Below are 63,649 nucleotides of genomic sequence, written 5' to 3'. Positions count from 1 at the left end.
TTGGACCGTAACTTTTTCACTTCCATGCTCACTTTCCAGTTTCTTATCACTGCTTTCAAAGAACCAGCAACACTTCTTCCCTGTCGTACCCTTTCAAGCACTTCACCTTCTAAGCTTCCATCCTTACTCATCACACTATCCAAGTAATTAAACGCACTCGCATTTTCCATTTCCTCCTCATCCAACTTCACTGTACATTCAATGACTTCGTTTCTCTCGAAGACCACAACTTTACTCTTCCCTACATTCTCCTTTAGATCCTATTTCTTACACACTCTCCCAAACTCATTCACCAAGCCTTGCAGCTCCCCTTCATCTTCACTTAACATCACAGTATCATCTGCAAACAACAGTACAGGGAGTTTCCACACACTGAACTCTCTCATTAGGGCCACTCCAACATCCACTGCCCTACCTTGTATGCATCTCTTTTATAACTCCATCTGAGTACAGATTGAACAACCACAGAGACATGACACATCCGTTTCAATCAAACCTTCAAATAGAAAATTTCACTCAGTTCACTGTTCACACGCACTGCAGTCTTAGCGCCCTCATACATACTCTTCACAGCGTTCAACAACTTCCCATTTACTTCATATATTCTTAATACTTTCTACAATCCTTGTCTATCCACCCTGCCATATTCTTTCTCCAAATCCATGAAGGCCACATATAACTTCTTTCCCTTCTCTAGAAACTTTTCCACTAAAGACCTAAGAATGAATATCTGACCTACACAGCCTCATCCCTTCCTAAAACCTCCCTATTCTTCAACTAATACGTGTTATTTCCCTAACTCTGTAAGTATCCTACCATATACTTTTCCTATTACACTAAGAGGATAAATGCCCCTATAATTGCCACACATTTCTTTTTCCCGTTTTCCTCTGTACAGGGGAATAACTGTACCTGACTTCCGATCCTCCGGGACTTTACCTTCCTCCCTGGCCAATCTGCACGTCTATATCCATTCTACTACCGTACTATCTCTCCCCCATGCTTCAGCTTTCACCATACACTCCATCAATTCCTGGGATTTTTCCCATTTTGACTTTCTTCATTCCTTCCACAACTGCCATCCTAATGATTTCTTCCTCTCTTCTCACATCCCTCCTTCTCCCAGCCATTCCCCAGCCACTTATATTCACATTACTTTCATTCTCTATGTTCAACAATTCTTGAAAGTGTTCTCTCCATCTGCTCACTTTTTCTCCCTTCTCCACAAGCAATCTACCAGTTTTATCTTTCACTCTCCAACTAATTTTGTTTTAACAAACTCTCTCTCTTTCCAGAACATTTTCTTACATTCCCTCCATTTTACACTCAAATTCCTTCCAAATTCCTCATCCACTCTCTTCTTACTCTCTCTCACTAATCTTTTCACCTCTCTCTTCCTCTCCACATACAACTCTCTCTTCCATCTCTCAACTTCCTCCACACCCGTCTCATCCACTCACTATATGCTTTCTTCTTTTGTGCCAAAGCCAAAGCCTGTCTCACCTCTTCATTCTATCATGCTGTTCCTTGCATTCCCTTTCGTTTTCTCTTCACCCCACACACCACCTCACATCCTGCACAGATTTCTTCTGTGAACATCATGCACACACCTTACACGTCCCCCATCTGCACTAAATCATATTTACCCAATCGCTCCTCCACTTCTCTCTTATATATTGGCTTTTTTCATCCCCATGTAACCTTTCTACCCTCCTTGTATGAACTACTTCCTCCTGTCCTTCCCTTCTATTCCTCCATTTCATTTGAACCTTGACTTTCACCACCACGAAGTGGTGGTCAGAAAGTCCACTCCCCCAACCTCTATATCCTCTTGCATCCATTACAGACCTTCTCATTCTATCATCCACATACACATAATCAATCATTGCCTAACGTTCATTCAGTTCACCACCCACCCTTCTCTTCATTCACCACCTATACCTGTGGATCATTTTGCGTCTGAAGAGGGTATTCGCTATCATCAACCCCCTCCCAGCACAAATGTCCACTAGGGCACTGCCATTCTCATCCACTTCTGCAGGCACACCCCACTCACCAACTATTCCATCCACTTTCACATTCTCTACTTTTCCATTCATACCTCCAGTCAAAAACAATCTCTCATTCCTTTCAAATTTTTCCATGGACGCTTCCACTGAGGGCAATAATCCAACTTTAGCTGCCGGTACAGTGGGATGTAGATTGCTCATGTCTGGCCTACAGCATCTACTATATCTATCTGTAGTATCTGTTTGTCTGTCTATCTCTCCAGCTAATTACAATATCTACAGTAATCCCTCAATTATCCAACATAATAGAGCCAATGGCATGTCTGGATAGTGGATCTGTCTGGATAATGGACTTCTCCCCTGGCCCCCCTTAGTACATACCCTAACTGTGAAAGCCATTATGAAAGACCACTTCAGCACATCATACAACAGTTATCCCTGGTGTTTTACAGTACTCCATCTGGTCAAGCACACCTATAAACCACAGCCAAGCAATTACCATGGTCAAGTACACCCATCAACCACAGACAAGCGGTCATCACTACAGAGCCATACCCTGCAAGGGGGGGAGAAGAGTCCGGTTGGGCAAAAATGTTTGCCTGGTTTTAATTTCCAGATGCAAGAATTCTGTCCAGATAAAATGGAAAATTGTATGAATATTGGTTCTGAAGTTAGATCACAGCATCTGGATAATGGATTCTTCGGATAATGGACGTCCGGATAATCAAGGGATTACTGCCTACTATCTCTACCATATCTTTACCTACGTATCCATGTTATCTATATCCATCTATCTAACTATGGAATTGTACCTGTCTATCCATCATCTAGCTATCTATCTATATACTATCTTCCATCTACAATACCTATCTATCTTCCCCATGCCTCGCTGTGCCATCACAAAGGAGCATCAGAAACCTACACAGAACAGCCCTGCAGGGGTGGTTGTTAGGTCTGCTCAACAGCAGTAATATCTCTCTAACCATCCATCTACCTATCTACTAGCTAACAAAATGTGCACACACTACTGTATTTAAAATCCATGAGGATAAATGTGTTAATGTGCATGTGTATTTATAAATACATTCAAATGTGTTGATGTGGATGATCGTTATACACATACATGCTCATATAATGTACATACCAATCAGGACCATACCTGAAAAGAAAACAAATGTTAATTATGGCATATTTATGAAACAAAAAACACTTCACTGCCTACTGGCAAAATGGAGTGCATGAAAATACCAAAAACAAGATAAACATATAGGATAATAATTCAGGCAAATTAATACACATATAACACACTAAACTTACATAATAATAATAATTTTCATTCATTCATTCATTGTCAGACGCCATGTATCCCAAACGGGGTGGCCAACGGCTTAGAGTTAATTGTTTTACAGGGAGGGGCACTAATCCTCCACCAACCCCACTTGACACGTAGGGATGCCAACAGCATCTGGTGTTCCCAGGCGGTCACCCATCCAAGTACTAACCAGACCCAACGTTGCTTATAATAATAATAATAATAATAATAATAATGACTAACTGAAGCAAATTAATACACAAAATATAATAAATGAAAACAGGAAAAATAATACACATGGAGGATAAAGGATAATTCAACCAATTAATATAACTTTTCAAATATATCAATAACAGCACAGTGGTGTGTGTGTGTGTGTGTGTGTGTGTGTGTGTCCTAGTAAAGGCTGTCACAATTTCCTGGAACCCAATAATTGAATGAAATCTGACTTAATTGTGTCTCTCCCCCACCCCCCTCTCTCTCTCTCTTCATGAAAAGAACAATCAGAGGCCATAAAAAGGTCACCAAGTTTAATAAAGTTGAAAATCCCAGTGAAAGCTCAAAGAACTCTGAGCTTTAAGGTTGCCAGAGAGAGAGAGAGAGAGAGAGAGAGAGAGAGGGAGGGGGGGATAAGAATTAAACATGAACAAATACAGTTATAAATACAGCTAACTCTCAATTATCAGGCATGTTTCAGCCGAGCCCTTATTACGCATTGTTCGGCCATGCCCCACGCCAAATAAGGCAAAATGTTGGATACTGAATAGTACCTCCCATCGACTCAACATTCGGCATCGTCAGATATCGTTACTATCTGTCTCCACCCTCTATCCTTAAAATATTCCCATATAAAAAAAGATAAAACTAGGCACAAATTACAGTACAGTAATGGTACAGTCTGGTAACAGCGCCTGTTGGCTGTCACTTATGAGCAGATTGATACGCCTTGCCACCGGATATTACAGAGAACCACCAGTTACATCTCATTTCAACACTGGATGTTGAATAATTTCACTGGATATTGCCTTAATGGAGCCGAGCCAGCAGCACCAGATACTGCGTTGGGCTGGATATTGCAGCAACAGATACTTGATAGTGTACTGTACATAAGGACTTTCAACTCTCTACATAATTATTATCATGGTATGTCTTAACTGTTAATTATGTATACTGTATATAGAGTAATTATTTATGCTGTTAATGGTTTAACTACTGGTATTATTGGAATGGCTTTCATTCAATGCTTATACTGTATGTTATTTATACCTTCGTAGTGTAGACACCGCTTTCAAAAATTTAATCACTCATACAATATTTCCCACAGGTACACCTGAAAGTACTAACTTCTCCCTTCCCCCCTTGTAGCTGGAGTCGCGGCCAGTGATGATTGGCCATCAAACACCCCAAACCCACCATTTCAATGTAAACAATGCTGGATAATTGTGGATAGTTTTTCCTACAGTCCATATCCCCTCTGGCCCTATTCCTCACAGAACCACAAATCTCACCGTCTACTGAAATATCCCTATATTGTTTTCCCTGGTTACAATTTCCTCACAAACTTCCATAATAAGGGTGGCACCTGTTGTTAAATCAAATCCCAATATGCAATTGACACCATTTTAAACTTCACCACGCAGTTTTGATTACTCGCTGTATAAACTAAACTGTCAAAATATCACCAAATATTTTTGTGTAGTTTATCGCTCCCCCAATGCTTCTTCTGAACCCAGTGTATTTGATTCCATTTCCACACAGCTGAGTAACCTTAATCTTGCCCTTAACACCGAAATTACTGTCTTGGGTGATTTTAACATACATAATGTTGAATGGTTATTGCACTCTGCCAGGACTGACGATGCTGGTCTAGAGTGCGGGCTGTTTGCAGAATCGTTTAATCTCACGCAATTGATAAAGCAACCAACCAGAATACCAGATAATCCTGACCATAACGCCCATCTTTTGAATCTGTTCCTGACAAATAATCCAGATCAGTACAGGATAGAGGTATTGTCTCCACTTGGATCCTCTGACCACAATCTCATCAAAGCCTCATTAGTTAGCCCCCCCAAACCTTCCCATTCTGAACCTGTCAGGGTGACCTGATGGCACTTTAATAGGGCAAACTGGGATGAATTTAGAAATTATCTTGCTGACATTCCATGGCAGTCTTTCTTCTCTAGTGATGTCAATTCTACCCAGTCCCACATTTGCGATTTAATACTATAGTCCTTTCACCACAAGAAGTCCGTTCAGGGTGGGGCCCACCTGGTGAATCACCTCTAGCGATGCTGCCAAATTAACCGTAGTACATGCCTCTCTCTCTCTTATTTCCCATCTATGTGTTATTTGAAATTTTTTATATTCTGTATATAGTAAAGGAAGCTATATAGTACACTGAGTATCACTTTTTAGAATTATAACAACGATTTGAATGAATTCTATGACACGTGGCAGCGCTTTTTTCCCATGTTGCCACGCTGAGGTCGGCGAGGGACCCAGGGTCACTCCCTGTCTAGCCACCATCCAGGATGGAAGGTCCCACAACTCCCACATGCTCCCGCTCGAGAGTGCTGCATGGCAGGGAAAAGGAGTTGATATACAACGTTAACAAGTATTTCTCAGAAGAAAAGGCTTGTAATGGATTTATAATCCCACCTTCAAAAGCGTCTGCTCGCACTGCGAAATCCACCAACGTTTCTGAGAAAACAGTTCAACGAATTTGCTCGAAACGGACACTGACATCACCAGAACGGCCTATGTTTTTATCACCATGGAAAAGGAAATCTGCTGCACCTGTTACGAGTCTTGATGATTTTGATAAATGTGCAATAAGAAGAATAGTCTTGGGATTTTATGAAAAGCATGAAATCCCAACTCTGCAAAGAATTCAAGAAGACCTTAAGGCAAAAATATCCTTCAGTGGCGGCATCACCTCCCTTCACAAGATTCTGCAGGAGATTGGCTTCAAATATGCCAAGGTTAATGGCCGCAAATTCCTTATAGAGAGGAATGATGTTGTGGCTGCTCACACAAAGTTTTTGCGAGAAATAAAGCAAGTACGACAGTCCTCCCATAATATCGTGTATCTGGACAAGACTTGGGTGAACCAAAATTACACTGTTGGAAAATGTTGGACAGACACCACATCACCACAAGCCACTGGAGTACGACAGCCAACAGGAAAAGGAAGTCGTCTGATCATTCTTCATGCTGGAACAAAACATGGCTTTGTAGACAATGCCGAGTTAGTGTTCCAAGCCAAAAACGACCAGGATTATCATAACCAGATGAACTCAACACTTTTTGAGGAATGGTTCAGGAATCAGTTGCATCCAAACATTTCACCAAACTCGGTAATCGTGATGGATAATGCTTCCTATCATTCTGTCAAGCTTGAAAAAATTCCTACCTCATCATGGAGAAAATCGGACTTGCGGGACTGGCTGATAAAGAAGGGAGTGCAGCCCCATGATAACTTATCTAAAGCAGAGCTGCATGAGCTTGCCAAGAAGTTGGGTATCATCACAACCTACGTAATCGACAAGACTGCGGAAGAAGCAGGGCATCGGGTTTTGAGATTACCACCATACCACTGTCAGTAATACCCGATTGAGCTCATTTGGGCTCAGGTGAAGACTCATATAGCCAAGAAGAACACCTTTAAAATGGCTAACCTTAAAGTTCTTGTCAAAGAGGCTCTGAGTCTTATCACACCACAAAGTTGGATGGAAGTAGTGTGACATGCCGAACAAGTACAAGATGAAGATGCACAACAAGACATAGCAGCTGAACATTTCATAGAGTCATTCGTCATCAATATAACAGAAAGTTCTGATGACGAAGAAGATTATGATTAAAGATCAGAGAAAGGATTTGGCCTACGGGGGAAACCTCTTAAAAATAAAACACACCTAGACTTTTACCCCATAGGTGGTGTAGAAAAAAAGTTGAAAATAAATAATATATATATATATATATATATATATATATATATATATATATAGAGAGAGAGAGAGAGAGAGAGAGAGAGAGGGAGAGAGAAACAGGTGGGATGGGGGTAGGTAGGGAGACAGAGTGATAATCCGATAATTGATGGTCAAATTGGCAACGTCGCACTCAGGGAAATTCCAACTTCTGCCACACCCTGAACGGACTTCTTGCTGCGAAAGGAGTATAGCCGGTATGGATTTACTCATACCAAGTCAACAATTCACTAAAAGATCGAACTCTCCAAAATGGTTTGATAGCAACTGTGCCAGAGCAACAGCCCAAAAGTCATCAGCATATAACTATTACTTGAAATCAAAAACATCTGAATCACTCTCTCAATTTAAAATTGCTAGAAACCATGCAAAAGCTGTAATAAATCTTGCTAAATCAAACTTTCTTCAAAACCAAGCATCAAAACTACTTAACAACCCTAATGACAATAGAATATTCTGGTCAACTCTCAATTCTTTCAATAATAACTTTAACAAGTCATCATCCATTCCCCACTAAAATCTTCGGATGGCAACATTACAAATGACCCGCATGGGAAAGCAGATATCTTTGCCAGTACATTTGCCAGAAATTCTACCTTAGAGGAAGCCAGCCAGAATGTCCCAGCACTAGAACTTGACTCTCCCGACATTGTTCCACTTAAAATACAGACAATGTACGTGAAATCCATCCTAGACAATTTACCTACCAAAAAAGCTCCGCCAATTGTTTTGAAAAAGTGTTCCCCAGAACTTGCCTCTGTTCTTGCAAAATTATTCAGACTATGCATATGTACTTCTTCATTCCCTAATTCATGGAAAGAAGCCAATATCCACCCAATTCCAAAGAAAGGAAGTTCCTCTGACCCCTCTGATTACAAACCAATAGCTGTCACATCTTCTCTTGGTAAAGTTTTTGAAACTGTAATCAATAAGCACACAGTTAAACATCTTGAATCCAACAACTTAATTAGTGATAGACAATATGGTTTTCGCCAAGAAAGATCAACCATTGACATAATCTCCTGACTCATACCATCCATCAATCAGTTGACCTGCATGGTGAAACTTCCTACTTACTACACATGATTCTATTTAGCTTAAAATTTTTCAAACTAGAGAGCTTTGACCCAACCTTCATTAATCCCCTAAAGCTGGTCTTTCCTGGGCTGAAAAACAGTCTCTAAATGAAAGAATAAACTGAGTAAGGCATCATTCAACTAAAGAGGTTAAACTCAATGTAACTGGCACTAGTCAGAATTAGCAGTGAAGACATCTTTAGTTAGGCTGATGGATTTAAAGAATCTGATTCTAACCCCAAAAGCCATAGGAAGTCTTTCCTTAAAAAAAAAAAAAAAAAAAAAAAAAAAAAAAAAAAAAAAGTCAGACTAACCAATAAACATTCCCATCCTGAAGGTTATTTTACATTTTTCACTAACGCTTTTTTTCTGGAAGCTACAATTTTAGGAAATAAAAATTTCTTTTACAAAAATGCAATGACCATAAGTAATATCATTCATGATTGCTATTTAAAAACCAGAAACAAGCAATAATGGTTGTGTTTTTAAACTGCCATAAATTACTTTCCACAAGCACTAAACTGCAATTTCACTAAATATGACTAAGAACCGACACAATGTATTCTTCCTTGTTGCAAAGGGTATGGAATTTTACAAGCTTTTCTTTGGTCAATGAATTAATACTGTATACACATTACAGCTGAAGTAAAAATACCTACTGTACATTATAGCATGGCTGCTGAATTGAGCAGCACATGAATGATTTTTGTGCTGGATAATTAAAACATTATCCTACAAACCACAAGACAATGACTCATGTCAGTGAAAAAGCAAAATGTCAGCAAAGACTGTACAGTGTTTTCAATTCCCTGACTCATCAGACGTCCTACGGGAGAAAAAATTCCAAGGCGCATCTCACACGAGGTTGTCCCAGAGGGCTAAAACCTAAATATAAGGCTGGGGTTGTAAAGAGAAACACATGAAATGCTCAGACTTAACCCTTTCAATCTGATGATGCAGTTATTTTATTCTTACTATCTCCAGATGACTTATTTCACTTTAAGAGTGACTTTCTGAAGTGGATGGGTAAAATATAGTCAGTATTAACCTCGTTTACTACTAGGGAGCTTTTTGAATAAGAAGTCATCTGCCAGTAGCGAGAATTATATAAAATTAGAAATTCATGCTGATGGGGTTAATGTGAACATCACTCGTAACACAATTATACAGTACTGTGATCCATTTGAACAGGCAGTGTTGTTATCTCTTGCAGCAATTTTATTTATTTTTCATTCATTTTCTTTACTGGTACTTTTTCGTGGGCATTTATACATGCTATAGGACATGTACAGTACTCTTGTACTGAGCTGCATGGGGAAAAAAAAAAAAAAAAATCCATAATACTGTACATTATCCATCCATCCATCATCCAAACCTTTGCCCCCCATGAGGGGCGTAGGAGCCCGGGGCTAGGCAAGCTAGTCCAAACATTTAAGATGAGAATGACCAGCCTTACTCATCCCTGGGTGGCATTACGTAAGCAATAAACCCCAACCACCCCTTGGATATAAAGCTACAATCTGATTGGAGTGTCTTAATTACCCACTAAATCACCAGGTACCATAATTTGGTTATATGGTTACCATCCAGTGTAGTAAATGGTTTTCTGGTGTACAGGAAATCATTTGGCTTGTCACTTGGTGTAGAGTCACCCACAGGCAGAAAGAAGAGGAAAGAATGACGGAAAGTTGAAGAGGAAGGAAGGAGGAGAGGGAAGGGCAGACACCCAAAGCAGCACTACCTCACGTGAGTGGATGGTGAGTGCCCTCACCTAACACCTACATTATCTTTATGCATATTGTAATTTGCAGCTTTCAAGCTGGGAAAGTATGTACCCCATACTATTTGTATGGGGTACAAACTAAGTTAACCAGTGTGGTGTCTAGTTCATTCCATCTCCATTCAATTCATTGTATTCAGAATGCAGTACTGTTTATTCAACAGAACCTCATCAATTTGCCAAGATCGGAACTTGTTTTGTTGATCAAACAAGTTTGCCAAACTATCCGATTGCAGGGTCCTCCTCTTGTAATCATCAAAAATACCAGATAAACACGGCAAGCCAAAATGAACAGGACACTGGTCTTGCCCTACATTTATGTACAACTGGTTGATGTGTTATTTCTTTCAGTATCACCACCATGAATGGGTGTAAGATTGTTCATCATGGGCAAAGTTAGGGTAACCTCTTTAACCTGTGAATTAAAATGTTGCTACCATCATACACTTTTAGGCTGATCTTTGTTAAATTTTCTCACACCTGTTTTTACTGTTAAATTTCTTGGATAAATTCTAGCCCTTATAAGCTGGGCCCAAAATGTGGTACCATCTCAGCAATTCAGTGGCATACCATGCTCAGTACCTGGTACCATCTGGTTTTCAAGAAATTCTGAATGCTGACATAAGCGCTGGTACTTCTGTCAAGCAGCAACCCCTACACAGGCCACAGTCATAAAAAAGCATTAATCACAGGAGGCTGCACTACATCTTGGAAGCATACTGTTACTACAATATATGAACAGGAGGTTGTAAAAACAATAACTGATACTGATAATAAAAATTAAGAAATGCATGGAGTCACACTCAGATATAATTTTCTTGTGTGTGATATTCAAGGTCTACAGTATTACAGTGAACAAAAAGTATCTGTAGTAATAGCACCAACCCACAATATCTACACATAGCAATATACAGTATTTCCCATACAAAATTTTCTGTCCCTATGAAGTAAGCCTGCTAATTAAATTTCATGTGTGGAAATTCCACTGAAATACAGTATATGCTTGACTTAATGAACTAATTCTGCCAACCCCTATTCCATTATCTCAAATTTTCTGCTAAATCGAGTTCTGTAGCCAAGGCTCAAAAGGAAAATTATCTGGTACAGTACCGTACTTTGCGCTATTTTCTGCTAAATTCTTGAAGGCAACCCAAACCTAGCAAACTATGCTAACTCTCAATACTACACAATCTATATCTCGCAACAACATTCTGAGTTAAATTGGGCTCACAATGGGTTAGATTAAGCACAAATTGATCAACTGTAAAAGTTAGAACAGTAAAACAAACATTTATCAGTCGATTTTCAAAAAACTACATTTCTTGATCTAGGAAATCTGACACAACCACGTTGTAGACCATATTATTCTGAATCTACTCCACTATACATTTGTTTTTGGAAATGTATATTTAATGTAAAAATCCTATATAACATTACGCTGGACCTCCCGTTTCAAATTTTCACGTCGGTCTTTCTCCCTGTCACGGGAGCTCCCAGGCATGACGTCACTCCACTACAGAGCATGCTTGGATGTCATGGCCAATGAAATTAAAATCAGCCAAAAGGCAGGCCAATCAAATCATTGATAGCGTTAGATTTTCATATTTCAAACAACCCTTTTTGTCGGCTCCACGATGGCTTCCACATGTAGTGGGTGTGATGTGACTGAATATGAGACTATTGCTCTCTTTTTTAAGAATAATCAGGAAAGCGTGCATTGCCTGCGCAGTCACGGTGTTCTGTCTTCCTCCCCAAAGTGTAAGAAGTTTGGAAGTGACCTACATTATAGACAGGACCTTCATCAGTGGTATTGTAAGAATTTTAAGTCAGGCAAATTCAAAGAAGCAGAGGGCATGTGGATTTAGTGTATCAGATTGGAAACTTTTCTTGAAAACTGACATTTAAGGTAAGGTTACATTAGGCTGGGTTTGGTTAATGTTAGGTTAGGTTAATAATATGGAGGGGTCTGGGAGGACGGGCGCCCCCCCAGTTAGGGTATATGGTTCAACCCATATCCTTGACAGTGAAACCAAAAAAAAATATTCTGGTCAATTTTAGTGTGATTTGAATGAATTTGACCTTCGTTTCTGTCATAAATCACTTGTTTGGGAGATAGGCTTGGGTAGGCCTATCTCCAGAACGAGTGATATCCGGAAAAAATGGTCAAAATCATTCAAATCACACTAAAACTGACCAGAAAAAGTGGTTTTGGTTTTGAAATGGAAAATGTAGTTTTTCGAAAATTGACCCATTTACCCTATATTATCCAACGCAGAATAAACATTTATCCTCCTTCATTATAAGTTAGGCAAGATGTCTTAGGCAAGTTCATTTGGGTTTGTGGAAAAAAAAAAAAAAAAAAAAGTCCATTACACGAACTATGATGGCAACTACAAGCAACTCTGTTTAGTAAACTAAGAACTTCACACAGCAATACTTTTGAGGCTATTGGAGAGCCTTTACTTTGAGTAAAAGCTTATATATAGTGGTACAAGCCTTCCCCACTATTACAATAGTAAATATTACCTAATCTCACAAATTTTTCATCATTTATATTACAGGAAGTGGATCTTACCTGCTGTAAGGAAAATGCAAGGTTATATTAAATACAAATCAGACATAGTATGCATGTATTATAAATATTGGGTTCCAATTCACCAGAAGCATGTCACATTCAACCTACACATAAAACAGGTATGAAATTCATGTAACTGTTCGCCCATTATTGACGTGTATAAGAACCAGCACCAGAAATACAGTATACACAGCCACATGTTTAAATGCCAACACATGCATGTAATTTGACGCATAATCTGAACAACACAACTGTCACTAACCTTTGTCACGGGGTCGAGTTGTTTCCACGTCCCATTGCTGCTGTTGCCGTTTCCACGCTCCAATAACTGCCAAACGACACTCCAGTACTTCAGGAACTCCTGTGCCGAAACCAAACACCTTTAGGTCACCCCAAACTTGCAATAAAAACACGAAAAATCCGAGAAAACTTCAGCAGCCCCATAATGTTCTCAGTCACATGTGTCCCAGCATCCCGCTGAGCGAGGACCGACCAATCAGAAAATAGCGTCAACCACCCAGCAGCCAATCAGAGAGCGTGTTGCTGCTTTTGGCAGGAACTGACCAATGGGAGCCGGCCTTGCTGTACCGCCTGAACAGAACATCCTTTAAATCGCCACAGGCTCACCTCTCCTTTTAAAAATTAGACTAAAATCGTTGGAATTCTTTGATAAAGTAAATAAAATACTACGAAAAAATACTCAAATGCATAAAATATGTAAGCATAACTTTCCTCCTACCCGCTTTTTGCTCTTTCCATCCTTTTACTGCAGCTATTTTTTTCATTTACCTATCTCTACTTCATCCTCTCACCGCTCCTTCATTCCCTGCACGTCTCATTCCCTCTTCTCCTCCCTTTCTTCGTCTTCCTGCATTTCTTCCTATTTCGTTCTTCCATTTTCTCTTCCTTCGCGTCTTTCTATTACAAGTTTTCTTTCCCGGTCCCTCCTTCCATCTGGCTCTTCTCTTTTCCTTTCTGCCTTATTTTTTCATTGTTTCTTATCTTTCTGTCGTTCCTTCATCCATATTTTCATCTTTCTTTCCTTCCTTCCATTCCCACCGTTTTTCTTTTTTATTCCTTCCATCCATATTTCCGTATTTCCTTCCAGCCTTTTCTATTTGTATTAATCCCCCCCCCCTTTTTTTTCTTAACTTCCTTCCTTCTTCACTTAACATTTTTTCCTCCCCTCCATTCTCCCCTTAAAATAGGTTATCAAGCTTTGAATTTCTGGTACTTTGATGTTGTGATAGAGTGAGAAAGGAAGAAAAGTGGAAGATGCGAGGGGAAGTGAACAAAGAAGACAGCGTCGGGGAGGAAGGAGGGGATGGAAGGAACAAAAAGAATGGAAGCACGGAGGGAGGGAGGAAGGGAGGAACGGAAAGATGCAAGCACGAAGGAAGAGAGGGAGGGAGGAAGGAAGGAAGGAAGGAAGGAAGGTGGGGATATGGACAAACCGGAGGAAACAAAGATGAGAGACAAAGAGAAGGAAAATGGGAAAAGGGAGGGAAGGAAAAGAGGATGGAGAAACAGATGAAAGGACAGCGTGCGGGACGAATGAAAGAAATGAATAAGGGACATGGCTTCCTAAAACCTCTTCCTTTGCGATTTATTTTGCCTATTACACCTTAACACTTTCTTGTGATATTTATACCATTTTAAAATATGGTACGCACCCAAAACAAAGGTAGATACTGGATAAATCACTGGAGAAGACGCGTTAGGGAAAAAGCCAGGACACACACAACCCTTTCAAAGATGCTATCGTACTTAAGATGTGAGGAAAGTGACGTTATCCTGGTTTCTTTAATGTGCTTTGTAAAGAAAATCGTGAACACCTGGCTTGATTACGTGTCCATCAGGAGAGAGAGAGAGAGAGAGAGAGGAGGGGGGGGATGAACAAGAAATGAAAGAAGCAAGAAAAAGGAAGAGGAGAGAAACTTACGTGGTGGTAGGATACATCATCAACATCACCATCACCAAAAACACCACACCAACACCACCACCACACCACACCACAACCACACCACCACCACCAAACCGCACCACCACCACACACCACACCACCACCATCACCAAACCACACCACCACCATCATCACACCACTCATCACCACCACCACCACACCACTCATCACCACCACCACCACCACACCACTCATCACCACCACCATCACCACTCATCACCACCACCACCACCACACCAATCTCATCATCACCACCACCACACCACACCAGCATTGTCCTCTTCCCTGCCAGTATTACAAACGGAGTGGGAGGTATGACGGGGAGGCAAATCACAAAAGGGGTAGAACTAGCATCAAAGTGGCTGGTGAAATGGATCCCTACCTCCATTCACTGTCCATTCAAGCCTTCGATGCCCTAATACAAAAGATTTCTAGTCCATAGCTCTCTCTCTCTCTCTCTCTCTCTCTCTCTCTCTCTCTCTCAATATCCATGCCTCACAACATTATTGAACTCCCATACACAATAAAGCTCTCTCCTCTCCTTCACTGTGGGAGAAAGGAGGGAGAGGAGAAAGGGCGGGAGAGGAGGAGGAAGAGGAGGGAGAAAGGAATGAGGAGAGGGGGGAAAAAGGAAGGAGAGGAAGGAGGGAGAAGGAAGGAGAGGATAAGGGAGGAAGAGGGGGACAGAGAGGGAGAGCGATGATCATCAGGAAGAAGGGAGGGATGGGAAAGGGAGGGAGGGAGGGAGGGAGGGAGGGAGGGAGGGAGGGAGAGAGAGAGAGAGAGAGAGAGAGAGAGAGAGGAGGGAGGGAGAGAGAGGGAGGGAGGGAGGGAGAGAGAGAGAGAGAGGAGAGAGAGAGAGGCGATATACAGACTGGCTCCTCACTCGTGCTATGGGCCTACAGTCACACACACACACACACACACACACACACACACACACAAAGTCCTGGCATTTGTTTTTCTTCTTTTCAGCAACAGCGATACATTATATTATCTTCATCCGACACGCACTCTGCATACACTATATAGAGTATCTTATCCCTCTATTACTGAAGGTCTCTTGTGGACATAATAAAACTGTTCGAAAATACTGTAAACCAATGAAGCCAGACCTGATTTGGAAGGGATGTCTGGATTCGCTGTGGCCCCTTAGGTTGCGTCCACACCAAATGCTTGCTGTTCGCATCAACCCACAGCCACCTACACCCACCCAGAATCACCGGTACCCGTCCACACCAGCAAGAACTTGGTGTGGACGCTACCTTACACTGAAGAATCTCCTCCACCTCTTCACTACAATGGCGGATAATTAACCCTTCAATCTGATGATGTATTTTTGCATTTTATTCATCCTACCATCATTTTGCTTAGACCATACTTTTCAAACTGGATGGACTGGTTAGAGCCTTCACTATCCCCTTCTTTAAGACAGATTTCCTAGACTAAAAAAGAATAAATAAATCGATGGCAAGAACAAACCAGAACATAACGTAATCCTAATGAATCTTTTAACCCCTTGAAGCCGAGAAGGCTATTTTATACTGTCCTCCAGACATTTTTCTGAAATCTATATATTTTTTTTTTTTCAGAGTAAACATTTCATTAACCCCTTCACTAACGCGAGTGTGTGTTACATAGATATACAGATCACACAGACCTTACGCTCCCTACGAGGCGGCCCGGCCTTAATATTAATATGCCTTAATACTAATGCAGTGCACAGGAGCAGGAGAAAAGGATTGCACAGCAGAAGGCTCTGTCCCCCACCCTCCAGACCCTCCGGCATTTGCCGTACAGGAAACAAGAGAGGAATACCTTGCAGGAATTAAAAACCTGAAGGAATTTTATAGGATCAGCAGTAAGTAGAATATGGAAAAGGAAAATTTGGGCATACAGCCACATACGCTGGGCATGCAATTTTTTTAGTTTTTTTTTTATATATAAAGATGAATATGTTTATCTATTATATATACCATACAATACTGTCTGTGTCTAATAGACAGATGAATGCAGACGCGAATATTCAATAATTGTTCCATCCTAACTAAACGATACCAACTGCGTCGAGATACATGTCCAGCCTCTTTTTAAATATATTTATGGTACCACTCTCAATCACATTCCCAGGGAGTTTATTCCATTCGCTTACAACAGAGTAAGTGAAGAAGTTTTTGGTTGTATCGAGAGAGAGAGAGAGAGAGAGAGAGAGAGAGAGAGAGAGAAGAAGAAGAAAAGAAAACGAAAAGAAGAAATCGTCTCTAACAATAATATTAAACTACAAGGCAACCTGACTAAAAGAATTAAGAACACTGAACTTAAAAAATTAATTCGTATACCCTTTCCTTCCACAGCTCGACGGAGAAACAGCCAATTAACATAAAAACACACAATACACAAATTTTGGCGTCAAAGCATTGCGTCATCTTTGTTTTGGTTACGGGAGGACCTTTAACTTGCCAGCCAATAGAAACCCAGGACGGTCCCACTCTGCTCTGTTATTGGCTGGCGGGCCGGGGAGCTCGATGTTGAAAGTTGAAATTAAGTTTTGAAAGTTAATATGAGTGGGAGATAGGCGGGGGAGAGAGGGAGGGAGAGGAATCACGGAAGGAGAGACAGAGAGAGGTGGAAGCAAGAGAGACAGGAGGGAAAGGAATCACGGAAGAAGAGAGACAGGGTGAGAGGACGAACCACGAGAGAGAAAGAGAGGGAGAGGAGGAAGTTGAGAGAGATGGTAATTAAGAGAGGAGGGAGACATAGTAATTAAGAGGAAGAATTATGTGAACTCAAGTTTTTCTTTCACAGACACAAGTATATAATACTGTACAAACTCACTTCCTTTATTAGCAAATAAATCGGTACTCATAAGTAAAATTTTAAAAATAAAGTAAAAGACGCTAGGTTACACGACAAAGACAGCCTTGATAATAAAATGTCAACAACACGGAAAGAAAAGAAAAAATGAAAATGAAAAGAAACGGAACTGAAGAGGAATGACATGGAAAGAAAAGCAACGGAAAATGGACTAACAAGAAAGGAACAGATGAGGGGATTAATTGGCCAAGAATAGTCAGCGAAAAAGGAATAAAATGGAAACAAAAGCAGCAGAAAAAGGTATGTACTGTCCATCCATACATCAGCCAATCCTTACTTGCTCCACACAAACGTGGGCACCCGCACCCCGGGCTTGGGATTTTAACCCTAGTATGCTAACGTCGGGTAAATTTCCCCCAGCGTCTTATCTTTTCCGTGTTTACCGCATGATAAGGAAGGGTACGCAGCTGTCCTTCCACAAGTGCTGAGGTCACCCTAGCCTCTTGCCATGATAGGTAGTGTGCCTTTTCTCTCTCCCATATTTTCCCTCATCTGGGGGGATTGAAGGGAATTTTACCCAACGTTAGAAATGCAGGCAATATTTTTTTTCCATGACATTTTCAAGCCAGGGTGATTTGTAAGATAAGTGACACACCCAGTGTGAATCTCCAGGGAGCAATAATAATCTTGACCAAAGTTAACGTCCTTCGAGGCAATATTTACTGTTATAGATTTGAAGGTAAAATAATGGTCCTCTTGTGTACTTTTATGTAAAATCACGTCACTTTATTTTTTGATACTGTATGTTCTTTTTTGCATGTAAAGGAAGTGTGAGGGTTGTGTTTTCATACAGTGATTTCGGATTCAGAAAAGGTTGAGTGTAAGTATTTTTAATTAATTTCATAAGATTGGAAAAATTCTCCCATGGTTTGCAGTAACGTTTCAAAGCTGACGTTTGCATTCTAGGGTTAATCGTGACATTTAAAACGGGACAAACTTCCCCGCAAGGCATCAGGTGTGCAACAAACTCTCCATCACCTCTTGGATGTAAACTCTGATGGGTCAAAACCTCTTACAATGCCTTAACCACAAAATGAGGTTAAAAAAAAAGGGGGAAGGGGGGATACAGAAGGCATGAGATATACCTGCATACAAGGTGGTCCATACTGTAAACAACAATTCGCTTCCTTCCCACCAGGCGATTTCTTGTGCGTTGAGGGGGCGACTCAGGCAGCGTTGTCAATGTCTATCCTTCATCATTTATTCATTACTTACTGCCACTGCCAAAACCACGCCCACAGCAGACTAAGCCGTCCCTGTAACAAATAATATACTGCCACGTGAGTTTCTACTGGAACTATATACATTAGACAGATAGGCTGGTTGATAGACAGATAGACAGATACGAGCACCGTTTAAAAGAGAAAAGTCATGAAAGAAATGTAACAGTAAGGAAAGACCATCACACACACAAAAAAAATAAATAAATAAAAAATAGAGAAACTAGACAGAAAAACCATCTATCCATCCCTAGCCAGACGCATGAATCCCAGAGGGGGTGGCCATGAGCAAATCGCCTCCATGTCAACTTGCCTACCGCCATCACCATGTCAAATAAAGACACACACACACACACACACACACACACACACACACACACACACACACACACACACACCACACACACACACACACACACACACACACACTAGGAAACAGTAACCAGAATGAAACAGCACAATAAATAAAAGCACGAACTCTCTCTCTCTCTCTCTCTCCAACTAAGCAGAATAACTCTCAGAAAGCCAGCCAGAAAGAACCATCGGGCAGTGGGAAAAAAAAAGAAGCAAAAACACACATTGAAAAGCCCGGCCGGAAGCAGAGCAACACAAAACTAAGTGTTGGTCTTCCGGGTCTCTCTCTCTCTCTCTCTCTCTCTTCTATTCATCTATCTATCGCCCATCTCTTTCTTTTCCTGGTTGTCTATCAATGTCTATCCTCCATCTATCCACCCAAGCATCTACCTATTTACCAACCTACCTACTATCCATCCATCTACCCATCTTCCCCTCCCCCCATCTCTCTCTCTCTCTCTTTCTCTCTCTCCAAGCAGGAACTCGTATAAATTCTAAAAGCTTGAGGGAAAAAAAAAAAAAAAAAACGCATCCCTTGCAAAGACAGTCAAACGAGAGCAAAAATGTCCAGCGTGTATTTTGAGAAGCCTGGATACAATGCTTTTGAAAACTGGAGGTCATAGGCAAAGGGAACGGTGGATGAAGGATTACTGTACTAGACTTGAAGAATAGTATGCAGTAGGGGACACAATCTTGTCTATTTCCCACCTCTAAATGTACGTGAAGGACTTTGACTGCTATTTCTTGCATCTGAGAGTTTGTGTTGGTGGACAGAAGGGTGTTGCGTGCCCGCCTTAAAGGGATGGGGTATGCAGGGACGAAGACCAGAAGGTTAGGGTGCAATGCAGCGGCAGTACATGAAGGTGGTGTACGTGTTTGTGGCTACTGAATGATGGAAGAGACGAAAACAATTTGATTACACTTCTCTCTCTCTCTCTCTCTCTCTCTCCTAATTTTTAACATTACTCTCCCTACCACCAGGCGATTCTGTGCATCCCAAGGAAGATTTTTTTAAGGCTGTACCTCTAACCCCTCCAGTTCGAAAAAATCTATGGTGAAAAAAACCTCTGGAAAAAGGAGTATTAAGCAAATGAATAAGTATCGGTAAATAATAAAAACAGGTCACAGGCTTAATAGGGTTAAATCGAAATAAAATCGTCCGTCAAAAGAAGCAATAAAAAGTAAATAAATCCTCGGGGTGAGAGAGAGAGAGAGAGAGAGAGAGATTCAAGGCCAGGCAGGTATACTTCACCAAAAAATAAAACAAAACAAAATAAACAAAACCCACAAGACTGAGGCATAAAAACAAAAGCGTGGGACGAAAAAAAAGTGAGAAAGAAAAGCCACCCAGCAGCTGACAACCGTGGGAAAGAATGAAAGAAAAAAAGTTGTTTGAAAAGAGCATCAAGCACTTTGGGGAAGGGAAGAGTGGGGGAGGGGAGGAAAGAGGAGAGGGGAGAGGGGAAAGAAGGAGAGGAGAGGAGGAGAGAGGGGAGAGGAGAGAGAAGGAGAGGAGAGGAGAGAAGGAGAGAGGGGATAGGAGAGAGGAGGAGAGGGGAGGAGGAGAAAGAGGGGAGGAGGAGAGAGAGGACAGGAGAGACGACAAGAGGAATGGAAATTGAGAAAGAGGAGGAGGAGGAGGAGGAGAGGGCAAGACTGAAAAGATACAGAAAAAAAGGTGAGGAGAGGAGAAGAGAGAGGAGTGAATGGAGGGGCCGGAGAGAGAAGGAGAGGGGAAAGGAGAGAGGAGTGAATGGAGGGGAGGGAGAGAGAAGGAAAGGACAGGAGAGGAGAGAGGGGGAAGGACGATGGAGAGAAGGTAGAGAAGGAGACAGGATGGACAGGCGAGCAGAAGAGAGAGGAGGAGGAGGAGGAGAGGGGGAGGAGGAAGAAAAGAAGAAAAGGCGATGAGAAAGGAGGAAAGGAAAGGAAAAGGGAGATGTGAGAAGGGAAAGTGATGAGGGGAAAGAAGAAAGGAAGAAGAGGGAGAAGGAAATGAGAAGTAGAGTTCAATGGAGAGAGGTAGGAGAGGGAAGGGGAGAGAAGAATGACGACAGGAAGAGAGAAGGCGGGAGAGGGAAGAAGGGAGTAGAAGCAAGAAAAGGATGAGGAAAGGAGAGAAGAAATGGACAGTATATAAATAGAGAGAGAGAGAGAGAGAAAGAGAGAGAGAGAGAGAGAGAGAGAGAGAGAGAGAGAGAGAGAAGGCAAAAGCAGGTTCAAGAGCGCATTCAGCACTTTGGGTTCTTTACCATCCTTCCTGCACGACCATGAGGGGGGGAGAGGAGAAGAGGAGGATGGAGTGGGGAGGGAGGGGGGGGAGTAGGCAGAAGGAGAGAAGGAAGGAGGGAAGTACAGGGCAAAAGGGAGGGGAGGAGAGGAAAGAAGGGTGGAGGAAAGGAGAGATGGATGGATCATGGAGGAAAGAATAAGGGTAAAAGGGGAGGGACGGGGATTAGAGACAAGAGGATAGGGAATGGGCAGAGGGAGAATGAAAAGGTAAAGGGAATGGTGGGAGGGAGGGAAAAAAAGTTGGAGAGAAGAGAAAGAGACAGAGGAGGATACAAGAGGAGAAAGACAGGAGGAAAGGGGAAAAGATGAAAAGAGAAGGGTCATGTGAATGTGGGTGAGAAGGGAAGGGGAGGTGGAAGAAGGGAAGAAGAAGGAAGAAGGGGGAGGAGAAGGAAGAAGGTTTAGGGGAAGGAAGAAGGTTTAGGGGAAGGAAGTAGGAGGTGATGAAGGAAGGGAGGAGACGGAAGAAGGGAGATGGAAGAAAGGAGAAAAGACAAGAAGGGGGAGGAGAAGGATGGAGGAGGAAAAGGAAACAGAGATGAGAAGGAAACAGGAAGGAGAAGAATGAAGGGGGAAGAGAAAGAAGACAGGCGGGAGAGGAAGAAAAAAGAAAGATGAGGAAATGAAAGGAAGTTCTCTCTCTCAAAGTAAGAAAATGAGGGATAGAGAAAGGAAACAACTCCTCCCCCCCCCTCTCTCTCTCTCTCACCCCTCGGAGCAAAGCTAGTGTGTGCAAGCAATCTCACTGCTCTCACCACCAACATGTACCTTTGAGAACAAGCTGGATGGTCTGGCCTACGGGAAAGAAATATGTCAGGGATGTTTTTTTCATCTTTTTCTTTCTTCTATTTCCTCCTCCTCCTCCTCCCCATCCTCTTTCTTCTCCTTCTTCTTCTTTTCTGATGATGATGGAGGAGGAGGAGGAGGAGGAGGAGGAGGTGGTGGTGGTGGTGATAAGTGGCTGCAAGCGACGTAAGAGTGACACTGAGTTTAAGACTCTCTCTCTCTCTCTCTCTTGTAAGATCTGATCCCATCCTATAATATTCTGTCTGTCACCCTGTCTCTCACCCCCCATCCCCTATCCACTTCCCTCAGTCTATCTGTTTATCTATTTGTTGCTCTGTCCCAGCCTCGTGTCTATCTATCAATCTATCTATCCACAGGTATCTATTTATCTATCTGTTTCAGGTTAACTCATTCTACTTTATCTTTTGTATCTTTATCTGTTTCTCTATACCAATTTATCATTAATGTCTTCTTAATTAACTGTATCTATCTATCTATCTATTTATCTATCTATCCAGTGACCCCTAACCACCCTACTCACGTACCTATCTATCACTATCTATCTCTGTCTATCAGCCTACCCATCGAGTGACCCCTACCCTACCTACCCACGGACCTACTCGTATCTACTACTTCATCTATCTGTCTCTCTCTCTATCCAGCCAGTGCCCAATCTATCACTCCTATCGATCTATCTATCAATCTATATACCATTCTATCTATCTATGCCTACCCGGCCAGTGCCCCATCTATCACTCTATCTATCCACCTATGTATCCAGCTGTCCCGCCACCCACCTCCCTCCTGTTTTATGCATATCTGACCTCCTGTCCTCCCCTCCTTTCTCTCTCTCTCCCTCTCTCTCTCTCTCTCTCTCTCTCATACTGTGACCTGAGAGGAAAAACAACAAAAACAGAGAAAAAAGGAGAAACGTCAATTCTCTCTCTTTCTCTCTCTCTCTCTCTCTCATACTATGGTCTGAGAAACAGGAAATAAATACAACAAAAATAATGAGAAAAAAGGGGAACGTCAATTCTCTCTCTCTCTCATAATAAGACCTGAGGGAGAGCAAACAAACAACAAAAATAAAGAGAGAGAAACGTCAATTCAGCTCTCCCTCCCTCCCTCTCTCTCTCTCCCTCTTTAACCTGCGTTGCCCTGTCTGTATCACTCTATTGAACTTTATCTAAATGTATCTATCCGTCTGCCTCTCCAAATAAGTCTATCCATTTATCTATTAGCCTATCGATCTATATGTATCACTTTCTATATGAAGAGTAGGTGCGTGAAGTGGAGGGAGAGAGGAGGAGGAGGGGGAGGCCAAGGATGAGATGGAGGGATGATTATATATGTGAGTGAGGGGGTTTGAGTCTTACGGGCTTATGGCACCTGGGAATAGAGTGATACAGACTGATGGACAGGCAGGCAGATAGTCAGACAGATATATAGACAGACAGATACGCTTAGTTTGACCTTCACCTGTGACCCTGACCCCTAATTGGGCAAAATCGGATATGACATATTTTGGCAGCATCAGTAAGTAGGCTAAATACACAAAGGATTACATACGGTACTTATATAACTAGAAACAGGCTTGATGACGGTAATTAAGCTTACAGTGTTGCTAATAATACTGAAGTAATTAGGCAACACAGGTAACAGGGTAATGGCAGTAGTAATAGAGGTTAATAGGATGATATTAATTTGCGTCCCTATGGTAATCCCGGTGAGTTATCCATCACAACATAATTTCCTGTTAATGCTCTGTCTACTTAACATAATTGACATCACCTGGATACACCTAGACACACCTACACTCTGGGTACGGCATACACGGTACACTTATTAGCTTCAGTTATACAGGAAAGAGGTGGTGGTGGTGGTGGTGGTGGTGGTGATAATTATGATGATGGTGATGATGATGATGATGACGACGACGACGACGAAAGGAAAGCAAAATCAACATCCGTTTAGTTCCAGATACCTGGGATGCTAATCAAACAGACTGGAGGTCATAGGAGAGAAGGGCAACCAGGAGCTGTTAAAGACTTGGCCAGCTGAGCACATCAAGGACAGAAAGTGCTGGTTAACTCTTGGCATTGGAGAGCTGGAGAGAAATGGGGTGAGTGTGCTATCAAACGGGTGCTGCATGCCAGCTGTAGTGGGGCAGAGATGCTGACTTCAGAAGTGATCAGAACAAGGGCGATCGACGGGGGAAAAGGGCGCTCACAAAGGGGTGGGATAGGGGGCAAATGGAGACAGGGTAAGGAAAGGGGGACTCAGGAATGCGTGGGGTAGATGGGACGGGAGCAGAGGAAGGTGCGGAAGGTGTTCAGAAATGGGCGGAATGGGTGAGGATGAGCGAGGGGCTAGGGGGTGGGGAGCTGAAAAGGATAGGGCAGCGAGGGAAGGGGAGGGTGGAATGATGGAAAGGGGGATTCAGAAAAGGATGTAGTGGGTAATGAGGAGGAAGGGAGAGTGGGAGTGGGGAAGCAGAGTTTATAAAAATGTGAGGATGGAGGGGAATACAGAGATGGCTGAAGGGATGGAGGGTTCAGAGGAGGGTGGGTGTGGAAGGGTGAGGAGAGGACGGGTAGGGGAAAGAATGAAGAAATGGGTGGGGATGGGGATAGGGTTCAACAATATGGGGGGGAAAGGGGGTCCTGAATAGGGTGGGGATGGAAAGAATCCAGAAAAGGGTGGAGGCAATGGGGAGAATGAGGGAGGATCGGGGAGGCGGGGATGATTGGAAGAGGATGAGGTGCATTGCATGAATTGGTATTTGTATTGTAACGAAGTATGTGTGTTTGTATCTCTCTCTCTCTCTCTCTCTCTCTCTCTCTCTCTCTCTCTCTCTCTCTCTCCACGTGTCTGTCTGCATGTCCCGCGAGATTTAACTTCCCATCCTTTAGTATTCTGTCTGTCAGTCTGTCTATCAGCACACGTTCCCCATCCTCTCAGTCTATCTAATTAATTCCCTATACGTACATCCAGCTCTCTCTCTCTCTCTCTCTCTATCAGCCGATCTATTAAATTACCTATCTATTTCGCCCACTACCTATCTTACTATCTATTTATGTACAATTTCCTATCTGTTCCTCCCACTGTCTATCTATCAGCCTGGCTATTTAATTACTCATCTATTCCTCTAACTATCTATACCTTTAACCATTTAATTCTCTATCTGTCTCTTCCACTGTCTATCCGTCTATCTCCGGTGGCGTGGACGTGGTGAAGGAGATAAGTTTTACAGGACATCGCTAACTCGAGTTTATCAAGCAGTTAGTTCAGTGACATGGTACCCGGAGAGAGAGAGAGAGAGAGAGAGAGAGAGAGAGAAACTGATAGACAGGTACACTAATATACAGGTAGACTGAGAGACAGACAGGGAGAAAGACAGATGCAAGAGTGACTGATACAATGACATGGGAATATCTTTTATCTGGCTGTTATTTTATTCCTCTTGAAGGGAACAGTTTTGCAGGTTCCTACCCTTTACTTCCTTATTCCTTAAATTACAAAGGGACGCACACACACACACACACACACACACACACACACACACACACACACACACACACACACACACACACACACACATACTTGACAGACAACATGGAAGAGCTTGAATCTTGGAGGATGCAACCTGTCACACACACACACACACACACACACACACACAGGAGTACTAGTGGGTGAATTATTGGCTTATCTAATCTTCAGTCTTATTTATCTCCTTCCCCATTCTCACTGCCTCTCTTCCTTCCCTCCATAGGTCTCTCAATCAATCTTCTTTTCTTTCCCTCTATTCCTCCCTCCACCCCTTCCCTCCTCCCTCACTCACTTCCCCTTCTCCCTCAACCCTTCCCTTCCTTCTTCCCTCCCCCTCTACTTTTCACACCCTCACTATATACACTTTCCTCCTTCCCTTTCTCTCACCCTCTGCTCTTATCTTCTTCCCTCCCATTCCCTTCCCCCTCCCCATCTATCTTCTTTTCACCTCCTCCTCTCTCCAGTGCTTGTCCCTCCCTCCCTCTTCATCATCTACTCTCCCTCCTCTCTCTCTCTCTTTCTCTCTCTCTCCTTCTCAGTCTTCAAATTTCTTCACTATTGATAAAGTTTTTCGCAACGTGGAAGTTATAAGACTCAATATTGGCGGGGGACAGAGAGAGAGTGAGTCAGGTGCCAGATATGAGAGTGAGTGAATGAGTGGGTAAGTGAGATGGGAGGCATGGACTTGATGAGTGAGTGAGAAAGAGATGATGAGTCTGGTGCCAGATATCTGAAAGAGTGAATGTGTGTGTGAGTGACAAGGTGAATCAGGTCCCAGAAATGAGAATAGGTGAGTGAGTCTGTGAGTCTGTTAGTGGCTGACTAAGACTTAGATGAGAATAGAGCTGGGGAGAGAGAGAGAGAGAGAGAGAGAGAGAGAGAGAGAGAGAGAGAGAGAGAGAGAGAGAGAGAGAGAGAGAGAGAGCGTTAATTTGTGCGTAGACATCTGTGAGCAAGCAAATAAGTGCCAAATGAGCTAAAAAACACACACACACACACACACACACACACACACACACACACACACACACACACACACACACAATGGCAAAGTTGGGGCAAACACTTAAAAAACACTTAGACCCCCAGTTAAGTGACGACCCAAACACACGCAAAAGTTGGTGCAAAAGTTGATACTTCTGGGTCAGTGTGTGTGTGTGTGTGTGTGTGTGTGTGTGTGTGTGTGTGTGTGTGTGAAGATGTGCACATGTGTACGTGATCTTAGCTGCCAGTAAAGCAGTAGCAAATTTTTTCTCTAACGTCTCTTAATTGCTGCAAGAAAAGTTTATCCTCTCTCTCTCTCTCTCTCTCTCTCTCTCTCTCTCATGTCATTTCCCATCAAAATCACAAATTACAAAACAAAAAAACAGATCACGTAATTCAGAGAAAACATGAAATAGATAATATTTTTTCACTTGTATTATCTGGGACAAAAACGTGAGAAGACAAAAGAATGAAAAACAATGAAAGTGAATGAATAAAGGATTGTGTGTGTGTGTGTGTGTGTGTGTGTGTGAGAGAGAGAGAGACAGTATGTAGGTATTCTCACTTTTTCACACCATTCTTTAGTTATTAATAGGTATGTCTGTGCTATTTTGACAGCCGGTATGCATTTTGGAAAAGGTCTTGGCGGGCAGAGGGCCAAGTGACGTCATCAGGCGGCGTGGTCCCATTTTCTTTCCAGCGCGGGTAGACCTTTTTATTCTCTTGGCCGTGATTTGACACACACGATTGGGCACTGACGATATAATTGGAGAGAGAGAGAGAGAGAGACTAAGGTCTCTCTCCTCCACTTCCCTCTTCCCGATCTCCTTCATCCTCTTATTCCTGTTCCTCTCTTTTCTCTTCCCTCCTCTCCTCTTCCCTTCCTTCTCCTCACCTCTTCTGTCCAGCCTCACTGCCCTTCCCCTTTTTCCTTTCCACCTCCTCTCCCACACCATTTCCTCTTTATTCTTCTTTCTCCCGTTCCTTCCCTTTTCCCCTCCTCCCTTCCTTCTCTCATCTTCCGCCATTCTTCTCTTCCTCATTTTTATATATCCCGTCCCTCCCCTCTCCCATTTCTCCTTGTTTTCCCTTCCCCATTCTTCACTTCCTAGTATTCTCTCCGCCTCCTGATATTTCCCATCCTTCTTCTTTTTCCTCTTTTATCCTCATCTTCCTCTTCCCTCCCCTCCTCCCCTCCCTTTTTCCCCTCCTTCCCACCCCTCATTGGATACACATGAATGAGCTTTTACGGGATAATTGACGAGATGGGGTGGAGAGAGAGAGAGAGAGAGAGAGAGAGAGTCAATGTCTTACTGTCTGATGGTGGGAAGTGGGACTGGGAGAGATAATGAGGGGGAAGAGGGGAAGGAGAGAAGGAGTGAGAGGGAAGACGGAATGGAGCAAGAGAAGGAAGGGAGAGAAAAGGTAAGAGGGAGGATGGGAGGGAGAATGAGAGGGAAGAAAGGAGGGAGAGGGAGTGTGGAAGGCAAGGTAGGAGAGGACTTGGGAGAGGGTGAGGGAAGAACAGAAGAAAAGGGGAGAAGAAAGCGAATGAAGAAAATGACGAGAGAGAGAGAGAGAGAGAGAGAGAGAGAGAGAGAGAGAGAGAGAGAGAGAGACTAGGGTTGGATTTACACCAATTTTAATCTCAGCCAGTACATACAACGTCCCTGCGGTATCATGAACAAAATACACCCCGCCCCTGACCTGGCTCTCAGAGTGGCTATTACGGCTTATATCAGGCCAATGCATATTTTAAGGTGGGAGTCAGAGTTTACAGGCTCTCTCTCTCTCTCTCTCTCATACACACAAACACACACACTTAAATCGTCACGTACTGGGTGGTATATCTTTTAGAGCAAGTTAATTGATTAGGTGCGTCTGCAAAACTCGCTCCTTTTCACAACCCTCGTAGCCCAGGTGAGCGATACTTGACTGTACCCGCCTGGGGATTATTGGCGGGCAGTGGGGCTCAACGCTGCTGGTTAACGAGCATTACTCCACCCCAGGCCTTCGTTAAACATGATACGCACTTTTTCTCTCACTGTCATATCACCCTAAGCATCCACGAGCATTCAGGCGACCCCACACTGAGTGACAAGCCAAACGGTTTCTTGTAGCCACAGAAGCCACTTACTAAGCTGTGTGATAACCATATAATTAAATGGACGCCTGGTGAGCTAGTGGGTTAAGGCACTCCAACCGGATAGGGTCCGTAAAGGTTTATATCCGAGGGAAGGTTGATGGTTCACAATGCCACTCGGGCGGAAGTGAGGCTAGTTACCCTTGCCTTAAACGATGCAACTGGTCTGCCTTGCCCCGAGGCCCTACACTTCTAATGGGAAAAAATATATATATTGCATGGATAGATACCACATACTTCTCTTTTTACCTTAACTTGGCCCCAGATTTTCCTTTTGTAGCTTATTTGATATCGCTGTGGCAGGCTCCACGTTCTTTCCACAGCACATAATCGAGTGTCAATCTACTCTTACATTGAAAATGAAGGTGACCATTTTCGACAAAGTTACATTGGAAAGATTATACTGAAGGAATTAACTTGTTGCTATAATTAGTATCTCAAATGGTTCAGGACGCTTCCTAACACTTCTCCCTGGATGACTTCTTCCATACAACTCAGTATCATCCTGTTTATTATTTATACAAACTGTGCCGATCTAAGCAGCATGCAAGAGACTGTCAAGATGTAATAAACAAGATACATCGTTAAAGGAGGCATGCTAAGAAGCCTCCTATGCCACTTACATGACTGTCTACCCTCAATGTCTCTCCAGAGCTGAACAGAAAACCCTGCATAAAAATATACCTAAATAGTCTCGGCCTGAAGCGGTCAAATACGTTAGTACTGATAAGAAAACGGAGGCGAGGGTATACTTTTATCGAGCGTGGTGATTAAGTGTGGCTGGCCTGCCAATACTGTGATTTGTTATCACTGGCGTGAGAAAGTGAGAGGCGATATGCAGATTAGAGAGAGAGAGAGAGAGAGAGAGAGAGAGAGAGCATAAGCTAGGTCAGAAGGGGAGTGGTTATACTGATAGCTTTACATTCCGTTTTGTCACATACTGGGCTGAGGGTCCACAGCCATTACCTGAACATCCCCCTTTCCCCTTTTCTCTCTCTCTCAACCAACCAGGTGTGAAATCTAGCTTTTAGGAGTCCATTCTTTTACTGATGGCCAGGGAGGGAGGGAGGAAGGAAGGTGGGAACGGAGAGAAGGAAGAAAGGAAGACAAGAGCGGAAAAACATCGTCTGCTGGGAATCAAACATCAGTAAAACTCAAGTATCTAACCCTTTATTTGGAAATGCGTGTCCTAAACTCAATAAAATCGTCCGGACAGCAGCAAAACACCAGTAAAATCTATATCGTCACCTATACTTTTTTTTTTTTAACTCTAACTTGGCCAGGATTTTCGTCCTTTTGCAGCTTACTTCACACAGCTCAGCAACAGAAAAAGTTACAGCTCTCTATGCACTTCTTCGTAACTAGCACCATAGTCTAGCGTTGATCTACTGTTACAGCTCAGATTTTAAGATGGAAAGATGGCAATTCTAGAACAAGTTTGAGTACGAGATTGCAATTTTAAGCCAAGTTATAGTAAAAATAGCTGTCAAAATTTCACCGTCATAAAAGCGTCTGCAGTGGCAAACATCAATAAACTCCCCATCTAGCCCCTCTTGCAAAATCGTCTCCTGGACTGAACTAGCACCGTGAGGTTGCAGGAATGAAATATAAAGAGACGATATAGCACAGAAATAAATCAATATCCTTCGTTTTACTTCACTGAGGCAAAGTTATATTTGGAAGTGACTGTTACAAATCACAGGTAAATTAAGTGAGCGGACAGGTGACAGTATAGAAGGGAGAGGGAGGGGGGCAGGAAGATGGGGAGCGGGAGGAGCAGGATGGGAAGGGAGACAGGTGAGAAGGAAGGAAGGAAGGGAGGGAGGGAGGGAGAGCAGAAGGCGAAGACAGGAAGAAATGGGGGGGGGAATAAAGAGAGGGAGGGGTGATGAAGTACAAAATGAGTACAAAGGAAGGCAAACAGCATCAAACTTGTTGGCCCTTTCCAGGCTTTCTATGGTTAAAGACACGCATAGGTGAGCAGGAAGGATGCAAAAGAGGGGAAGGTGGGCAACGAGGCGCGGAGGTAGGAGGGAAAGAGATCGGAGGAGGGTGAGGAGGGCAGGAATCGGAGAAGGATGGAAGGGGAGGTAGGTAGGGAGATTCAGGGAAGGGAGTTGAAAAGGTAAGGGGAAGATGGGGCAGGATGGGAGGGAATGTGGAAGAGGGGAATGGAGAGAGAGAGAGAGAGAGAGAGAGAGAGAGAGAGAGAGAGAGAAGGAAACGGGAGGTAGGAGAGGAAGATGGAATGTGGGGCAAAAGGAAAGAGGAAAGGAAGCGGGATGTACGGAGGCTGGGAGAAAAGGGAATGATGGGAGGTGAAGGGAGAAGATTATGGAAGGATGGTGGAAGGAAGAAGCAGAAGGGGAGGAAAGGATGGGGAGGGAGGGAAAAAAGCTGGAAGCGAGTTGGGGAGGACGAAAGATAGTGGAAGGAAGAAGGATAGATGGATGGTGAAAGACGGAGGATGGAAGAAACGATGGGTGGAGAGTGGACTAACATTTCAGGCTCGCTATATATATTACAAAGTTCTCAGTCTCCGTAACAACCTCCTGTAACACCTAACACTTTGCATAATACTGTTGTACCTAGATATCAGGCTAAAAAGTTTCCTACGTCCTAAATGGTTTACTTAAGTGTTTACCGTATCATTATTATAGCATGTTCGACTTGGCCGTACTTAATAAACAGACAGACGGACGGATACACAGATGTGAAATGGAAACAGTATTATGAACCAAATGTGATATCATAACGTGCCCATTTTCTAAACCAGCAGAGCATCTACGTTATTATTGTAATGTACACGGGGAAATAACATTTGGTAGTCTTTTTAACAACACTACGGTATTCAGCTAATCAACAAATGCTTGAGCCTACATTGTGATTTCGAAGTGTTTATATTCTGGGTCTAAGGAAAATCTACTGACATTACTTACACGGCGATTTTCTGTCAGTACACCAGCTTTACCATCAGCACCGTCATCACCACGACGCCTCACAACTCGCCAGTTCTTCTCAAACACATATCCGACCACCAAACACCATAAGCACACCGTAAAAACACTAAAACACACAATATCTTCGGCCCCATCCTCGACAGTTAAACACCCTGGCGCTCAGTGATGGCAGCCTCCCCGTCAGCCAATCAGAGGGCGAGACGGAGCGACAGCCAGCCAATCACCGCGCGCGTAGCTACCCTGAGGCGGTGGGACCAATGAGAGGCCGTATAGCAAATCTCCGGGCGTGCGGGAATCAATGGGATGCCGTCTTACGTAGCGTCTGGGCACTACGCGTGGGTATAATTTATAAACACTTCTCATATTAGATGAATAAAAAGGCATAAATTCACCGAGCTAACACACACACACACCACAAAGCCAGCCAGGAGACAGGACGTGTGTGCTAGGCAATCCCTAGGTCCTGTTCTCCCCACTTACTATTTTTTAACCAGCCCATACCCCACTGACCGGGCTAATGTATGGCCCGGCCTGCAATAAAGTTGCAGGAAATCTTTGAACAACAACAACAACCGAGCTAACACACACACCGCAACTCAGCCAGGAGACAGGGCGTGTGTGCTGGGCATTCCCCAGGCCCTGTCTTCCCCCTTACCTTACTCAAGACAACCACCACCAACCGGGCTACAGGAAGGCCCGGTCTCCTCGAATGAGGAGAGAATCAACAACAACAACAACAACCGAGCTAAACCTTGATAGAGCATTATGGCCCTGCCAAGCGACAGGAGAGCGCTACCTCTCCCAGCAAGGTAGCTACTCGGGAGTGGCGAGAGCTCTCGACCTTATGGTCTCAAGTCAAGCACTCTACCACTGAGCCACCCTGCCCTCCCTCTTAGATGACGATCTGCACCAAACTGGCCCTTTTTTGTGCATTCTGCTAACTCGTTCACATAAATGTGCCCATAAAACAAGTGACGTACAGCCAAAATACGGAGATCATGTAAATGAATTATACGTCAAAACCAAACATGAAGGCAAATCGTAAGGACGCCTGCTTGAATGAGGGGAGGGAGAAAAAAAAAATACTCGAATGAAAATGTTCATAGTAAAAAAAGAAAACTGAATGGATGGATGGAGAGAGGAATGGATAAACAGATGAAATGAAGGAGGAATGGATGCCTCTCTCTCTCTCTCTCTCTCTCTCCAAAAAAATCACCCAGAGAATTTCAATTAATATACATTTTTGAGGCTTACGAAAAAGTATATAAATAAAAAATACCGTTTACTCTCATTGTTTCGAAATTTATTATATCTATCTGTTCCGGCAAGGCTGTCGGTAAAAAGTGAACAGTAATACAATTAATTAAATGAAAGAGAGAGAGAGAGAGAGAGCATTTGTTTGGGCCAGTCTTAATAAAAATAATAATTTTTTTTAATGTCTACCAAAATATTAAAACCACATCATCTCGCTCTCTCTCAAGGGTCAATTTGTTACATATCCGAAACCCTCCCGCTGCTGACTGAGTGGAGAGTAAGTGGGCTAACAGGAGAGAGAGAGAGAGGTGGTTATCCCTTCCCAAAGCTCTTCCTCTACCCCCTCCCCCTCCACACTAACGACCCATCTCACCCTCCACTTGCCATGATCAGCCAGAAAGCATGACGGTACACCTCCTTCCACACCATTTTCTTTACTTTCCAGACCAGTATGACCTTTTTCACTCTTTTCATACTTTCTCAAACACTTTTCATCATCTGAGATACTCTTTCATCCGTTTCAGACTCTTTTCATTAATTTCAGACACCATTTCATCCTTTCCAGACCCTTTTAATCTTTTCCATCCTTTTCCAGACCCTTTTAACCCTTTCCAGACTAATTCAACCCTTTCAAGACAATTTTTAACTTTCTAGACTCTTTTCAACCTTTTCCAGACCTTTATAACTCATTCCATCCCCCTATTAACCTATTTCAGACCTTCTTTAACTTTCCAGACCCATTTTAAAACCCCCTCCCGCCTTGCTCCTCCAGTCTCACTCACCCTCGACATTAATGATCCCTGGCTTTCGATGACCAGCTAAGGAACATCTCGCCACTCCAGATCGTTCCAGGTGATGTTCCAGACCCTCTCCTTTCCCTCCTTGCCTCCCTTCCTCTCTCCCTCCTTCCCTCACCCTCCCCGTCCCTCCCTCCCTCTTCTTCCTTCCTTTCCTTCCCTCCTTCCCCCCTTCCCAGATCCTGACGCTAATGGCTCTCACTCCTGGCCCTCCCGACGGTCCAATTTAGTCTGATCTTTCGCTTCTGCCTGTCGTTTGAAAAGAAAAAAAAAAGTATATACGGCGGAGGAAAATTTATCAAGCTATCATTTTTTTTTTTTTTACAAGGTTTACATTTTCATGACGTCCTTGCAAATTACATAGTGTGTGTGTGTATATATATATATATATATATATATATATATATATATATATATATATATATATATATATATATATATTACACCGACATTTTCTGTTCTGCCTGTCCCTTTAAACACAGTACATGAAAGAGATCTCCTTTTTAAGGTTTTAATTTTCAGCTCGTCTTTAAATATATAAAAATGCCTACTTTTTTCCACTCTAAGCTTTGCAGTCTTTAGAAAAAACAAAACATAACATAGCTTTTGTCATTTTTACCTTTCCTGATCACTATACTCTGTTTAACCTGGCGTTAATCTGCCATCTCTTCACCATGAACGCTGGGCTATAGCAACAGATGAACTCTGGAATATGGTGCTGAAAGGCTGTAATGCCGTAATAATGTCTTTTTTTGCCACTGAGCTTAGGGTAACAGGCTGCAAAATGATGAACATTTGTGCCAAATGAAAGTGAATGACCTATATGTTTTAATTTAACTGGTTTTATTTCCTCTCCCTTTTCAGCTGTTGTTCTCCCTCTCTTCCCTCATTCCTATCTCTTCATCTCCACCCTCCTTACTTATTCGTCTTTTCTCCCTTCTACTCTCCTCCCTTTGCATCCCCTCACTCTTCTTCCTCTCCTCCCTCTCCATCCACCCACTAATGCCTCTTAATGACCCCACCACTAACCACTTTAATCCCAAACAATTTTCTTTTTGTACTTTTTTTATTTGCTTTCAGGTGGCGGCAATCTGCTTAATGAACACTTAAATTCTTTTATCTCACGCTTAACTTTTAACATTAACATTTTTCATACTGTTTCGTACTTACTACATTCCAGCTGCTTAATGAATACCTAACTTCCTATACCTTGTCTGTTTCTCCATTCATCCCTTCCTCTTTTATTTTACCTTCCTCTCTCGTCCTCCCAAACATCTCAACTCCCCTTCTCACCTCTACCCCTTTCTTCATCTCCTCTCTCTCCCTCCTCCATCCTCTCCTCCTCCCCCATCTCCAGTCCTCACCTTCACCTCCTTCTTCATCTCATCCTTCCTTCACCCCGGCCATTTCCTCCTCCCTTCTCTCCCTCCTTTCCATCTCCTCCCCTATCTCCACGCACCTCTTTCCCCCATCACCCCACGAATTCACCCACTCCCTCTCCTCTCCCCGCCCTCACTCCTCTTTTATACCTCACCCCCCCCCCTTCCTCTCCCCCGTATAATAAACTCTAAAACAATGTAGGATAAAACTTACAGACTCTTACTTGGCTAGACGGGTAATATCAATGTAAATATACAGTATTTTTCAACAAGATTAAAATGATGTACGTTCATATACTGCACCTACCCTCTGGTGTGCTCTGTGCTTTCACTAGTTATAATAGACTTACAAAGAAATTGTTAAATGAATACAAAGTGAAAAAGAATCACATTAAACTGATTCTAAGGCTTTTGTTTTAGGCGATATCATCATCACCAACATCAACAACAATTATATACTACTAACTACTACTACATCATCATCATCAATTACTACTACATCACCACCACCACCAAAACCATAATAATTATCACCATCATCATCAACAACAACAATTACTACTACTTCATCGTCACCACCACCCCTACCATCACCACCACCACCACCAACACATTTTCAAATGCTGAACATATCATAGAGCCACTCGGTCTATAACTCACTGGACTTCAGGATTTTCGCAAGGCCATGTACTTCAGCTATGCGTTCAAAGCCGACATTAGCCAAGCCTCCTACGGTTCCACATCTGTTGCCTACTCCTGCCCTTTCCTGCTGCCATTCTCCCTCACATCAGCCTACTTTGTCCAGCTAAGGAGACCCCATCCTGAATGTAACTTCTCGGTGTATGAGAGAGAGAGAGAGAGAGAGAGAGAGAGAGAGAGAGAATAATGGTCACTGTTTGAGGGTGCGGTAACAAAGATGCAACCCACCACACGTGACAAATCTCCATGTTTCTTAGTTCTTTCCCTCCCCCTCTCCCCCTCCTTCATACTTCTCTGCGGCTAACCCCCTTCCTCCCCCCCCCTTTTAACATTTTTATTTTCCTCTTTTCCTGTCCTGTGACTGGCTAACTTAATTTCCTCCAGTTTGCTTTCTGCATTTTTCTATTTTCAGGTGGTAAATGACCTTCTCCAGCTGAATTCCTTAAGCTCTACCTACGATTGTTTATTTCCCGGGTAATGGAAGAGGCTTACTCAAAGGTACTCATATATACCCAATTTAGGTTAGGTTTAGTTACATTACTAGGTAGCCTAGTTGAGCTAGGTTAGGTTAGATTTGAACTGTTGTTAGGCGTGCTTAGGTTTGTCGGCTTACGTTCAGAGCGTTAGAATACGTTTGTTAGGTGATCATGATTAAGTAGGACTAGGTCCTCTTCGGAGATTTACGTTAAATGATATATATATATATATATATATATATATATATATATATATATATATATATATATATATATATATATATATATATATATATCCCATTGGATCCCAGGGGTGCTGGGCGAGGCATGGCACTGGGTGGGTACTAGGCGTACCGCCCTCCGCCTATCGGCTCATAGTCGCGAAGCTCATAGGTCCCTACCCGGGGGGGAACTACTTTATATAGACTTGAAAAATCTCAGTTCTGTCCAGTATTCCGGACACTGGGCTCCAATGGGATATATATATATATATATATATATATATATATATATATATATATATATATATACAGAGAGAGAGAGAGAGAGAGAGAGAGAGAGTTTGGTTTGGTTGTCTTTCATGTAAGTTGTGGAAGTCCTCATTTATCATGCTCAGGTGCCTGGGATGCCAAGCCACGACCAAGTCGCTTCCGCCATTACGATGACTAATCAAACAAGACGGGACAGGGCTCAAAACAACGGGGCAACATTAACAAGAAACATTGACTCACCACCCCAGAAATGATCAGAAAAATATGACTATCAGGAAGCGCTCATTAGGTATGGTGCTTCTGCTTTACGTAAAGCTTGTTTACAAAAAAAAAAAAAAAAAAAAAAAAAATCGAGCGATTTCCCCACAGGTGGAGAATAAATTCGCACCTGGCGATAACAAGAGTATTATTAAGCCGTCCTCCGTGGTGTATGAGTTAACTCTGAACGTTTTCTGTTACCCAGCTCAATATTCAAAGAGAAAGCAAAAGTGAAACTTATAAACTTTAAATCTTCGGTTGTTACCAAGCACCCCCCAACCTTCGTAACCCTCGCAGACAGCCCACATCTTCATCCCTCCTATCCTTCTCTGCCTCCATCTCATCTCCTCTACCTCCTCAGTTTCCCTTTATTCACAAAAACTCTCTTAGTCGCTCACTCACTGTTCATTTGCTCCCTACAGCCAAACCATCTCAGGGTACTCTTGGCACATTCCATCACAACGCTCCTTATTTTGTTTGTCATCCCACATAACTCCATACGAATGTTCTTGGGTATCTCATTTCCAATCCTCACTACTATGTCCTTGCAGCAAAGTCCTTGTTTAGCGTGGGGGCTAAAGTAACGTAATGTCATGCAAAGATTTCTTACATTATTTACCTGTCACTGTTACTATACATTTCATCCTCTTCCATATTTTTTGTTTTCTTCTACCTCTTCTCCCTCTTACTGTTATTCTTTTTCTGTTTTACTCCTGCTTCTTATTTTAATCTACAATTCCTCACCATTCCCTCTCTCAGTTGTTCTAACCAAATAACATCTATATTAAAACTTTTTATTGATACATTCTTTTGCACCCATGTTTTTACCTAGTCACCTCTTCATATTATTTCCTTCATTCCCTTCGTTTTGTCTCATCAAATTCATTGGGGGCGTTGAAACTGCCAGAGCCAACACAATGCATCAGAGTAAAGGCTGATTAGATAACACTGCTATCTTTAACTCATGTACAAATCACGCTCAGGCATAGCTGATCACACAGGAAGACTGTCAACTACACTCTACCTACTTTAATCTGGCCTACAAATGCCATCTATCCATCTCAAGTCCAAATTTGTATTGCGAGACTGGGATATTAACACTAGAATATTATGCTCAAGCCTCTCCTAAAACTGCCATCTCTCAAACCAGAATGCCGAGCTGTAGCAATTAACACCATACAGTAATATGCTATTTGTCACGAAGTGCTATGGAGAAAGATGTGGTGTCAAAGTACTGTCTTACTCTCACTGTGCCATAGGAAATAATTTGCAAAAGGGCAAAAATCTCTGCCAAGATAAGGTGAATGAGGTTAGATAATGGATGGTGGTGAAGAACAAGTGAAAACGAAGGGAAAGAAACCAGCGAGAAGTTTGTGGAAAATTAATGAAACTAGTGAAAAGGGGGATGAAAAAAACTGGTACTGGTAAAAAAGGGGGAGGAAAATAGCTGAAACTAGTGAAAAAAGGAAAGAAAAACAGCAAACTAGTTGAAAGAAGGAGACGAAAATGACTGAAGCTAGTGAGAAATGGGAAAGGAAATTTACTGTCCTTAGTAAAAACTGGAGGAAAATTACCGAAACATTGTGAAGAGAGAGAAAAAACTGAAATCAGTGCAAAAGGGGAATGAAATTATTAAAACTACTGAAAAGTTGGGAAGACAAACAAATGAAAGGGGTATCCAGAGCTTATAATGTGACAGAGGAGAGATTTGCAGAGCTTATGGATTACCCAAAAGGAAACTAACATAACTATTCACTTGGCAATGAGAAATTATCAAACCCGGCAAACTGGCAAACCGGAAAAAAAAAAAAAAATTGACGGACGATAAATGTTTCCAGAAAATATTGTCATCATCATCATCATGATCTTTTTTCTCCACACTGGGGTGTGGTCAAGTAGGATCCAGAAAGCAGGGGAAGAGAAATCACAACTATACTTGATTAAAAACAGTGACTACGTTTAAATCACAGGCTAAGACGTTCACTTAATATTACTGTACCAAATTACCCCGGTCTTTGTTCATTTGCTGTTTCCAGTCAAAAATTGCTGCACAATAGTGAGTGGAGTCATTGTCACCACAACATACTGAAACTTACTACAGCACTGCGAGGGAACCAGTTATAATGTCAACCACAGACAACAGATTAAACTATGCCCGACACAACCGCATGATTCTAACCCTAATTCCACGTGTCATGAGCCAAATACAGAAGTGGCTCTATAAGGGTGACTCAATGAGTCTGGAAGACTTCCTCGTTTCCAAGGGTATGAAAGATTATTATGACAGACCGCAGTGGAAACGAATAATAAGGGGTGTAGATCCATGTAACATGGACAGTGTACTTTTACACAAGTTGCTGCGGCACACATGTGGCTTGGCCACACAAGACAAAGCATGGAGTACAGAGGTTGAGAAAGGAGAGCAGTTAACATTAGAGAAAATACTCTCTAAATTCAAGAAATACCGCATACACCCATGTCACGGGGATCCAGAAACACTCATCCAGGTATCTGACAATGACCTGGATAAAACTAAAAAAGAATTAAAGACTTTGTTTGTGAAGGCTTTGACTCTAGCAGGAGAAGACGGCAACATAACAAAAGACGACCTTGATGCTGCTCGAGCCAAGGCTGTCAATGATTTGCTTGAGGAACGTTATGCTGAGTCTGGCTGCACTGAGTCACAGTTTTTGGTGCTGAGTCATCAAGAGCTGGTGCGTAAGAGAGACTACCTGCTGGTGCCGGCGGACTACTACCTGCCACCTCGCCTACTAGCTGAGAGGACAAACATCTTTGAGGAACACCAAGAGTTGCCGTGTGAGGAGCTCTTCACTCGGACCTGCCTGGACAGCTCTGCACCAGACCTGTTGGTGCTGACGGCTGAGATTGATTCTGGTAAAACATCATTCTGCGAGTGAGTGCTCTTTATTTACTTCTGTTAGGAAACTGCTTTAATATTCCATCTGCAAAGAGGAATATTTCTCACAAACAAATGACTTAATCATTATGCCTAACAGCAGCAGCAATATCAGTAAGCAATTTAAGTACTGTAAACAGTGGACATGATTACTAACAGATCTCTTGACAAAAGCTGCCAATTCAAACTGAACCTATATCTGAGCACAAAGTTTTCAAATGGCTTAACTCTTCAACCCGCTACTTCTGACATATAACCATACCCATGATCATTCTAGACTCCAGACTTTTTTTTTTTTTTTTTTTTTTTTTTGACCGACTCTGGGAATAGGCTTCACAGCCTGCATTCAAGGCCCAGTAGTCCTCCTGCATGCCATACACCTGTACATGTCATCACTTCGGAGCTAACACCCACTGTCCATACTGAATACATGCTAGGGCTGTCTCATACAGGACTGGTGTATTCTAGCTGTTTGTCCGAACCTTATTTGTATGCAGCTTTACAAATCAATTTATGGAAGGGTACCCCCTTTTGCAAGTGGCTATTTAATGCTTATCTTTTAGCACAGGTAGGGCATTCAAGCAGTCCTGTATACTGCAGAGGCAATTAAAATAACTGGCCTTGTATATGGTCTTACCCCTACCTTCTTGACACAGGCACAGGTCCCCCCCCACACACACACACCTTAATTGTTAAGAGGTAAACTGGGAGGGATGGGAATCAGGAATTAGTGAAGATTCATGGGGCAGTATACCGGCAAATATAACAATGGAAGTAGAGTGACACAAGGAAGAAAAGTAGCTGGTGCAATGAAGGCCTTGATAAGAAACAGAGGCTTGAGTGTTGCAGCTGCACAAGGCTTACATGAAGGAATATTAGTGCCAACTTTAACATATGGATGTGAGACTATGTTGTGGCATAAAAATGAAAAGTCAAGAGTAAGAGTAGTGGAGATGGGACTGCTGAGGAATGAATGTGGAGTACAGAGGGTGGATAGGATACGATATAATGTGATTCGTGAAAGATGTGGAGTGAGAAGTTGATGGACACCAGAAATGAAGAGAGTGTACTGAGATGATATGGTCATGTGGGGAGAATGGATAACAATAGAGTGGTGAAAAAAGGTATATCTGAGCAAATATGCCAGAGGAGGGAGGCAAGGTAGGCCAAGAAGAAGGTGGAGAGATATGGTGGATAAGTGTGTGAGGAAGAGAAGTTTAAAAGTTGGTGAGGCTGGGAAACTGACAAGAGATCGAGCTGACTGGATGAATGTTGTGAGGAGAAGTGCATGATCAGAGATTTGGCACCCTTTTTTAACGTGGCAGCATCCGGACTGACTCCATCGGATGTGTTTATGTGAAGCTACAAAACATGGTGAATGTTTTCAGCGTATCCGACAGAGCCAGGATTCCGGGGGCTTGAATGATGAGTGAATGGAAGTGTGGCCCATTGGATTGGGCAAATTTGGGCTGTCTGGACATTACTACTCATCACCCTGTCCTAGGGTAGGAACGGAGGTCCGGATGATGATGATGATAATATAATGACCCAATGGGTCAAAGAAGAGACAAGATTTAGAGGTGATGACACACCAGCAAGACTAGATTTAATTCTAATCAAAGAACCTGATGCAATTGAATCTCTGAAAATCTGTGTCCTGTAGGAAAAAGTGATCATGTAGTGACAGAGTTCCAAACGATAGAAAGAAATGAGGAGACGAGATGAGCTTTTCAACCATGGAAGATTCAACTTTGGGAAGTTAAACTTTATAGGACAGAGAAAATTTTTCTAGACTTCTATAATATGGGTGTGGAAATGTATGTGCCAGAAGTTTGTAGGAAAGGGCACTGGAGATATGACTGGTTCAACAGAAGGTGTAAGACACCAAAAAAATGAAAGAGATAGGCATGGAACAAATGGAGAAAAAGAGGTAATGACTGAACATAGGAAGAATATAAAAGAACTAGAAATGAATATACATGAGTATATAGAGAGGAAGAAGGAAACTTAAAAAAAGGTATAATTGACAAATGTAAGGATGAACCTAATTGTTCTACAGATTTGTTAACGGCAAACTGAAACAAAAGAAAGGAATCAATGAACTGAGAGCTGAAGGAAATATATATAAAGATGCACTTATGTAGGCTGAAATAATGAACAAATGCTTCCAATCAGTCTTCACAAGAGAATGTGATTTTGTGGATGAGGAGGGAGTGACTAGAAATGTAGTGTTAAAAGAAGTAAAAATTGAAGTGCAAGAAATGTACAAATTACTGGAAACTCAAGATGCATGGAAGGCCCCGGGACCAGACAGGATCCCTAATTGGTTACTAAAGGAATAGAGAGAATAACTGGGAGATAAGATTCACAGTTTAATTGTGTGTTCTCTGGAAGAAGGGAAAGTACCTCGGGATGGAAGAAGAGGACCAATGTGGTGCCAATTTATAAGGGAGGGAACAAGGAAGAACCCCTGAATTACAGACCAGTGTCCCTGACCAGCATGGTCGCAAAATTGTGCGACACAATCCTGAAAGACAGATGGATAAAGTATCTGGGGGAGATGGACATTATGTCAGAGGGTCAGTTTGGATTCAGATGTGGAAGGTCGTGTGTTTCCAACTTGATGAGCTTCTACTCAAGAGCAACTGACGTGCTATAGGAGAGAGATAGTTGGGAGGCTGTGTGTATTTAAATCTGGACAAAGCCTTTGACAAGGTACCTCACATGCGATTAATGTGGATATTGGAGCACATAAGAGGACTGAAGGGGAACCTACTGGAGTGGATGAGAGCCTTCTTGGGGGACAGACAAATGAGGACAGTAATAAAGGACAGGATGTCCAGATGAAGGTTAGTAACAAGTGGAGTCCCACAGGGCTTGGTGTTAGCCACTGTAATGTTCCTGATTTACGTAAATGACGTGGTAGATGGAATGAATAGTTATGCACATCTGTTTGCTGACGATGCAAAGATCTTGAGGAGAGTAGAAGCAGAGGATGACTGTGAAATGCTGCAGGAGGACCTGGATAGGATTCATGAATGAAGCTGGCTGTGGGAAATGAAATTCAAAGCAAAAAAAATGTAAAATATTGGAAATGGGTAAAAGTACCAAGAGACCATCACTGAATTATCTGAAGAGTAATAGCCCAATCACAAAAACAAGAGAAGAGAAGGATTTGGGAGTGCTGATCCAGGATAATTTATCAACCGAAAAACACATTACCAAGATAGAGACATATAATCTCTCGACTAACATAAGAGTAGCATTTCATTACATGGATAGATGTTGAAAAAATTTATAGTGGCCATGATCCGCTCCAGGCTGGAATATGCGGCAGTAATGTGGTCCCCATACAAAAAGATATAAACAAGATCGAGAGAATACAAAGAATAGCAACCAAGATGGTCCCTAGGCTGGAAGATCTGTCATACAGGGAAAGGCTGGAAAAGCTTGATCTGCCTTCCTTTGAAGAAAGGAGAGAAAGGGACAACATGATTGCAGTGTTCAGGGCCATGTTGGGAGTAGAAAAAACTGACAGAAAAGATCTGTTTGTATGGGATGGGAGGGTAACAAGAGGACATGGATTGAAAGTGAAAAAGCCAAGTTGCTTGAAGGATATCAAGGAATATAGTTTTCTGTATACATGCACAGACCTGTGGAATAGCCTGGACAAAGAGATCGTCCAGTCTAAAAACTTAAATGAGTTCAGAGGAAAATTTTACTCATTGAGAAACGTTAGACAGGATCCCTCAAGCGTAGCCCATTTCCTGTATGCCCCCCCCCCCCACACACACAGTGTTTAATGCCAGGTATCCCCAAAGAGCCAAGGCGTTGCCCCTGGGCAGAGGACTTTCAGACTGGAGCATGTAGCATTTTTTGACAGAATGCCCTTCCTGATGTCTGCCAATGACCCTTGGGTGGATTCGATCCTCCGACCCTTCGGTCAGAGCGGAGCGCTCTAACCCAGTAAGCCTCGGCTGTATGTCACAACTAGGTAAATACACAGACCAGCAGATGAGGTTCGCATATCACATATTGTGCATCAAAATCCACAAAACAGACTGAAAAAGGATCACTGACCCATCTCATCCACATTACTATGCTGCTTTTCCTGAGATAACATGCCATGTCCTTGTCACCTCACTCAACAGTTAAACATATACAGTAAAAGATCATCCAATTACCACAACTGCCAGTGTAGATTCAGAGTTGAGGTAAACGGCCCATTGCAGTACTCTATGCACTAAGCCATATCTCCATCAATATCAAATCTGAGTCAAAATGCCTTCACAGACACATGCCAAGAACCCAAACATGCAGTACTGTGCATGGCTGCATATGGAATCATACACAATACAGACAGCCTTTATAAATCTCACACAACTGAAGTCTTTGAGTGTATTCACAAAACATAAAATGCAATTTTAGTTAAAGCTAGATGACTTTATTCAGTTGTGGGAGATAGGTATGATTCAAGGAGTTTAAAGACTGGAAACTGAGAACCTTTGTGTTCAAAATTGGTTCCTAATAACACTGAATATTTAAATCTACACATTTTTTTCTTCTGGTATGCTTTTTCTTTTTCTCTCACTCTCTCTCTCTCTTGAATTTTTTTCTACAATGTGATCTGTGATCTAAACTGCTTATATTTCAGGCACGTGGAAAGGTCATGGCTGCAGGGTACTGGTGCAATGAAAGACCTGGAAAAGTATCAGTTGGTGCTTGGCCTCCAATGTAATAAAGTCAACACTCGAGACTGGCATCTTCTTTTAGACACAAGACTTCTGCCTGACACCTCTGCTACATGTCACAGTGTTGTCGAGCTGAACCGGATGATGAGACGACTGCGAGTGTTGTGGCTCTTTGATGGCTGGGATGAAGCAACAGCAGAAGCCAAGGCAATGCTACAGGACCTCCTGGAAATGCAGTCTCAATTACACACCATCCTCATTACCTCACGACCTCAATGGGGTCATGAACTGCTGAGCTTATCACCTGACCAGAAAAATATCGTTAGGCTAACATTTGCTGAGCTCAGTATTGCAGACAAACAAGAGCTTGTTAGAAGGAATATAAAACAGCCAAAGAAGGCAAATGAAAGACAGAATACAATCTTCCTATCCAATCCAGAACTCAAGACTCCATTACAAGTGGTGAAGGCTGCACAACTAAAAGCAGAATACAATGTCAATGCACGTGCATTACGTTCCCTCACTCAGCTCTACATCGCCATCAACGAATCCCACAAAGCACGATTAATCACAGCACTTAGGCGTGAAGTTGGGGTTGAACAAGCCTCTGATACTGTTGACAGATTCTTTAAATGCATATGTAAAGTTGCTTTTGACACTATCAGCAAAAACCCAACCGTCATACTTGACCAACACAGCCTAACGCTCCTCAAAGATGTGTGCCAACACACGAGCTCCACACGCTGCTTTTCTACGTTTCTCATGCACAGTCAGAAGTCTGCCTCATGTCCAGATGTTCAGTACTCATTCCACCAGCAATCTGAACAGCTGTTTTATGCTGCTCTTCACCTCAATCACATCTGCTCAGAGTCAGAAAATCCACAACTCTCACTAAGTAATTTTTTCAAACAATACACTGAGGACATCTATCATGTCAATCTGTATCTGGGAACATGCATCTCTGAGCTGGGTGGTCTCTGGAGAATCCTATCCTCACATTTCCCTTTCAAATACTTTGCATTAAGCAAACACAACATAGATTTCTGTCATTGTGCAAAAAGAGTGCTCACAAAACTTGGTAATCTGATGAACTTTAGATATTCACCCTCTTTAGAAAAGTCAGAGAGGATAGATATCACATGTTACTACCCTGTCCTTCTTGTGGCACTGGAGATGATATCTGATAAGACCTTTGGCATTAACATTAATGCTGAGTGCCTGGTGAACCTCCTGGCTCACACAATGGCAGACGACACTGAACCATACAAGTGGTTTGAAGTTTTGGAACGAGGCCAGTTTCATGACAACCTGGTGAGGGAAGTCTCAAGCAGAGTAAGCCTTGGTGTCTGGTACATTGATGACAGGAACCTAACAGCTGCACACAAGCTCATGAAGTACATCACCCCAGTGGAGATGATACTTGATATATCTGGATCTACCACTAAGCTACCTGACCTTCTGCCCATCCTTCGTAGCATAGCTCAGAGGACTGTCAATGTGGGTCTGTATTTTAACAGAGACTACAGACAGCTTAAACTGTACTGCAGTAACAAAAAATATCTTGAAGTGCTGTGCAGCCAGGAATCCAGGTGCAGTCTGATAGCTTTTAAGGGGCTCTTAAGTAAAAGCACTGTACAGTATCTGACTAAATCATCAAAGTTAAAGACTGTTGCCATTAGGGTAACCAAAGCTGATGTCATTAACTCCCTGTCTGAAGTTGCAAAGAAATGCAAAAATCTCAACACAATACAAATCATCTACGACATCACAGCCTTCGTTGAACCAGCATCACCACTGGTCAGACGACCTTCTATACTGAGGTGCTGGGTCAACACAATAATGGAACAAATTCTGATGTGCAGAAAGAGCATTAATGTTGATCTTTGTCTACCCTACATTGAAAAACGCAAAGTCAACAAGGCCATTAGTTTCATCTCCAAGTTAAACAGTCACTACCACAGGCTATACGTTGGTTATCGCAGGTCAGAAGGCATAACAGACCTTCTTGAAGGTCTAGAGAGCAAGGGTGTGTCTGTTGATAAGATGGTAATACCTAAACGATTCAGAAAACAGTAAAAAAAAAAAAAAAAAAAAAAAAAAAAAAGCAAGGAAAAGATTGAAACAATGATCAAATGCAAGGAAGAGAGTAAAAGCAAATAATCAAATGAACGAGAAGTGATTTAAAAAAAAAAAAAAAAAAAAAAAAAAAAAGTCAACTGTTGGATAAACTGTACATAAAAGATCAAATGCCAGACCAATAAAGTTACAGACAGTCTTTATCATTAGTCAGGGATGTGCTGCAAAATATCACGACTATCCCACATACAGTAGCTGGTTCTTTAACTGAAAGAACCTAGCAAATAAGCTCTACAGGTGGTACTGGAACTTTATTAGGCAACTCCTCTGTATCATACTGTGGAGTGAACAGCAAAAAGAACATCAACTGAAGTGACATATAAGGGGCACTTCTTATATGAGGGAAGCTCAACACACCTTCTAGCAAGTCCTATGAAGAGCACTGTGTCTGTGTATAAGCTGGTAATATCCAGAGGACTCTAGAAATAACAACCACCATCATCATCCGGACTCCTTTCCCACACTAGGGCAGGGTGACGAATAGCAATGTCCAAACAACCCAAGTTTGTCCACTCCACTGGGCCACGCTTCCATTCACTCATCATTCAAGCCCCCAAAATCCTGACTCCATCTGATACACCAAAAACTTCCATGACATTCTGTAGCTTCACAGAAACGTATCCGATTGAGCCAATCCAAATGCTGTCACGTTAGAAAGAGGTGCCAAATCCCTGATCATGCACTTCTTCTCACAACAGTCATCCCGCCAGCTCGATATCTTGTCAGTCCTCTAGCCTCACCGACTTCCATACCTCTCTTCCTCTCACACTCATCTGTCATATTCCTCCACCTTCTCCTTGGCCTATCTCGCCTCCTCCCTGCTTCAAATTAGCTCAGGCATACCTTTTTCACCACTCTATTGTTATCCAATCTCTCCACATGACCATACCATCTCAGTACACTCTCATCAATTCTGGTGTCCACAGACTTCCTCACTCCACATCCTTCACAAATCACATTATATCCTATCCTATCCACTCTCTGTACTCCACATACATTCCCCAGCAGCCCCATCTCCACCGCTCTCACTCTTGACTTTTCATTTTCATGCCACACCATACTCTCACATCCATATGTTAAAGTAGGCACTGACACTCCTTCATGTAAACCAGGCGCAGCTGCAACACTCAAGCCTCTGTTTCTTATCAAGGACTTCATAGCACCTGCTACTTTCTTTCCTTGCGTCACTCTACTTTCAATTTCTTTTGCACATTTTCATCTCTCTGCTATCACTGTACCCAAGTACTTGAACTCTCTCACCAATTCCAGTCTCTCTCCATTCAGTGGAACATCATACTAGGAGTCACCTTCTCTTTCGATTACCATCACTTTACTCTTTTCTACATTTGCTCTCAAGACACGTTGCTCACAGACATCTCTGCAGCAAAACTCTGCACTAGTCTACCAAACTCTTGTCCAGTATTTTCAAAGAGCACTGCATCATCAGCGTACTACAAATTTGAGATATTCCATCCACCACCACTCATTACCAATGCCATCCTTCCCTCCATTACTCATATTACTTCTCTCATCACCCCAATCATAGGCTGTATATATTGAAGAACCATAGGGACATCACACAACCTTGTCACACGCCCTCACTGATTGTGAAGCATTCACTTAGACGCCCATTAATCCTTACACATGCCTCACTACCATCATAAAAACTTCATAGCACCTAGTAGCTTACCATCTACACCATACATGCGCAAGACCTTCCACGAGCCTTCTCTGTCTACTTTGTCGTATGCTTTTTCCAGATCCATAAATGCCATAAACACCTTATAGGCCTTCTCACAAGCCTTCTCCGCTATCTGTCTCTGCAAATATTTGATCCACACATCCTCTGCCACTCCTAAAGCCACCCTGTTCATCACTCACTAGGACTTCTGATATCTCTCTTACTTTCTCTATAATAACTCTTCCATATACCTTCCCTGACATATTCAGTAAACTTATGCCATGATAATTCTTGCACTCATTTCACTCACCTTTATTTTTGTGCAGGGGAACAATCATAGCCTTTTTCCACTCTGCAGGCACAGTTTCACTCATCCATGCCTTCCTACATATCTCCAACAAGCACTTCATTCCACTCTCTCCACTACACTTAATCATCTCTGCATTCACCTCATCAACCCCAGCTACTTTCCCATTTTTCAGCCACTTCATGGCGTTCTTCGCTTGTGCGAGTGTCATGTTTCCTAGCACTACGTTCCTTCTTTGCACACCCCCAGAATCAATCATGGGTACAGCCACTCTGCTCCCTCTATTCCCATTTATCAGGCTTTCAAAATATTCTTTCCATCTGGTCCTTACTTCATGATTTCATACCCATGGGTTAATAATCCTTCAAACTCTCACATTTCTTTCCGCTGTCACTTCTACATTTCCGCACCTCTTTCCAGAATAACTTCCCAGTTTCAGAGTAAATACAGTCATTTCTCTTCCTAGATCATCATTTACCTCCTTCTTTTTCCTCTTCCCTAGTCCCTTTATGTGCCACTTCTTCCTCTTTTCCTCCACTGCTCTCCTAACCTCTTCATCCCTCCATGCTGTACCTTTCTTCTTTGTTGTGTTGTTACTCTTGCCACACAACACACCACTTTTGCATGAAAAAATAGTAAAAACTGAAAAAGTCTAACAAAGGATGAAACAAAAGGTCAAGCAGTTGGAGAAGTGATCCGATGTTTCAAGTATAAGTTCACAGAAGCATGAAAAATAAAAATAAAAACAAATAAATGAAATCTGAAAAGTAATCAGTAGGTCTGGCTCCTCACACAGCACTACAAGCAGAAATCAATCTGACTAAAATGGATCACCGTACACCAGCAGAAAATAACAGCCATCCAATTCTTTGCTGAACAGTTATGAAACCCACACATAATACTTGAAAAACATTGCTGGTCTTGGAAGATTACATCAATGAGTTTTAAAAGTCACTGCTCATCAACACATTATTTACGGTGATGAAGTGGCTCAGCATTTATGTTTTGCAAATGGAGTTTGGTTATGCCCTTAATCCTTTCCCTGGGCACTCACTTCAAAGCTGCTTTTACTTTTGTGTTTTTTTCTCCCTATTTCTGAATCCTATCTCTTGTTATGAAATGATGGAAGACTATGGTACAATGATGATGATGATGATGATGATGATATTTTTTTTTTTCAAGACTACCACAGTATACCATACAGTACAGTTCTCTGTTCACTTATAAAATGGTCACATCATCACGACAACAGGCGGCCCTTGTTTCCAGGAGTATGTTTCAAAATATCTCAATTTTTTCTATACACCTGATGTAGTAAATCTGATGACCAGCAAAGTGGCATTATTGGCAGAAATGAAACTTTATACAGTACCTCAATATTTCTATAACCAATTGAGAAATTAAAAGCTAAATAGAACATAACACAAGCTGCACAGTGCACCCCCACACAATGCAAACTCACACAGTGCAAATCACCTACAATGCGAGGTCAACCCAGAAAATGTTTATCTTTACTGAATGCGAAATCTGCAAATCAAACTTCCCAACATGCGAATTGGCTGTATGATTCCAAGGCAAAAATGGACTTCCCGCCATTATTGAGTGCTGGGCTGGACAGTGCGAGTCAGTCACACAAAGGCAAGTGGCTGGCAACGAGCCAGATTCAAAATGGCAGGCAGCTGGCCAGCTATCTGCATGCCATCTACAGACTTTCTTGGGTAAACAGACACTTCTCCTCCACATTGCCACGAAAACACGTCGTACCTCGCATCCTGTGGTCCATTTTAGCATCATAGCAGCACCCACCTGTTCATCATGGTCTCAGCTGCCGACTTTGAAGGCTTTATGGTACCTCCAAGAGACCTCAGCAGTGACAATGTGAGTGACAACAGGGCACCCTGCCCCGAAGGGCAGGAGTAGACACCCCGAGTCTCAGACAGCCACCCCTCTCCCTTCTTAACAAGCCCAGAAGTCACTTAAATAAAGGTACATGGTGCTCTATTTGTTGTTTTATTTTTTGGTCCAACTAGAAGTACTATTAGACAAAGCATTAGCAGGGAAGAGTAGGCCGGAAGGGGACCCAAAGACCAAACCCTTGGTGGGCTGTCCACCGTATAACGGTACAATTTTTTCCATAGGTTTTTTGGTTCCCACAATGCGAAATCATAGAATGCGGGGGTTTCTGCCGCCCATAAACTCACATTGTGTGTGGGTGCATTGTATATAACAAGGACTTGCTGTAAAGGTAACCCCTGCCGTATGGCTGAGTGATGTGCAATTCTTTCAGTTTAGCAATCACATCATATCTACTCTTCCTTGCTTTAACAATCTTTGCTGGATATAATGGTTGTCGAGTCATAATTTGAGTCACAGGTTAAAGATGGATGTCAACCCCAATGCCTAACCTGGCCCAACTCAACTTACACAAATGCAACTTAATCTAGGCTATTCCAATTTAACTAAACTAACCTACCCTGCCCTATTCAACCGTACCCTAATCCAGCCTAACCTAACTTAACCTGATCTAATCTAATTCAACTTAACCTAACCCATCATACAGGTACCTAATCTAACCTGCAGGTCTCATAACATCTGTCCACATAAGCACAACAACACTTACCCAAGTTGTGAAGAGCATACACTTGCTGACCTGGATTTCACACCACCACTGCAAGCGAGACAAGACTGATTAACATCTCCAGGCTCATATGACTCATTCTCAGCTGCATACAACTGCTCAGTATTAGTAGAAATTGAATACTTCAGTGCAGTGTACATGACAACCTAGATTTCACTCCACTGCAACACAAACAAGAATAATCAACACTTCCAGGCTATTGTAACTCACTCTCAACTGAATAAAAACATAAGGTATCAAAAGAGGAATAACATTAAAGTCGTCCGAATCACAAGAGGACAGGTGGTTTCAGTAATTAACATTTCAAGCTTCTGCTACTCACTCTCAGCTGAATAAAATCATCTGGAGTCAGCTGGAATAAAACAGAGATGTGACCATTAGAGAGTTAAGCAGGTGTACAATGGCTAGAAGGAGAGACTGACTAGAAGAGTGTACCCGAGTGAGATCAAGGGGGAAAGGAGGGGGAGACCAAGGATGATGACGTGGAGGGATGAAGTGCATAGATATACAAGAGACAGGTGAGTGAGCTGGGGGATCAGCAGCCAACTGGCAGAGGAGAGGGCAATATGGAGATGATTATTTTGTTTGTGGCCACCCCTTACGGGATTAAGGCATTTGGCAACATTTGTACAGATAGACAGACAACAGTGACACCTATCTATCTATCTACTGCCAGATGCCACAATCCCATAAGGGGTGGCCATTAACTATGAGTTATTTGTTTTACGGGGAGGGGCACTAACCCTCCACCAACCCACTTGTTGACACTTAGGGAGGACATGGTATGGTTATAAAAAATAAAAAAATTGTGTGTATGGTTTGCCTGTAAGATGAAGCCAAAAACTGTGATGCCATGCATATTGAGTAAATGCATGTGTGGCCTGTTTTGCTGGGCACTCTGCTGACCCCTTGAGTCAGGTGGTGTGATTCTCAGTTTATTCTTGCCACTCCCACATGACTATTTAACTCGTGGGACATCCTGCTATGAAAGAGGTAAACAAAGGCTATATCTAATCTCTCCAACCTGAAAAGTCTACCCCAATGAGAACAGCATCAACCTTGGAAGGACATACTGTAGTCTATCTATCTATCTATCTATTGCCAGACGCCTCAATCCCGTTTGGGGTGGCCACAAACAAATCGCCTCCAAGTCGCCCTGTCCCCCGCCATTTCACTCCCCTGCTCCCAACTCACACCCCCCTCTCTCATATACCTCTCCACCCCATCTCTCCATCTCATCCTCGGCCTCCCCCTCCCTCTTTCCCCCTCCACCTCACTCACATACACTCTCTTCGTCAGTATTTCACCCTCCATCCTCTCCACATGGCCAAACCACCTCAGTGTGTTCCTCATAACGCTTCCTATCACATCCACATCAACACCACAACGCTCCTTTATATCCTCATTCGTCAGCCTGTCTCTCCATGTGACTCCACAGGCTCCTCTTAAATAACTCATTTCCACTGCTCTCACTCTTGACTTGTGTCCTTCCAACAACGTCCAAGCTTCACTTCCGTACGTTAGAGTTGGTATCACAATACTGTCATGTAGTAACTTTTTCACTTCCATGCTCACTTCCCTGTTTCTTATCACTGCTTTCAAAGAACCAGCAACCTTTCTTCCCTGCTGTACCCTTTCAAGCACTTCACCCTCCAAACCTCCATCCTTACTCATCACACTACCCAAGTACTTAAACGTACTCACATTTTCCAATTCCTCACCATCCAACCTCGCTGTACATTCACTGACTTCACCTCTCTCAAAGACCATCACTTTACTCTTCCCTACATTCACCTTTAGATTCTGTTTCTTACACACTCTCTCAAACTCATCCACCAAGCCTTGCAGCTCCCCTTCGTCTTCATTCAACAACATGGTATCATCTGCAAACAACAGTACAGGGAGTTTCCAAACACTATCCTCTCTCACCAGGGCCACTCCAACATCCACTACCCTACCTTGTACCTCTTTTATTACCCCATCCATGTACAGATTGAACAACCATGGAGACATGACACATCCCTGTTTCAACCCAACTTTCAAAGAGAAAAATTCACTTAGTTCACCATCCACACGCACTGTAGCCTTCGCACCATCGTACATACTCTTCACAGCATTCAACAACTTCCCATCTATTCCATATATTCTTAACACTTTCCACAATCCTAGTCTATCCACCCTGTCATATGCTTTCTCCAAATCCATGAAAGCCGCATACAACTTCTTTCCCTTCTCTAGAAACTTTTCCACTAAAGATCTGAGAATGAATATCTGATCTACACAACCTCTTCCCTTCCTAAAGCCTCCCTGTTCTTCTCCAACTAATTTCTCTGTTCTTTCTCTAACTCTGTCAATAAGTATCCTACCATACTTTTCCTATTATACTAAGAAGACAAATGCCCCTATGATTACCACACACTTCTTTTTCCCCTTTTCCTTTGTACAAGGGAATAATTATACCTGACTTCCAATCCTCCGGGACTCTACCTTCCTCCCAGGCCAATCTGCACATCTTCCACATCCATTCAACTACTATCTCTCCCCCATGCTTCAGCATTTCACCACACACTCCATCAATTCCTGGGGCTTTCCCTGATTTAACTTTCTTCATTGCTTCCACAACTTCTATCCTACTGATTTCTTCCTGTCTTCTCACCTCCCTCCTTCTTCCAGCCATTCCCCAGCCACTTATACTCGCATTACTTCCATCCTCCACGTTCAACAATTCCTTAAAGTGTTCTCTCCATCTGCTCACTTTTTCTCCCTTCTCCACTAGTAATCTACCATTTTTATCTTTCACTCCCCTGCTAACTTCACTTCCACCCTGTCTTACTCTTTTCACCTCTTTCCAGAACATTTTCTTACAGTCCCTCCACTTTACACTCAAATTCCTTCCAAATTCCTCATCCACTCTCTTCTTACTCTCTCTTACTAATCTTTTCACCTCTCTCTTTCTTTCTACATATAACTCTCTCTTCCGCCTCTCAACTTCTTCCACGCCCCTATTTCTCATCCATACTGTAGTGAAAGGGGTTTATGAAGGCTAGATAACCTTTCTAATATGGAAAGAGTACCTTATGGTGAATAAACTCACCAATCTAAAATGACATCTTGCAGTGATGGAGGTTAATGAAGACTGTGTCAAACTCTTCCAGTTCAAAAGGCCTATCCTATGGTGAAGAACACTGTCCGGAGATACCAAAAACAAAAACACTAAAATAGCTATGCCACATGACTGAAGAGCTAACCAGTTCTTCCAATTTTCTGTTTTCCAACATGTATTTCTTATATGCCACGAGTCAAATTTGACCTGCCAAATCCATCAGCCATTACACATACTTTGCCATTTACTTGAGTCTTGAGGTATCACCTATGTGACATCAGGGCAGGCTTACTTTATTAATGTTGGCTTTACATTATCACTGTCATCATCATCATAATCAAAACATTCTCCCCACCTAAGAATCAGATTGAGTATGAGCAGAAAGCATGGAAAGAGGAGGTACAGAAGTTGGAGAACTATTAGCAATGGAATGAGCCACACTGCCATTCTCACATTCAAGCCCCTGGAATCCTGACTCCATCTCACAGGCATAACCTTCTGTGTATACTTTTTTTTTTTTTAACTGGTGAGCTTTATATACATGGATAAAGAAAAGTATCACACAAGAAAGCCCCAAAGCTTTCTGAAATTATCAAATTAGTTTGGATGTCCCAACAAGAGTATCGATCTATCTATCTATCTATCTATTGCCAGATGCCTCAATCCCGTTTGGGGTGGCCACAAACAAATCGCCTCCACGTCGTCGCCCTGTCCTCCGCCATTTCACTGTCCTGCTCCCAACTCACATCCCCCTCTCTCATATACCTCTCCACCCCATCCCTCCATCTCATCCTCGGCCTCCCCCTCCCTCTTTCCCCCTCCACCTCACTCACATACACTCTCTTCGTCAGTCTCTCACCCTCCATCCTCTCCACATGGCCAAGCCACCTCAGTGTGTTCCTCATAACGCTTCCTGATTACAGTATTCACATTTATGATGTACGGATCAGCCACGTTTCAGCCTGCCAGCCACACGCATCACAACAGTCACTTGTCTGAGTCAAGATGGAGATGTTGTGCTTACCACAGGCAGAACACTGTTTTAGCTTGTCTGACACAGCCAGTACTCCCACCATCTCCCCAATCACCCAAGTGAACCTCCCAGCAATCGTGTGTTCTCCAAGCTCCCTTATGAAACTTTGCAACATACTATCCATTGGCATCGTAATACCATCACAGTGAAACGCAAGTGTACTTAGTGCAGTGTTGCAATCATCCTGGTGTGTTTCAGTGCCTGTGTTTTGGTGCTTTGTGTTTGATTTTGTGCTTAACTCAACACCTGAAAATCATGTTTGGCACGAGTGGTAAGCATGGTGCTAGTGTCCCAGCCGAGGACAAGCCCAAGAGAGCAAGGCAAGCCATTATTCTTGACATCAAGCTGGAGATTGTAAGGTGGCATAAGGATGGCCAAGGAGCCATTAGGATCACCGATGTCTTAAAGCTGCCACAATCAATCGTGTCGACGATGATGACACAGGACCAGCAGAGGAACCGAAGTAGATGAGTTGAGAAACTTGTTTTTATATTATACGGGCAACTTTGCCAACTCCACTTGACGTAACCCCCTAATTATAATGAAAATATACCTTCGATTTATGATCAAATTGTTTTACAATCTATCTTTGCCTGACGTAATCCAATCGTAAACTAGGGACTGACAGTGCTGTATTCTACCATATATTGTAAATATTTTCACGGTGACAATACTGATTAGAAAATGTCATGAGTATGCAACAGCGCATCCTCATGAAAGCAGGTTTACCAAAGTGAGATGGAATCACTGGCAATTTTGAAAAAACTATTGTTTGTGGTGTCAGTTTCATGCAGAATGTGCACCAATACTTTTTATCTTTTATCAATTATACACCAGCCAAAAACTTTCTAGTCTTACAAAAGTCAAGTTAAAGTAGGAAAACTTACCTCTCAATCAAAGCTCATTTTCCACTCTGATGCTTGGCTTTCAAACGTGCAATCTCTTTGTCTTTCATCAGAGTATCAGCAGATTTCTCTGTCAGCTGAAACACAAAAGTATGTAAGAACCAAGTGTTAAAAGCTATAATCATCTTTACCATCATCATCAAGACAGGTAGTGTTCAATTAAAGGTGGTTTACTTCAGGTTGCTTTAACAGCTGCAAGTTATTTAACACAAATTTTTAATAATAGGGCTGGACATGGTTCACTACTGTGTTGCTTTGAAGTCAGCAATAAGTGCTTTTTGTGCTTCTAATCAGAAGCATGTCTAAAACAAATTGCTTCACACCATCCATCGTCCAAACCTATGTGGCCTATCAGCAGTGCAGGGCCCCAGGGCTAGGCTACTGCCCCAACATTTAAGAACAGTACACCAGTCAAACTCCCTAGGGGTTATGTGTGAGTAACACATCTAGTTTGTGTCATATATATAAAGAAAGGTACATTTACATGAATACTGATTCTTATGAATGCACACTCTGTTCAGTTACATCTATTAAAATTCTTGAAGAGAAAAAAGTGAAGCTTTCCCAGATATCATGGATTACAGCATATGTACCCATGTGTGCATGCACGCACAGACAGACAGACAGACACACACACACACACACACACACACTCACCATATCAAGCAATAGTTCCACCTTAAGCTTGAGCAAGTTGTTCTCCTCCTGCAGTGTGATGTTTTGATGCCTGAGCCGAGCCACTTCCCTGCTGCTGACACGGCCACCACCAGCTCCACTCTCTGCAGAAGGATATGGAATATTGTAACCATCTTAAATGATGTGGATATTCAGATAACAGCACTGCCACAATACCACAGCCACAAGAAGATCACTTTAATCATTATACATTACAGGATACTGTTTTATTTATTGCTGTCATCATCATCACCATTAGCCAATCCTACATTGTCCCAAGAGAAGCATAGGAGCCCGGGGCTAGGCAAGTTGGTCCTGACATTTAAGATGTGAGTGACCAGCCTCACTCATCCCTGAGTGGCATTACATGAGCAATAAACTCCGACCACCCCTTGGATATAAACCTTCACCGGCTCAATCCAACTGGAGCGCTGGAATCACCCACTAAACCACCAGGTGCCCAAATCTGGTTATATGGTTACCACCCAGCATAGTAAATGGTTTCCTGGTGTAGAGGAATCCACTTGGCTTGTCACTCAGTGTAGAGTCATCCACAGGCAGAAGGATGAGGAAAGAATGAAGGAAAGAAAGACAGAAGAGGATGGAAGGAAAGAAGGATGGAGGAGAGGAAAGGGCAGTCACCCGAGAGCAGCACTGCATTGAGTGAGTGGACGGTGAGCGCCCCCAAATACAAATTTTGCTGTCACCCAAATGATATTATTCCCATGTCAAATAAAACTGCATAGTGTTATCCTGATGAAAACTGTCCTGCACCTGGTGATTCTTTACTCCTGCTATTTCCAAATGATCATATTCAGTTTAACATCTTTTATCTGATGACATATTGGCTTGTTATATTCTTGCTACCAACAAACAATTATAATACTCAATTTTGAACAATTTTAGCAGTCAAGGGTTTAATGAAGGCTATATGTAACTCCTTCAGTTCTGAAAATCTCTCAAAGACTGAATTAAACTCTCTCTCTAAAAAAATAAAAATTTGAACTGAAGACATCAGATACGATACAAACTTCACTAATTCCTTCAGTACAAAAGGCTTATTGAGACTGAATAATATTATCTGGTATACCATACTCTTTTCACCTTAGACTAAACAAGATTTTCATCCATTTGTAGCTTATTTCATTTAGCTCATTGGTACAGCTCATGTACAGCGAGGTTAGATGGTGAGGAATTGGAAAATGTGAGTACGTTTAAGTATTTGGGTAGTGTGATGAGTAAGGATGGAGGTTTGGAGGGTGAAGTGCTTGAAAGGGTACAGCAGGGAAGAAAGGTTGCTGGTTCTTTGAAAGCAGTGATAAGAAACAGGGAAGTGAGCATGGAAGTGAAAAAGTTACTACATGACAGTACTGTGATACCAACTCTAATGTACGGAAGTGAAGCTTGGACACTGTTGGAGGGACACAAGTCAAGAGTGAGAGCAGTGGAAATGAGTTATTTAAGAGGAGCCTGTGGAGTCACGTGGAGAGACAGGCTGACGAATGAGGATATAATGGAGCGTTGTGGTGTGGATGTGGATGTGATAGGAAGCGTTATGAGGAACACACTGAGGTGGTTTGGCCATGTGGAGAGGATGGAGGGTGAAAGACTGACGAAGAGAGTGTATGTGAGTGAGGTGGAAGGGGGAAGAGGGAGGGGGAGGCCGAGGATGAGATGGAGGGATGGGGTGGAGAGGTATATGAGAGAGGGGGGTGTGAGTTGGGAGCAGGGCAGTGAAATGGCGGGGGACAGGGCGACTTGGAGGCGATTTGCTCGTGGCCACCCCAAACGGGATTGAGGCGTCTGGCAATAGACAGATAGATAGATAGTAAAGTAAGACAAATGTGTACTTATGGCTCTACATCCTTTACACTGCATGCTTTTTGACTAGCATTATATTCTAGCGTTAATCTAGTGTTCAATGCAGCATTAAAGACAGAGATGGCAGTTTTAGGCCATAATACTGTTTAAACAAAAAAAGTAGAGCATCAAGAGGAAGCTAAAAGATCATCAGATGGATTCAAGGGAATAAATGAGGTGTAACCCCTTCACAATGGTGATGGAGGTGGGCACCTTAATGTGCTGGCACCAATATCCCAGGGCAGCAGAACTGGTTATGTAAACACCCTTCAACTCCCTTACTGTCTCCCAAAAGAAAGACAGTGGATTGTGGGAAAATGGCAATTAAGCCTGAAGTCCATCAGTTTCACATACAGATAAGGCTGGGGTTGCAGCTACTACTACTACTACTACTACTACTACTATCACAAACACTACTACTACCATTATTATTACTACTGACAATTATTAATAATAATAACAATAATAATAATAATAATGATACATTAATAACAATAACAATCATAATCATCATCATCATCATCATCATCCAGACCTCCTTTCCCACCCCATGGCAGGGTGAGGTGTAGCAATGTCCAGACAGCTCAAGTGTGCCCAATCCAATGGGCCATGCTTCCATTTACTCATTATTCAAGCCCGCGGAATCCTGGCTCTATCTGATATGCCAAAAAACTTTCACCATATTCTGTAGCTTCACATAAAGGTATCCGACAGAGTCAATCCAAATGCTGTCAAGTTAGAAGAGGATGACAAATCCCTGATCATGCAATTCTCATAACATTCATGCAGCCAGCTCAATTTCTGGTTAGTCCCCTAGCCTCACAGACTTCCATACCTCTTCCTCACACACTCACCCACCACATCCCTCCAACTTCTCCTTGGCCTACCTCTCCTCCTCCCTCCTTCAAATTCACTCAGATATACCAGTACCTTTTTCACCACTCTGTTGTTATCCATTCTCTCCACATGAGCATACCATCTCAGTACACTCTCTTCGATTCTGGTGCCCAGACTTCCTCACTCCGCATTCTTTACAAATCACATTATTTCATATCCTATCCACTCTCTGTACTTCACATACATTCCTCAGTAGTCCCATCTCCACTGCTATCACTCTTGACTTTTCATTTTTATGCCATATCATAGTCTCACACCCGTAAGTGAAAGCTGGCACTAACACTGCTTCATGTATGCCTCACACAGCTGCAACACTCAAACCACTGTTTCTTATCAAGGCCTTCATAGCACCTGCTACTTTCTTTCCTTGAGTCACTCTACTTTCAAGTTCTTTTGCACATTTTCCTCTCTTTTTCATCACTGTACCCAAGTATTTGAACCCTCTCACCAATTCCAATCTCTGTCCAATCACTGTAACATCACACTAGGAGTCACCTTCTCTCTCGATTACCATCACTTTACTCTTTTCTACACTTACTCTCTAGGCATGACGCTCACAGACATCTACAAAAATCTGGACTAGTCTACCAAGTTCTTGTCCATTATTTTCAAGTAGCACTGCATCATCAGCATACAACAAATTTGAGACATTCCATTAATCACCATTCATTACCAACACAAACCCTCCCACCATTACTTGTATTTTTACATATCACCCCATCCGTTTATATATTGAACAACCACGGGGACATCACACAACCTTGTCACACGCCCTCACCGATCGTGAACCATTCACTTAGATGCCCATTTACCCTTACATGTCTCACTACCATCAAAAAACTCGTTGACAGCAACTAGCAGCTTACCATCTACACTGTACATGTGCAAAACCTTCCACAATCCTTCTCTGTCTACTTTGTTGTCTGCTTCTTACAGATCCATAAATGCCATAAACATCTTATAGGCCTTCTCACAAGCCTTCTCCACTATCTGTCTCATTGCAAATATTTGATCCACAGAAATCCTCTGCCACTCCTAAAGCCACTCTGTTCATCACTCTGATATCTCTCATACTTTATAATAATTCTTCCATATACCTTCCCTACAACACTCAGTAAACTTATGCCATGATAATTCTTGCACTCACTTTGCTCACCTTTATTTTTGTGCAGGGGTACAATCACAGCCTTTTTCCGCAGCTGGCACAGTTTCACTCATCCATGCCTTCTTACATATCTCCAACAAGCACTTCATTCCACTCTCTTCATTACACTTAAATCATCTCTGCATACACCTCATCAGCCCCAGCTATGCTCCCATTTTTCAGCCACTTCACAGCGTTCTTCACCTCTGCGAGTGTCACATTTCCTACATTTCCTAGCACTGCATTCCTTCACTGCACACCCCCAAAACCAATCATTTTTACAGTGGCTCTGCTCTCTGTACTACCATTCATCAGGCTTTCACAATATTCTTTCCTTTTGGTCCTTATTTCATCCCCATGAGTTAATAATCTACCACTTACAGTCTTCACACTTTCACATTTCTTTCCGCTGTCACTTCAACATTTCCGCACCTCTTTCCAGAATAACTTCCTATTTTCAGAGTCATTTGCATTCATTTTTCTTCCTAGATCATCATTTACCTCCTTTTTCCTCTTCATTTGTCTCTTTATGTGCTTCCTGCTATCAATATATTCAGATCTTATTTCAATTGAACCCTGTCCTGTAATCACTCTTGCCACTTCTTCCTCTTTTCCTCCACTGCTCTCTTAACATCTTCATCCCATCATGCTGTACCTTTTTTCTTTGTTGTTACTCACACTTTAGCATTCCTAACTAAGCAATCCCTATATGCATTCCACAGGGTGTCCAGATCCATTTCATTCCAATTCACTGATTCCAACTCCTCCCCTACTTTGGTCCTGTATTCATCTGCCATTTCTCTGATCCTCAGCTTCTCAGCTTCCAGTCTTTCTCCCTGACTGCTCCTCTCTCTCCTGCTCCACCTCACTCCTCTCAGCTTGATCTTACATACCATAATCATATGATCTGACAGACTTCCACGTCATCTTCTCAAGGCCCTCATATCAGCGACCATTCCCAGCACTGACCTCTCTACGAGCACATAATCAAATAGGCTCCTTTCAACACAATCCCTGTTCCCTCTATACCACGTATATTCATGTGCATCTTTGTGTTTGAAATATGAGTTACAAATGCACAATCTCCTTTCCTGATGCATATCCTTCAGTCGCTTCCCATTATCATTTTCTCCTGGTACTCCATTACTAGCCATTATGTCATCCTCAGGACCAGTGTCTACTCTTCCATTCATATCGCCCATTACAATCACTTTATGGCTCCTGCGCATTTCTCCCACTGTTTCATCCAGCTCATCCCAAAACCTGTCTTTCTCTCTCTCACTCCTGTCATCACACTGTGCATACGCTGCAATCGCTACCACTGTCACCTTTTCGAACATGACATCCATGCATCTCGAGCTGACACATTTGTAATCTCTCATTCCACTCTACCACACCTCATTCATCAACAACAACAACAACAACAACAATAATAATAATAATAACAATAATGGCAGCACTCCTTCACTATACTAATGTATTATTACAGTACAGTATATTCTTGCTAACTTCAAACAATTATGTTCAGTTTAGTAAAGACTAAGCTGAAGACTGAGTTAAAGACAGCTGTATCTAACCCCTTCAGTTCAAAAAGTCCCCCCCAAGTTGAATAACACTGTCCATTGGTGATGTGAAGACTGTAAAATAAGAAATATATTATCAGACTGAGGAGGTTAACTAAGAACCCACCAGTGAGCCACTCCCCATCCTCAAAGGTAGCAGTTTGTCCTCCAATATTTAGCTTGATCTTCTCAAACTCGGTAACCAGGTCCTGCCCGGCTTTGTCCGACTCCCGCCTCAGACTGGAGAGTGAGGATGATCGCCTAGGAGGAGACCGGCTTGGAGAGAACTTGCGGCCAAACAGATTAAGCGGCATGATGGATAAATGCACAGATGGACGGAGAGCAGCAGATACACAGACAAACGTAGATGGATGGATTGACAGCCAGCCACACACACACGGCTGCCTTGATCTTGGGGTTTGGTCTAGGAGATACAGGGTAAAGGTTTTGTGTGCTGTGTGATCTGAAAAGAAGTAAACTGGTAAATACAGTATACAGTACATGGTACCAAACTCCCCAAGAAAACATTGCAAAATTTCTATTTTCAGAATGGCAGGGTTGACAGAAAGAGACAGCCATCCATCCACCCACCATCCAATCCTGCATTGCCCCATGAGGTGCGTAGGGGCCTGGGGTTAGGCAGTTGGTCCCGACATTTAAGATGAGAGTGACCAGCCTCACTCATCCCTGAGTGGCATTACATAAGCAATCAACCCCAACCATCCCTTGGATATAAACCTTCACTGGCTCAATCCGATTGGAGTGCAATAATTACCCATTAAAATGCCAGGCGCCAAAATTTGGTTGTATGGTTACATCAATAATAAAAATAATAATATCAATAATCCGTCCATCCATCATCCAATCCTGCGTTGCCCCA

General features: G+C 42.5%; 1 protein-coding gene and 1 pseudogene across 1 annotated transcript; one reads left to right on the top strand and one right to left on the bottom strand.

Annotated features, from left to right (window-relative positions):
- The first annotated feature begins 6,611 nt into the window (after positions 1-6,611).
- LOC145416739 (uncharacterized) lies at positions 6,612-7,181 on the top strand (annotated as a pseudogene).
- A 37,627-nt stretch (positions 7,182-44,808) lies between these two features.
- On the bottom strand, positions 44,809-63,090 carry Cby (beta catenin antagonist chibby). The gene is made up of 5 exons (XM_080285601.1): positions 62,897-63,090; positions 57,289-57,410; positions 56,614-56,708; positions 51,573-51,620; positions 44,809-45,053 (listed from the first exon to the last, which is right to left on the bottom strand). The coding sequence occupies exons 1-3, from the start codon at positions 63,081-63,083 to the stop codon at positions 56,628-56,630; spliced, it is 390 nt and encodes a 129-aa protein (XP_080141727.1). The 5' UTR covers positions 63,084-63,090; the 3' UTR covers positions 44,809-45,053; positions 51,573-51,620; positions 56,614-56,627.
- Positions 63,091-63,649: the final 559 nt, after the last annotated feature.

This window comes from Coenobita brevimanus, chromosome 107, assembly GCF_032717465.1.
Source record: "Coenobita brevimanus isolate Jiangsu-jjx chromosome 107, ASM3271746v2, whole genome shotgun sequence".
Lineage (NCBI taxonomy): Eukaryota > Metazoa > Arthropoda > Malacostraca > Decapoda > Coenobitidae > Coenobita > Coenobita brevimanus.
Note: the sequence above shows the minus strand (reverse complement) of the source record. Positions and strands in the feature narration are given on the sequence as shown.

Bases quoted from the DNA above. Each gene is read 5' to 3' on its own strand.
- Cby (XM_080285601.1), bottom strand. From the start codon at position 63,083: ATGCCGCTTAATCTGTTTGGCCGCAAGTTCTCTCCAAGCCGGTCTCCT. The intron at 57,411-62,896 runs GTGGGTTCTTAG...ATCCTTCTGCAG, and splicing joins GGATGGGGAGTGGCTCACTG to AGAGTGGAGCTGGTGGTGGC. The intron at 56,709-57,288 runs GTGAGTGTGTGT...TTTGTGTTTCAG, and splicing joins TGGAACTATTGCTTGATATG to CTGACAGAGAAATCTGCTGA.